This window comes from Lutra lutra, chromosome 10 (genome assembly GCF_902655055.1).
Source record: "Lutra lutra chromosome 10, mLutLut1.2, whole genome shotgun sequence".
Lineage (NCBI taxonomy): Eukaryota > Metazoa > Chordata > Mammalia > Carnivora > Mustelidae > Lutra > Lutra lutra.
Genome location: NC_062287.1, coordinates 44,647,479 through 44,719,567, shown reverse-complemented (window position 1 = coordinate 44,719,567; position 72,089 = coordinate 44,647,479). Strand labels below are relative to the sequence as shown.

General features: G+C 39.4%; 1 protein-coding gene across 1 annotated transcript; it reads left to right on the top strand.

Annotated features, from left to right (window-relative positions):
* Window positions 1-26,255: 26,255 nt before the first annotated feature.
* On the top strand, window positions 26,256-68,839 carry CCDC81 (coiled-coil domain containing 81). Its single transcript, XM_047694022.1, is given in 17 exon segments — window positions 26,256-26,342; window positions 26,519-26,725; window positions 34,620-34,681; window positions 36,529-36,571; window positions 36,574-36,684; window positions 40,344-40,600; window positions 43,218-43,297; window positions 45,681-45,802; window positions 49,038-49,161; window positions 52,137-52,224; window positions 52,658-52,804; window positions 53,644-53,748; window positions 56,127-56,299; window positions 57,504-57,582; window positions 57,821-58,041; window positions 67,285-67,410; window positions 68,349-68,839. Coding segments are annotated over 16 exon segments (1,959 nt in total). The 5' UTR covers window positions 26,256-26,342; window positions 26,519-26,646; the 3' UTR covers window positions 68,491-68,839.
* Window positions 68,840-72,089: the final 3,250 nt, after the last annotated feature.

Here is a 72,089-nt window from a genome sequence, read left to right as displayed (position 1 = left end):
AATAAAAGCACATATGGGGCACCTGGGTGGCTCAGTTGGTCGGGCGGCTGACTCTTGGTTTTGGCTCAGGTCATGAACTCAGGTTCATGGGATTGAGCCCTGCTTTGGACTCCATGCTTCGTGCAGAAGTCTGCTTGGTATTCTAACCCCCCAACCTCACTCCTCTACTCCCCCCGCCCCCCCACCCCACTGCTTGAGTACTGTCTTTCAAATAAATAACTAAATAAACCCAATTTTTAAACAAGAGCACATGTTTTGGCATAATTGTATTGCCTAGTTGCGAAAGATTACTTATTAAATAAATGTTATATTCTTAACTAACCGTGGAAATCACAAATTTTAAGCTACTGGAGGAAGTCCTTTTGGTTGTAGTGTGAGAATTCCATAAACTTAAAATCTCTAAGAAGACTTTTAATTATATAATTTCATTTTGTTAGTCACAACTTAAGTGTTTTGTAATTTAAGTGACTTGTGGAAGCAATGTTAACCCATATAACCATATTTAAATAATACGTATAAATGATAAACCTATATAATAAATGTAATAGGTACTTTAAACTATGGGGGGGGGGACCCTAAGCTTGTACCAACTAGAATACATTTTTTTTTTTTTTAATTTGACAGAGAGATCACAAGCAGGCAGAGAGGCAGGCAGAGAGAGAGGAGGAAGCAGGCTCCCCAAGAGAACAGAGAGCCCGATGCGGGGCTCGATTCCAGGACTCCGAGATCATGACCTGAGCCGAAGGCAGCGGCTTAACCCACTGAGCCACCCAGGCGCCCCTAGAATACATTTTTTAAAGATTTTATTTATTTGAGAGAGAGAGAACGAGCATGAGCCCCTGCTCATGGGGGCAGAGGGAGAAGCAGACTCCCTGCTGAGGAGGGAGCTCAACTCAGGACTCCATCCCAGAACCCTGAGACCATGACCTCAGTCCCTTAACCAACTGAGCCATCCCAGCGTGCCCCCCCAACTAGAATATTTTTTACATTGTGGTAAAGTAAGGGAGAAAAGTGATATTATTAACTCATAAATCAATTAGCACAGGAGCTTCTGTAGATTATTTTAAAAATCCCTTATTATCTGATTCATTCCTCTTCTGATTTAGGATGCTTCCGAAACAACTTTGTTCATGTCAAAATCCTAAGTGGCCATTTATAATTCCAAATTGCCTATGAAATTGTCTTTGAGAAAGGTATGTGCAAAAATGAGAAAATAGAGGTTAGAATTCTGTCAAGAGGTAGCCTACCCAAGTGTTTTGCAGATGAGCGATTAGACAACCAGGCTGACTTAGGTTGAAAGGGAAAGTATTACTTGTGTGAGTCTCTAGGGTCATTATTCAACAGCTTCCTGACAAATGGAATATTAAGAGAATGTCTTTCCTAAAGCCAATTTTTCATACACAGACAAGACTTAATTAGAGCATTCTTATATGGGCTTAAAAGGGTTAAATTTTAAAAAGTTTGCCTAGATGATGCCAGATTATTAAGACCTTGTGAATTCATGAGTCCTTTGGAGGAAGTTTGGAAGACAGATTTAATGGGTCTTAACCTGACCTCTGTAAACTCTTTTGGACATGCAGCAGAACTATAGACATAGACAGGCAAAATGGCTTAATGGTAAATGAAAGATTTGTCAGACCTTTACCAAGAAAAATGATTAAATACCTAATTAGCTAGCCAAGGATTCTCAGGAGAATTTCTTCCCATCACAAAACCCAAAAACCCAACGCTGAAGAACTCATTGAAATAATGGAATGCAGTTTCAGCACAAGATTGACTCTGAGCAAGTGGAAGGTAAAGAGGATTTAGTGGATTCGCTATTAACCCGTTGATAGTCCACATCACGATACCGAGGATCTCAGGGGAACTCTAAACCCATTAAAGTCTATAATACAAAGACCACTAGGCATAAACTCTGATTCAAACAAACTTGGGTTTATTAGGGTGCTGTAGTAAGGAAGAGTGCACACTAAGGGAACAGTAGTGCATCTCAAATGGAAGAATTGGGAAGGGGGTTTGGCAGCTGGAGTTAGTCTTGGATTATCTTGGCAAGAATACATTGTTGAAACAGTCAGTGGTCTTTAGAGTGTTGTATGTAAGTGAAGAATCACAAAATTCTACCCCTGAAACTAATAATACTGTATGTTAACTAACTGGAATTTAAATACAAATTTGGAGGAAGAAAAAGTCAGTGGTCTTTAGAACACATGAACCCAGTTACAGTTAATGTTATACCAGTTTGAGGTCTTATCTTAGAATATATACGTCTGTATAAACTTAGGTGGTTTGTTTTGCATGTTAAGTTTTGATACAGTTTATCTCTTGAGAATCATGTATATATGTTTTGCAAGTTGAAGTTTCTGTTGAATTCTCAGTACTCCCAAGAAAATATCCGTAGTTTAAAAAGATGACGTTTTAGACTATACATTTATTGCATAAGCTAGGGTGGTGTCTTTAGCATATTGTTGGGTATTATTTTAGTCTTAGTTTGGATTTTTAGTAGTATCTTAATGATGCATCAGGTCATGGAATTGTGAACATTTGTTGGTGACATTTGAAGATACCTCCTTTGGTTTCATTATGTGCACTTTCCCTTTATAGATTATATTTTTCTTAACTGAGATTGGTTTTGTTATTGAAGCTAGTTCATATTGATTTCAGGCTTTTCCTGTGATCATTACATAGTCGTCATGTATTAAATCTAGACTAAAAGCATGTGAAATTTTTTGGGCTTATGTACTTTATCTTCTTTACTTGATATCTGGCCTGCATTAATGGACATGGAGAAAAGTACTATTATTCAATGGTGGCTATGCTTAAAGAGAATTATTATGCTGGCAGAATTGTCATGTCTGCGGCTTACCAATTTTTGTATGGCTTAAAAGATCCTTTCATCACTTAAATATTGAAATCAGTCTAAACTCTTTAATTAGTTTTTGGAAAAAACCACAGACTGTTATCTTCCTTCACTATTTACCACGTATTGCATCCTTTTTTGCTCAGCATTAAAGGAAATAAAAAAAAATTAATCTCACTAAAAATGCTGTTCTTGAAAGTATAGAGGGATAATAGTTTGCATTACATTTGTAGCCTGTAGAGTTAGATATTTCAGACTTTTTTTACTTCACTGATCATTTGGCATATTCAGTATCTCAGTACGTCGTCCCATTCCTTTCTCTCACCTTCTATCACCTATCAACGTGAATTCTGAATAAGTCCAATATATGTGCCTTTTTTTTTTTTAAAGTATTGCATAAGAAAACCTGTAACTACAATCTCAAACTTAACATTTTTTGATAAACTCTTATCTCATTCACCACAACCATTATTTTATCCTCTGGCTGCTTTAAGATTTTCTGTTGGTCTTTTGTTTACAACAGTTTGCAGATGGTTTGCGTAAGTTGCTTTTTATTTTGGTTTTTTTTTTTTTCATCCTGCTTAGTGTTTTCTGAGCATCTCGAATCTGTGATTTGATGTCTGTAATTAATTTTGGAAAATTCTTGGTCGTTACTGGTTTCCAATTTTTTCTGTCTTGTCTTTCTTTCTTTTCTTTTTTTAAAAAAGATTTTATTTATTTATTTGTCAGAGAGAGAGAACACAGGCAGGGGGAATGGCGGGCAGAGGGAGAAGCAGGCTCCCTGATGAGTAGGGAGCCAGATATGGGACTCAATTCCAGGACCATGGGATCATGACCAAAGGCAGATGCTTTAGCTGCTGTGCCATCCAGACGTCCCTGTCTCATTCTTTCTATGATTCTAGCTAGGTGTGTGTTAGACACTGATACTGTCTCATAGCCCTTTTCTGTTTATGTTCACGTTTTCTCTCTTTGTGTTTCAATTTGTTATTTTCAACAGACATGTAATCACGTTCGCTAAATTTTTCCTTGGCTTGTCAAGGAACTGGTGAAGCATTCTTCATCTCTATGACTTGAGTTTTAAATTTCTAGTATTTTCTTTTTTAAGATTTATGTACTTGTTTTAGAGAGAGCATGTGTGAAAGCAGGTTGGTCAGGGCAAAGGGAGAGGGAGAAAGAATCTCAAGCGGACTCCCTGCTGAGCATGGAGCCCAACATATGGCTCAATCTCACAACTCTGAGCTCACAACTGGAGCCAAAACCAAGAGTTGGACGCTTAACCAACTATGCCATCCAGGGTCCCTTTCTAGTATTTTCATTCAGTTTTTTCCTTTAGTTTCCATCTCTCTGTTGAAATTACCTATCTGATCTTATGTGTTGTCCATCTCTTCTGTTGGAGACTTAACATATTAATCATACTTCCTTTTTTTTTTTAAGATTTTATTTATTTATTTGACAGAGATCACAAGTAGGCAGAGAGGCAGGCAGAGAGAGAGGAGGGAGCAGGCTCCCCGCTGAGCAGAGAGCCGGACATGGGGCTTCATCCCAGGACCCTGGGATCATGACCTGAGCCGAAGGCAGAGGCTTCAACCCACTGAGCCAGCCAGGAGCCCCTAATCATACTTACTTTTAATTCCCTATCAGTTCCAACATATATGTCATATCTGACTCTAGTTCTTTTTTCAAATTAATATATAATGTATTATTTGTTTCAGGGGTACAGGTCCGTGATTCATCAGCCTTACATAATACCCAGTGCTTATTACAACACATACCCTCCCCAGTGTCCATCACCCATCCTCCAACCCCTTCCTCTCCAGCAACCCTGTTTGTTTCCTAAGATTAAGAATTGCTTATAATTTGTCTCCCTCTCTGGTTTCTTCTTATTTCATTTTTTCCTCTCTTCCCCAATGATCCTCTGCCTTATTTCTTAAATTCCACATATCAGTGAGATCCTAAGATAATTGGCCTTCTCTGATTGACTTATTTCACTTTGAGTAATATCCTCTAGTTTTGTCCACGTCGTTGCAAGTGGCAAGATTTCTTTTTTGATGGCTGTGTAATATTCCATTATAGATGTGTGTGTGTGTGTGTGTGTGTGTGTGTGTGTGTGTGTGTATGTATATATCTCAATTTTTCCCTTTATATATATTCCACCTATCTATCTAATCTGTATATCACATTTCTTTATCCATTCCTCCGTCTTGACACTAGTTCTAATGATTACATTTGTCTCTTAGGAAGGTATTGGTTTTTCTTCACTTTTATATTTTTTGACATTTTTTATTGAAAGCCAGACATCTTCTGTAGGACTAGAGACTGAGATAAATAATTGTGAGCCTGGGAATAGGGACATCTGTCCTTCTACTAAGCATTTAGTGTTGAGTTAGTAGTTGGGCTGGGTTTGAGATTACTGTCAGTGTACCACAAGCTTAAAATTTCTCTAGCCCTACTTTGTGTTATGGGTGAGGTAGTTTACCAGAGGTTTACTTCCTCAATTCTTATATTTAGATTTCAGTTTCTGTTGTACCACCAAGAAAGTCTTATACGTTACTTATTGCTTGAGGCTAGTTAACTGACAGTGGGGATGGGGAGTTGGGGTGGAGAAGTTCTCTGTTCTAATTAAGACTTACTCTTAGGCAGTCACCATCCCTGACTCTTGGGTATGTGGCTTTCTCAGTGCTCCTGCCTCCACTGGCATAGTTCTGAGCCCAACACATTTTTCTGCCTCTGTATCTGGGATAGATTTTTTCCCCCTCCTATTCCTCTCTCTTGGCTGCAGAGGGCTTTACAAGTGTCCTAAGAGTGACAGTTTTTGTCTGTCACAAATTAAGGCATTTGTTCCCTTAAAGAGAGTGGGAATTCCTATCAAACTATTGCAGCAGGTCCCCCAGCAGGGGCTGCTGTTCCCTTTCTCAAGTTTTGCACGGTAAGGAGACTCCCAGTATTCTCCAAATCTTTTGTGTGACTGCCCAGTGTAGTTGATGGAGGCAAAGCTCATAACAGTATTGAGACTCCCCGTGTTTGCAGCTCCAGAGGCTTCACCCTTTCCAACCAATCATCTTAACTGAACTTCTCTTCTTGTTCAGCTTTGTTTAGATAAGCCAGTACCACGTCTTGTCTCTCTATTGGTTACCCTGCACCTCAGCACTTGGATGGATTAAGAAAGTTCTGAATTTGTTGTTTGTTGTTTGCTCATGGTAAATTTGGTAGCATCTCTTTGTCCAGGTTTCTGCATCCCTAAAAGGACACCAGAAGTCCCATGACAATTTTTAAAATTCTCTTGCTCTCTTTGTATATTTCCTACTCATTACATCCCTTTCATCAGCTCAGAACTGTTCACTTTTCTGAGAAAGTAGATGTTATCAGACGGGAATGGTTGCTACTTTCTGTAGCCCAACGTCTGTACCCATCCTTTTCTCCATTCTTCTATCACTGTGGTTGGAGGTACTCTCTACCTGTCCAAGGCTCATCTTCATTCCAAAGCCCATCCTGATTTAACTTCTCAGGGATTCTCCCTGTATCAATGTTCCCTTTAAATAGCATATCTTATCCCTCTTTTGGCCTCTTCCCAATAATAATTAAATAGAAAACATCTTTCCTCTCTCTCTCACCTTTTTTTTTTTAAGATTTATTATTTATTTGACAGACAGAAAATCACAAGTAGCAGAGAAGCAGGCAGAGAGAGAGCGGGGGAAGCAGGACTCCCCGCTGAGCAGAGAGCCCGATGCGGGGCCCGATCCCAGGACCCTGGGATCATGACCCGAGCTGAAGCAGAGGCTTTAACCCACTGAGCCACCCAGGCACCCCCTTTTTTTTTTTTTTCTTTTTAAAAGGATTTATTTATTAGCATGAGCACAAGCAAGGGGAGCAGCAGGCAGAGTGAGAGGGAGAAGCAGACTCTCCACTAAGCAGGGAGCCCGATGTAGGACTCCATTCCAGGACCCTGGGATCATGAACCTGTGCCAAAGGCAGACACTTAACTGACTTAGCTGCCCAGGTGCCCAACGTCTTTCCTCTCTTAAACAAAAACCCCTTCTATAACTTGCCCCTGCCCTCTCTTGGTCCACTCTTCTTCATAGATTTCTCAGTGAAATTGTTGTCTCCACTTCCTTACAATTTACTGATTCCTCAGCCTTTTCAATCTGACTTGAATCTGCACATTTAATTAACTAATCTACGAAGTCATTTTAGGCTTCTTTGGAACTTCAATCTTTCTATTACTTAGCATTGCATGTTTAATCATAGTCCTCTTAAAATGACTAAGCTTTGTCTTGACTTCCATAATGTGCCATACCACCTTCTCTGTCTTTTTTTTTTTTATTCATTTGACAGAGAGCGATCACAAGTAGGTAGAGAGAGAGAGAGAGGGGAAGCAGGCTCCCACTGAGCAGAGAGCCCGATGCGGGACTCGATCCCAGGACCCTGGAATCATGACCTGAGCTGAGGCAGAGGCTTTAACCCACTGAGCCACCCAGTGCCCCTCTGTCTTTCTTTTTAAGGGCATGTCTATCTATGGCATCCCATGGAATGTTATCCTAGCCCCCCACCCATGTTTCTCACTGCATACTTCTAAGCAGTGCTTTCCTGTATAAATATAATGTGAGCCCTATATATAATTAAATTTTTTTCTAGTAGCCCACATTAAAAAATTTAAAAAAGCAGGTAAAGCTAATTTTAATAATACATTTTAACCCAATATATGTAAATATTATCATTTCAACATGTAATTAATAAAAAATAATGAAATATTCTACTTGATTAGGGGAGCCTGGGTGGCTCAGAATCATGTTAAGTGTCCTACCCTTCAGCTCAGGTCATGATCTCAGGATCTTGGGATCAAGCCCAGCGTCAGGCTCCTTACTCAGAGGGGAGTCTGCTTCTCCCTCTTCCTCTGCTGCTCCCTCTGCTTATACTCTCTCTCTCTCTCAAATAAATAAATAAAAATCTTTTTAAAAAATACTCTACTTTTTTTGTACTAAGTCTTCAAAATCTGGTGTTTATACTTACAGCTCATCTCAATTTGGATGTAAATTTATTTTTATTTTTTAAAGTTCTTATTTATTTATTTGAGAGGGAGAGAGAGGGCAAGCCGCAGACAGAGGGAGAAGCAGGGTCCCCACTGAGGAAGGAGCCTGACTTGGGACTTGATCTCATGACCCTGAGATCTTGACCTAAGCTGAAACCAAGAGTCAGATGCTTAACTGATGCTTAACCACCAGGTGCCCCAACTTTTAAATTTAAATTAATTAAAAATAAATAAAATTTTAAGATTCAGTTTCTCAGTCACAGTAATCCCATTTCATGTCCTCACATAAGTCTAGAGGCTACCATATTAGAAAGCGCCACTGTAGAATGATCTAATCTATTTCAACACATTTTGATGACTCCAGATCTCTTTTCTCAACACCAGAGTTTTATTTTCAGCCATTTCCTGAAAAGCTTCATGTCCTATACGAACTTAAAAATCTGTAGATAGTTCACCCTGGAATAATGCAGGGGTTAGGGGCGTCAGAACCCCTCACTTCAGTCAAATATAAGTGAAAAACTTATAAATTTTGACTCCCCAAAAACTTAACTCCTAATAGCCTACTATTGACTGAAGTCTTTACTGTCAACAATTGATTAACACATATTTTGTTTGTTATATGTATTATATACTATATTCTTAGAGTAAGCTAGAGAAAAGGAAATTTATCAAGAAAATCATGAGAAAAATCATAGGGAAATTAGATTTGTGGCACTGTACTCTATTTTTAAAAACCCATATATAAATGGATCTGCACAGTTAAAACCCATGTTGTTCAAGAATCAACTATATACAAAAAAGAACTCATCTCTTCCCTCTGCCTCTCTGTTCACAGTGTCCCTTATCTTAGGAAATTCCATTAATTTCTATCAGGCTTCCTTACCCTTTTTTTTTTTTTTTAAGATTTTATTTATTTGACAGAGAGAGACACAGCAAGAGAGGGCACACAAGCAGGGAGAGTGGGAGAGGGAGAAGCAGACTCCCCACTGAGCGGGGAACCCAATGGGGCTCGATCCCAGGACCCTGGGACCATGACCTGAGCTGAAGGCAGAGGCTTTAACCCACTGAGCCACCCAGGTGCCCCCATTGACAACATTTTGAATAGAAGAGTTTAGTCCTTCCTTGAAAGAGTCTCTCAAAGAGTCCCTTTGCTGCTTTTAATCCTTCCTTGCTCTAATCTTCTTGCCATACTGCAGTTGGAGGGATCTTTTTGATTTGCAAATCTGACCATCTCAATCCCTGGCTTAATATACTTCAATTTCTTGATTTCAGAACGAAGTAGGGAATCCTTACAGAGCCTCCTTATCCCTTCGGCTTTATTTCCTAATACTCGTCTTCCCCACACCAACCTGCTCATATTCCGTGTCTGTGTGGTTTGAAGAGGTCTTTGTGTTTGTTTTCTGTTCTGCATGGTACGCTCTTCTTCCATTCCCTTTGTTCCTATAATCCCTCCTTAGGTCTCAGCTTTGATCTCCCCCCTGAGAAGCCCTCTCAAGAATGGATAGTTTTCCCCTCTCTTTTCTCCTATTGCATTCTGTGGCATCCAATCATGCTAAATTGTTATTGCCTATTTACTAGTCTTTTTAGCCTGATAGTCAACTTCTGAGGTCAGGGGCTATCTTTTTAATTGCTAGCAAATAGTAGATGCTCAATAGAATTTTTTTTTTTTTAAAGGCTGAACAAGATATGAGAGCACTATACTTTGTGGAGATAAGTGCTTCCCTGATTAAGCTCTCCTTGTAGCTTCCAACTTTAGAGTTTCAGAGGATCCCAAAGGAAGAAATTGAGGTATGAGGGTGTTTGGAGCTTTGTTTTACTAGGGAATGATACTTTCCAAGACCTTAGTTTATTCCCAATTTCTTGAATATGATATATGAGTATCATATGAAATATGAATATGAATTTATTGAATATGGCATCATATGTTTTTCCATATGCATACCATAAAACACTAAGTCTGCTAGATGCTGTGAAGAAAAGCTTCTGTGATCAAATAGTTCAAGAAACGCAGCATAATCTTCCCACCTCTAAAAATTCATGGTACTATGTATTTACATACTGAAGTCTGCAAAATCCTCAGTAAAGAAACCTTTTAAAATTTGTTTAACTTGATGTTTTTCTAGCTTATTTGACTATAAAACTCTACTTTAATTTCCCTTTGACAAGTGCAAAGATGAAAGAGAAATTTAATTGCCTCTGTCAGGCAGTAAGTTTAAATGTGAAATAAAATACATATATACAGGTTCTAGCTTAAACACTCATTGAAACAGTTTCAGGACCTACTGTTGCTTTTTTTCCATTTGGAACCCATTGTGGACTAATATGTATTAGACGTCTGAGCCATCACCAGATTCAACTTTTCTGTATTTGGTTGATAAAAACCTAATATTTTCCAACCGGGAACCACAGTTTTCTTAGATTGCAACTAGCAGTTGACTTTCTTTTCCCAAAGACACAAAGTTGTGTTTTTGTTTTTTGTTTTTGCAAGAGTGCATAGAGAAGAGTAAAACTGAATCACATAAAGTGGTCAAGGTAAGGCCTCTAGAGCCACATAACTGGGGTTCCAAACCTGGCTTTACCATTTACTTGCTGATGTGATTTTATCAACTTACTTTGCCTCTCTGTGTCTTAGTTTTCTCATCTCTAAAGTGAAGTGATGACAGTATCTACCTTAGAGGCTTATTGCAAGGTACAAGTGAGTTAATTTACACAAAACTCATATAGTAAATGTTCACTTAGTTTCAGAATCAGATTATTAAAATCTACCAGGTGGAATATCAGCCAGGGTCACACACTGATGAAGTGACCTACCATCATATCACAGCTTCAAAGAGCAATCAGATTGTCATCCTTTTGGCCTTCTTTTGGATGCTGAAATGACTAATAACTATTTGAATACTAGGTATGTATTGTACTTTTAAAGGAAAATTGCATAAATAATGAGGTTGCTTAGGATAACTATAATATGTATTGTTTGGAATTTTATTTCCTCATGTGGTATGTGTACTTGGTGTTTGAGAAAAATGGAAAAGATAGTGGTAGATAAAACCCTTCAAAACTTGGGAGTTAATTTGGAGAAAGAAGGAAGAAAAGACAGTCTGTATAGGTCTGTATCTCTGAAAGAAAGTAAATTCTTAATAATCTTCCAAAACAGAAAGCGCCAGGCCTACTGAGTTCACTGGTGAGTTCTGCAACCGAATAGTTAATGAAGAAATTATACTGATTATCTACAGTTTCTTCAAGAAAATAGAAGCAGGGGGATACTTCCTCATTCTGAGGCCAGCATCATCCTAACACCAGAAAAAGACATCAAAAGAAACTACAGATCAACATCTCTCATGAGCACAAATATAAAAATCCTCAAAAAATATTAGCAAATGAATTCAACAATGTATAAAAAGAATTATATGCCATGACCAGATGGGATTTAAGCCAGGTATTTAAGGCTGGTTAATATTTGAAAATCAGGTGATATAAACCATCACATCAATAGGCTAAAGAAGAAAAAAATCACATAATGATTTCAGTAGGTATAGAAAAAAATTTGACAAAATTTGACACCCATTCATAATAATAATTCTCAATAAACTAAGAATAGAGAGGAACATCCTCAGCTTGATAAAGAACACCTACAAAGACCCCACGGTTAGCATCATACTTAATGGTGGAAAACCAGAAGTATTCCTGCTAAGATTAGGAATAAGACAAGATGTCTCCTCTCACCACTCCTTTTCAATTGTACTGGAAGTCCTAGTTAATGTAATAAGACAAAAAACGGAAATAGGATGGAAACAGGATATTCATGAATGGGATGACACAATGTTGCCAAGATGTCAGCTCTTCCTAACTTGATCTATTGATTTAATGCAATCCCATTAAAATACTAACAGGTAATTCTGTGGATATGAACAAACTGATTCTAAACCATATGAAGAGGCAAAAGACCCAGAAGAGCCAATTCAATATAAAAAAAGAAAAAAGTTGGAGGACCAATTGTGTCTAACTCCAAGACTTAACTATAATATAGCTATAGCAATCAAGACAGTGATACGGGGCAAAGAACAGACAAATAGATCAGTGAGACAGAATAGAGAGCCCAGAAATAGACCAACATAAATACAGTCAACTGATCTTTGGCAAAGGAGCGAAGGCAATACAATGTAGCAAAGATAGTTTCTTCAGCAAATGGTGCCAAAACAACTGCTCTTTCACCCACAAAAAATAATCTAGACACAGACTTTATACACAATACAGAAATTAACCTAAAATGGATAATAGATCTGAATATAAAGTATGAAACTGTGAAATTTCTAGAAGACAACATAGGAGAAAATCTCAATAACCTTAGGTGTGGCAATAACTTTTTAGATACACCACAAGCATGATCCATGAAAGAAAGCCTTGATAAGCTGTCAGCAGTCATGGAGTAGTGTTCTGTTTTCTTATACCAAATACACTCTTCTCTCCGAGTACACGTTTTTACGTTGTTCTTTACTAACAGGTCAATTTACTGTTTCAAAGTCATATGGAGTCCATAGGCAGGGAGCAGGCATTAGGCTTTTGGTCTAGTTAACTCTTTCCCTTGGCCTATATAAAAGCAGAACTAGACCTAACTACATAAGCCATAAAGTGACAGAGTATCTGAGGAGAGATTCTCCCTGTTTTTTTTGTCTTTTGAACAAGCCACTCTTCAATCCACAGAATAAAGAAGTTTTAAGCCCTAGTTTCTTTTGTGTCTCATAAATTCTCTTGCATAATCTGCTCACTGGGTGTATACATGTGGTTCTACTTTTCTCCGCCATTTGTCTCTGCAGGCAGAGAGGTTCTGTAAAGTGGGGAAGAGCAGGGGAATCCATTGAGTGCTTCCCAGCTGCAGCTGGTTTTCTCCTAAAATACCTCAAATTAGTATGCTCTTATGAGGATTGATTTCTATTCTAGGACTACCTAATCTAATCTACATTAGAAACATCTAATCTTCCTACTGACATTTGCCCCTTTCTTTTTCTGGTTTTCATTTGGAGGACCCTCAGGTTAATTGCACATGGCTCTGCCTAAGCCACGTGACTAACTAAAGTTAGGATTTAAGTGTTTCTCCTTAATGCTCAAGTTTATTCTCTGATAATGGGATGGGAGGATGTATAGTTTCATTTTCTGACACCACGCTAGTCTGACTTAATTGTTTTACAAAGTTGTAAGCAGACAAGACCACAGATATTTACTTGAGTGATCTTAAGGAGAATGGAATTATTGGAAGATGGTTAGGAAGCATACAGACTAATGGGAGCTGGGAGACAGAGACTTGGAAATGGGCAGGAGTCAAGGGGGTTGTGGAGTGCTGGGCATTAGGAATCCTGGCACTTACCATAAAGCAGAACAGTGAGGAGGGAATACCATCCCTGCAATATACATCTTCCAGACTTTGCTGTTGTTTCTGCCATGGGTTCAACAATCTTGAGTCCAAGAAAGAGCATCTGATAACTATGCTTGGGTCACATGCCTGGCTCCTGGCCCTGCTGAGTCAAGGAAGGCAAGGATTTTTTTTTCCTTCAGCTTCAGTAATGGAATGTGGTCACCAGGAATTACTGCCTTACAGAGATTACACACAGTCTGAATGTGTGAATTTCAAAAGGAAATCTGGGTGCTCATAGGGCAGTCAAAACAAAACAAATGCCAACTGGAACTGTGTTTTCAATGGACCAACTGAAATGTAGGAGAAGGGGATTGAAAAGCGATGATGGGAGGTAATGGGGAAGAGAGTTTAAAAAAAAGGAGTAGGTAAAAGAACAGGAAACATTCATTCAAGAAATATTATTTTTTGGCAACAGGTACATCTACAAACAAGTCCTAATGGCTTTTGTACATGATCTTTAAAGCTCTGAAAGCTCAGTATGGAAAGCACATCTTAGTGACACAGAAGTATAGTAACCCTCTTTCACCACCAGGGGGTACTTCCTGTAAAAATAGTACACTGTGGATTCCGGGGTTATTCTCAAACACTTGCTGTTTACAAAGTGCTTTCATGTAACAATCACTCGAGAAATATTGAGTTCCTATTGAGGATGAGAAATGTGAGCCCAGATGAGAGACACCAACCAACCTGTACAGATAGGGAGGCCAAAGTTTCCTAAAAACAGCTGAGATTTGGGCACAAGGACCTGTTAGAAATTGAGAGGGGAATTCCAACTGAAGAAAGAACCACCAAAGAGGTAGAGATTTGAGAAAGCGCAGCGCCTTACAGGAATCACAGGAGATGGGTTGGGAATGGAGAGAGAGAGAGAGAGTATTTTAGGAAGAGGAAACAAGATGAACAAAGGTGTCCAATGTATGTGCATCAGTTTAGATTCAACTGTTTAATTGTTTAGCTTGTTATCTGGCTCGTCTCAATTCTGCATCCATGACCTAACTTGGAAAAGTGAACTGTTTAGAATCTGAATCTATCCCCTGGTATTCCCTCTGCTTTCTGTAGCGGGTTCTTTATTCCCTAGCTTCCTCATTTTCCCATCTTTTCTTTTTCTGTGCTAGAGCTGTCTTGGAAGAGACACATTTCAAAACAGGTGTTGTATTCGAATACACAGAACCCCAAATGCTTATAGAATACCTACACTGTATGTATATATATATATATATATATATATATATATATATATATGAGTAAGAAAAAGCCTATCTCCTGTAGTCCTGATGCGTTCATTCTGTTTCTATCTTATTCAGTGATTTAGGCAATTATTTATTGTCTCCACATGATACGTCAAATACTGTGTTAGCACTTTACATCATTATCTCATTCAATCCTTAGTGTAACATGGAGTTATTATGATCCTTACTTTACTGATGATAAAACTAAGACTCAGGGAAATCAAACAGTTTGCCCAATGTTTCCAGAATAGAAAATTAAATGTCTAGGACTTACCCTGCCATTAAATATTCCCATGTCTGGCTTCTTTACATCATTCAGCTCTCTGCTCAAATGTCAACTCAGAGAAGACTTTCTAAGTAGCCTCCTCACTCTGTGTCCAATTGTCCTGCCCTATTTTTCTTTGTAGCACTTACAGTGTTTTTATTTTGTTATTTGTGTCTTCCACTAGACTATGATCTCTGTGATGGTGGGCTCTTGGCTGTGTTACTGTTTATTATAGCACTGTGCATAGTACAGCCTGGCACATAATAAGGAGCTCAACAAACTTTTGTTGAAGAATTGATTCTTAAATCCAAGCTCTTAGCCACTATTCTATATGGTGTTTCTAATGGGTTAGGAAGTTGTTTTTTTTTTTAAAGATTTTGTTTATTTATTCGACACAGAGAGAGATCACAATTAGGCAGAGAGGCAGGCAGAGAGAGGGGGAAGCATGCTCCCCGCTGAGCAGAGAGCCCAATGTGGGACTCGATCCCAGGACCCTGAGATCATGACCTGAGCTGAAAGCAGAGGCTTAACCCACTGAGTCATCCAGGCGCCCCATGGGTTAGGAAGTTTTAATTTTTAAATGCCCGAATGTGGTGCACAGAGCTTGTGAACACAATGTGCCAAGTAATATGTGCACTGCTCTTCCATTCTTTTTTAAAATTAGAATCTAATTTGCATATAGTAAGATAAACCTTAAGCATGTATATATTTTACAGATGTATAGACTTGTGTAAGCACCACCCAGGTCAAGATATAGAATATCTTTAGTCCCCAAGGGAAGTCTCTTATATTACCTCCCAGTTGATATCCCATCTCCCAGAAGTAAGTTTTCTGATTCCTATCACATAAATTAGCTTGCTGACGCTTGAGTTTCATATAAATGTCATCTGTGGTTTGTATTTCGCATTTGTTTTCTTATGCTCATCATAATATTTTGGAAATTTATGTTGCATATTTCAGTAGGTTATTATTCTTTTAATTGTCATGTCATGTTTCATTGTATGAATATATTACAATTTGTTTATCCATTTACCTGTTAATGTATGTTTAGGTCATTGCCACTTTTGGCTATTAGGAATAAAGCTGCTATAAACATTCTTTTTTTTTTTTAAAGATTTTTTTTTTTTTAAGATTTTATTTATTTATTTGACAGAGATCACAAGTAGGCAGAGAAGCAGGCAGAGAGAGAGAGGAGGAAGCAGGCTCCCTGCTAAACAGAGAGCCCGATGCGGGGCTCAATCCCAGGACCCTGGGATCATGACCCGAGCCGAAGGCAGAGGCTTTAACCCACTGAGCCACCCGGGCGCCCCTGCTATAAACATTCTTGAACAAATTTTTATAGACATACATATTCAATACGTTATTTTTGGGAGGATATACTTAGAAGTGGAATTATTGCATCGTAAGGTAGTTGTATGTTCAGCTTCCTTTTTTGGGAAGTTCCTGTTCAAGAATTTTGCCCATTTTAAAACTTTTTCATCTAAAGAGTTCTTCATATATTAAGGATAGAATCCTTTATCAGATATATCAGACATGTGTACTACAGATATATTCTCCCAGTCTCTGATTTGCCTATTCAATTTCCTACTGATGTGTTTTGATAATAGAAGTTCTTAATTTGATGAAGTCAAATTTATTGACTTTGTTAAGGTTAGCACTTTTTCTGTCGTGTTTAAGAAATCTTTGCCTACCCCAGAGTAGTGAAGTTACTTTGTTTTCCTGTAGAGATTTATTTTTTGGTTTTACATTTGGGTCTATGATCCACCTTGAATTAATTTTTGGGTCTGATGTGAGGTAGGGTTTACTGTTCTTTACATATGAATATGCAATTTTTGAAGCACCATTTAATGAAAGAGACAATCATTTTCCTGCTGAACTGTTGTGATACTCTTGTCATAAACCTAGTAAGTTTATATGTAGAGGTATATTTCTGGACTCTGTCTTGTTACATTGGTCTACTAGTCTATCCTTGCACCAATATGACACTGTCTTAATTGTATAGCTTTATAGTAAGTCTTGAACTCTTTTTTTTTTAAGATTTTATTTATTTATTTGACAGACAGAGATCACAAGCAGGCAGAGAAGCAGGCAGAGAGAGGGGAGGAAGCAGGCTCCTTGCCGAGCAGAGAGCCTGATGTGGGGCTCGATCCCAGGACCCTGAGATCATGACCTGAGCCGAAGGCAGCAGCTTAACCCACTGAGCCACCCAGGCGCCCCAAGTCTTGAACTCTTATAATAAAAGTCTCCCAAATTTTTTCTTCTTTAAGATTATATTGGCTATTTTAGGTTCTTTGCATTTTCATATAAATGTAGGATTCAACCTGTGAGTATCCACCAACTATTCCTGCTGGCTTTTGATTGGGTTTTCCTTGAATCTACACATCAAATCGGGAGAAACTGATATCTTATCCATATCCAGTCTTTTGCTTCACAAGCATGATATACCTCCTCCATTTATTTGGGTCATCTTTAATTACTCTTTATAGTATGAACTTACAATATTTTTTAGTTTTCAATATTAGCATCATGTAAATTTTCTTAAACTTGTTCCTAGATATTTGATATTTTTATTCTACTGTGAGGAATATTTAAATACTTAATTTTCTGATTGTTTCTTGCTAATATATAGAATTATGATTTTTATATCTTGACTTTATATCTAGAGAGCTTATTGATTATAACAGCTGATATGTTTTTGGATTTCTGTCTTTACATTCATATAATATATAATTGAAAAACATTTTACTTTTTGTTTTGAGTCTTATATCTTTTATTTTTCTTTCTAGTTTTATAGCATTGTCTAGAACCTCCAGCACAGTAGTGAATAAATGCTAGTGGATATCCTCATCCTCTCTTTGACCTTGGGGAGAAAGCTGTCACTATCTCACCATTGCTAATGATGTAGCTATAGAGTTTATTACTAGCTAATCTTTTTTAAAGATCAAGGATGTTTTCTTCTATTTCTACTTTGTTGAGGACCCTGAGTTCTCTTCTAGAATTTTTATGGTTTCATATCTCACATTTTGGTCTTTTTAAAAAGATATTTATTTATTTATTTATTTATTTATTTATTTATTTATTTATGAGAGAGTACATGGGGTGGGAGAGGAGGGGCAGAGAGAGATGGAGAGAGAGAATTTCAAGCAGACTCTGGGGTAAGCATGAAGCCCGACTTGGGGCTCGATCTCATGACCCTGAGATCATGACCTGAGCTGAAATCAAGACCGAGATTCTCAACTGACTGAGCCACCCAGGTGCCCCTACCACCATAACATTATTGAATTGAGTCTTTTTGTTTATTTGGAATATCTTAATTTCTCCCTCACTATTGAAGGATCATTTTGCTGGATATAATGTGTTTGTTCAGATTTTTTTTCTTTTAGTGCTTTGAATATATTGGTCTATTACCTTTTGGTCTCCTAAGTTTCTGATGAGAAATTTGCTAATAATCTCACTGGGAATCCCTTGGATATGATGTATCACTTCTCTCTTGCTACCTTCAAGATTCTCCTTGTCTTTGTCTTTCAGAAGTTTGACTATATTGTGTCTCAGTGTGAGTCTCTTCAAGTCCATCTCACCTGGAGTTTGTTGAGCTTCATAGATGTTTATATTTGTGTCTTTCATCAAATTTGGGAAGTTCTCAGACATTATTTTTCAAATCTTCTCTCTTCCCTTTTTTCTTTTTCATTTCTTTCTGGTACTCCCACAATGCATATATCAGTCTACTTGAAGGTGTCCTGCAGGTTGCATAGCCTCTCTTTACTTCAATCTTTTTCTTTCTGTCCCTCAGACTCAATAGTTTCTATTAGTCTATCTTCAAGTTCACTGTTTCTTTCTTCTGCTGTTTAAAGCTACTATTGAATCCCTCTAGTGAATTTTTCATTTCAGTTACTACTGTATGTCTCAGATGCAGAATTTCTTTTTGGTTTCTTTTTAGGTTTTCTATCTCTGTTGATATTCCTATTTTGTTGATATATTATTTTCTATTTTGTTGATATATTATTTTCTTGACTTTCTCCATGTCTGACTCTTAATGGACTGAGCCACCTAGGTGCCCCTCTGTTCATTTATTTTTCAGACTTTTTTCTCTTTATGTATTCTCATTATGGATTTTTAAACATTGCTATGTCTTCAAGTTCACCAATCTTTCTTCTGCCACTAATCTCATCAAATGTATTTTTCATCTCAGGCATTATAATTTTCACTTCTAGAAGTTTCTTTGGGTCTTTAAAAAAATACCTTCACTAAAAAAAAAATACCTTTACTCTCACTAATTACCATGTTCAATCTTCTTGAATATGTGAAATACTAAAATAATAACCATTTTTAATGTCTTTGTCTACTAATTTTATTATTTTTCAGGGGACTCTCTGAGAATCTCTGGAACTCTCTCTCTCTCTATCTCTGTGTGGCTCTCTCCCTTTTCAGCATTGTGTCCTGAGAACTTCCTCCAGGCAGTAAGGTAGGGGTAACAGTAGGACTTAACTCATTGTTTTCCTGTTTCTCAGGGATTCCTTTATTATCTGATGCATTATTTTGATTTTCTTGTCATATATTTTATTTCTACATGCTGTACATCTCAGATGATATAGTTATTATTGTTGCTGTCCTTAGTAATCTTATATTTTATCTATTAATATATCATACCTAGAGCTGTTCATTCTTTCCTGCACTTTCATGTTACATCCGGGATCATTTTCCCTTTAATCTGAAGTATCTTCTCATCTTTTCTCTTGGATTTTACTTATCTGAGAAATTTTTAAAAATCTTGTCTTTGACTTTGAATGATATTTCCTGAGTATAATATCCTTAACTCTAAAGAACAAACTGATGGTTCCCAGAGGGGAGGTGGGTGGGGAATGGGTGAAGTAGGTGATGGAGATTAAGGAGTACACTTGTTGTGATGAGCACTAGGTGTTGTATGGAAATGTTGAATCACTGAATTCTATATCTGAAACTAATATTACACTGTTTGTTAACTAACTGGAATTTAAATAAAAACTTGAGGAAAAAAATATATAGTCTGTATACCAGTTGCCAGATGTATGTAACATGAATATCTTTTCCTCTTCTGTGTTTTCCTTTTTCATTTCTTAATGATGCCTTTTGAAGAGCAAAACTTTTAAATTTTGATAAAGTCCCATTTATCACATTTTTAACTCCAATAATTTATGCTTTTTGTATCCTAAGAAATATTTGCTTAAAACATTGAGTATCACAAGATTTCTCTCTTATGTTTTAAAACATGTTTTAAAACCTTCTGGAAGTTTTGTAGTTTTTACTTCTAGATATAGTTCTGCAACCCATTTTCAATTAATCTTTGTGAGGTGAGTTCCCTAACCAACTTATCACGCATTGCCTAAAATCATCTACATTTCTTTTCAGAGTTTGCTTATTGATCAGTAGTCTTCATTTAAAAATAAAATCAAGAAGTATTCCTTTGTCTGTAGAATACATATCTTGTTTTGCCTATGTAGGATGGTATAACATAATAGTGAAATTGGACAAGTAACTGTAAGTTTAGGATTTTTGGAAGCCAAAAAATTCTCTCTTATTTCAGTTTTTCCCATTTTTTAATTTTAAAATATGGGAATTTCCTCTATTAGTATTTATCATGATTATTCCTATTTTTAATCAATGAAAAATTGAAGCTCAGAAATATATATTTTTTCAGTTGTATAAATTTTTTATGCTAATATTCGGTGTTAGCTCAGGTTTTTGGTGCCAGGTTTTTCATTTTAGCACATACGAAATAGAAAAAAGATAAAAAATGTTTTTAAGAGGGGCAGGGCAGATGATTACAGCATAAATATCAACCTTCTGTTTACAAATAAATACTAACGTGTATTATTATCATACTTATTATTCATTGAGGTCACATCTATTAAACACGGGAAGTCCTATTGTATGCCTTTTATCCTGTAGATAGTCCAGGCAGGCTGGTGACAGTGCTATGTATAACTTCAAAATCTCTGTTTTCAAGTAGTCTGATTTGATGAGTTTTGCTCTATTTCCTTTTTGGGTGATCATTTTATAGCTTATTCTCAAAATATTCTCATTTGTCACATTAGCTAATTTACCTTTTTTCAATTGTATAGTATCTTTGCCATTTCATCTTTCAAAAGTCTATAAATAGCTGTTATTGTCAGTGACATTAATCATCCTGTGCCCTGCCTTTCAATGGCTAGCACTTATCCTTTTAATCTGGTAGATTTCCTTCATCTCCCTCAGAAATTTCCCTGATTTTAGTTGCTATCTGAAATATGGATTATTTGTATTATGTGGTGAAATATGAACCTCATCTTAATATAGTACTGGAGAATATAATACTCTGTGAGTGATAAGGTCATCGTCTTATTCCAAGGCCTTCAGGAACCATCTACAACTTCCAAATAAAGCCCAAACCTCTTTGCTTAGCATTCAGACAAATCATCTCAGATATAAGTAATGCTCTTCTCTTTGTAGTCCCATTATATTGTCTTCATACCTTTAACCTGATTGTTAATGTGTCTTTTATGATAGCATTGCAGTGCACAAGCCGTTAATTTATAGGACTTCAAGTCTAAGTAAAGCTGAAAGAGACTAATTTAAATTTAAACACTTTAGTCTTAACCACTAGTCCTGTATCAGCGTTTACTCAGGAAGCAGAAGCCTTATGAATGATGAATATCAGATTGCTATGGGCATTAGCCCTTACATAACTGTAGGGACTTCTGAAGCAGTCTGTGGTGTTGGGCCTGAAGTCACCAGGAACGACAGTCAGGAAGGAAAGATGGTAATGAAATGGGGGAGAATAAAAAAAATGATTAGAATTGGTGAGGATAAGCTGGAACCCATGAGGACAAACAAGAACCGATGAGAACAAATTGGGACTTGCATTTGTCTCTCACTGTATCTAACTTCAGTGATACATGTGACCTGTAGGATAAGGTGGTGCTTTTGGCCCCACTGTTGAACATGCACCAAGTTGAGGATTCAGGGGAGCTGGAGGAGGAGATCTGGTGGGCACTGGAGAGCTACAGGCCAGGCTGCTGGCCCATGCCTATGTGGTGAGGCAGCAGATCAGCGTCTGACCATACAATGATCTTCAGAGCATAAGAACATCTTCTGCTTTACTTCTGCCTTTTAAATCTCACACAAGTTTCTCTTTTTACTAACCTGAACCTAGAACCATACAGGGAATGGAATTTTGGGAAACCCAGTTCCATCTTAGCTGAGTTAATGTGGTAGAAAGCCACCTCAAGTCCACTTCTGCATAAGCCCTTGAGTAAGCAAGGGATTGGAGATACGCATCTGGTATATTTTTAGTCTGTCTCGGTTCCCGAGTACCTACCGTAGTGTAAGCATCTCACAGTGCAGAGTGTAATTCTACTATTTGGTTGAACTTTTCACACAAGACTGCTTTCCTAACCATAAGCCAATTGCTTCAGTACATGCTCACAGGAAAGTGATCTGATCCAAAGCTGGAGAGAAAAACTCTTGGGTCTATGAACCAAGAGATGCTATCTGGGTTCTAACATGGTACCCTCTTAAGAAGGCATTTCTGGAGTAAGTTTGCTCATTTATTGAATTTTCAATTTACACGTTGACTTCAGAACCCAATCCTGATTTTAGAACTTTCTTCAATAAGTATTTGTTAAATGACAAATGAATGGTGTAGGGATTTTCTTCTGCTGTGTTCCTCTTACCAGCTAGCCAAGTGCTTGACACATAGTAGATACTTAATAGATCGGGGTTCGATTATTTATTGAAAATTTTTATTCTGTGCTGTGTAATATTAAAATTAAAACATTACAAATGTTTTCATTTTTTACTAGGTTTCCAAGTTGCCTTTAATACAAACCACTGAATACTATGTATGCTTTGGGGTCTGGGTAAAAATGACTGCCCATTTAATGTGGGTCTTGCAAGGTGAGTTGAAGCTTGTAGAAAAGTACATGTATATTAAAGTACTTTGGAAAACTTTGGCTCTCTTTGTTTCCTTCAGTGTTTTCACACATCCCTGCACTCTGCTTTTACCTCTCTCTGTCTTCTGTTTCTCTTTCTTTGGCAAATTACCTTTAAAATGTTACCACTAGGATAATCCATGCTCTTGGTAAACAGTAAATAAAGAAGAAAAGTTAACCTAAAAGTCCTCTGAACTCTTCCCTCTCCACATACAATTCCACACTATCCAAAAATAACCACTGTTAATATTTTAATATATCTCTCTTCAAATATTCTATGAATTTATGAACATATATGGACATATATCCTTATATGTATATGTATACTTGAAACAATAGTATCATATTATTAATATTATTCTGCAACAAGTTTTCACTTAATGTATCTTGAAACTTTTAAAATGCCTGCACATAAATGTACAGCTTTCTTTTAAGCAATCCCTTCAAAATGTATTCCAAAGTATAATTTACCATTTAACTAATTCCCCAGGATGGTTGTCTTAGGTTAATTCTAATTATTAGCATTACAAACAATGTTGCATATGTATATATGTCTTTGTCTGTATCATGCAGGTGTATCCAAAGAGCAAATTCCAAGCAGGAGAATTGCAACGTTTGCCTGAGCTTTGTTATCAACTGAAGGGTATGTATTTTCGGGAGACATGTTTGTAACTCATTCAAAGTTGCTAGTAAGCACTGGGTCACATGCGTCTCCACAGCCTCTTTTGTCAAGAGACCTTTGGTAAAAGGAAAAGATGTTCCAAGAATGGTCTTTGCCTTCATCATTTGTAGGTCCTCCTTCGGTCATCTGTAATTCACTAATAATCAACAGTCATTCATAACCATTTTTTTGAAACTGAAGACAGTTTTTCTGGAGATTAGAAGTATCATCACCATGTTTAAATCAATCTAAGCTATTATTCTCAGAAGCTAATTTTTTTTTTTCATTTTCGTTAAGATTGAATAATAATGCTGATATGACCACTAAAAGTTAGCCTGCTCAGCAAGTGTCAAGACAACTGGCACAGAAGAGTTTGCCCATCGTTTGCTGCTGATCCATTCAACAATCTTCCCTGCTTATTTCCCAGAGAATCTAAGACAACCTATTCTGCGGAAGACAAGTGCTTGAAGACTGAACACCATCACAGACTAAGGATAGAAGGCAGGTGGTAAAAGAGAGTGGGAGAAAATTATTTTTTCAAGAAACTAGTTTATGAAAGTCCTAAAACCTAGTTCTGAACTTCTTAGTAGAAGATAGAGAGAGAAAACCCGAGTTATGGAGCCTGTCATTTTTATTTATTTTATTTTTTAAAAGATTTATTTATTTATCACAGAGAGAGAGATCACAAGTAGGCAGAACAGCAGGCAGAGCGAGAGGGGGAAGCAGGCTCCCTGCTGAGCAGAGAGCACAATGTGGGGCTCGATCCCAGGACCCTGAGATCATGACCTGAGCCGAAGGCAGAGGCTTAACCCACTGAGCCACCCAGGTGCCTTGAGCTTATCATTTTTTAGCACAGATTTTCTCAGTCCTATTAGACACAATGATTCTTTTCTGCAACAAATATTTTGCCTGAATGCCTTGCTACTATCCTGAAGTGAGGTTTGTAGATAATACAGCTTATTTACCTATACCATTTAAAAGTGAATATAAAGGGAGCACCTGGATGGCTCTGTAGGTTAAACATCTGACTCTTGATCTCAGCTCAGGTCTCAAGGTCAGGATCATGAGTTCAAGCCCCGCCTTGGGCTCCATATTGGGCGTGGAGCCTACTTAAGAAGAAATGACTATAGAGTCCAAATTCTAGTATAATGTAAGTAATGTATAGTAAAATAATATATATTTTAATATACACGTGTCTAGGCATGTCTATGCTGGAAGGCCAGTGAAGTTGCCACATGCTTTTACCAACAGAAAGGATCACCGTGAATGCCACAACAGCAAATGCAGTCTGGCTCTGCTGTGTTGGCTACTCAGATGCCACCAGCCTCATTGATCATAATGATTATAGTTTTCCTAAATAGGAAGAGTTCTTCTAAATTCCTGAAAAAGAAAAGGCATAATCTTAAATCCTGAAAAAAAGGGCATAATTCCCCAGTTTCCTTGGATTTTGGATTTCTAGGAAATTAAGTGATATTGAAATTAAGGAAAAACTTCTTGGTATTTGCACTTAAAGTGGTTTTTTCCCCCTAGGTTCATAAGCAGTCCCCTTTTTTCTTACATGGGGACGTCTGATGAGATATATCAACATAGTGCAGAATGCGGGACAGTCTTCACTGTATAGGACTGTCCTGTACATTGCAGGCCATCAGGCCTCCCTAGTTTCTGTTCACACTAAGTGCCAGAAGTTTCTCCCTCCCACCACCATTGCAACAATCACTTTGGAAATCTTGGCATGTATTAAAATTTGTGCACCTCCCATTACCCAGTAGTCTATTCCTAATTGTCTACACATCAGAAATGAGTATGTATGTGCATCACGGTTTTGTTCAAGAATATTTGTAGCACAGAGAAATGTACCTCTGAAACAAATAATACATTATATGTTAATTAAAAAAAATATTTACAGCAACATTGTTCCTATTAGCCCCAAATGGAAGTAACTCAGATGTTCCCTCAGCAGTGGAATGGATAACTTGTGCCATATTCACACACAGGAATAATATGCAACAGTGAAGATGAACAAATTGCTCCTACAGAAGCCGTGGGGAATCTCACAAACATAATGTTGAATGACAGAGCCGCACACAAAATAATACATACTATGTGATTCCAAAAGTTCAAACACAGGTAAATAAATTTATAGTATTTGTGGAATAATGCCTGGAGGGGAAATGAGGTATTTCTGTGGTGATAGAGCTTCCTTCTTCTCCCTCCCTTCCTTTTCCCACTTATCATTTATTTGTATCATAAGAAGTTAGTATTCTGCGGAACACTCTGGGAAAATAATTTTGTGTGACTTCTGTTTTATTAACTCTCAGTTTTCATAGAGAATCTCAGAGAGGTAGGGTAGCTTGCCTAATTTTGAGTAGTGAGTGATGGATGCAAGAGTTGTTTCTTGACCTGGATGGGGCTTATATGTGTGTTCACTTTGGGATAATTCATTATCGGCAGAGGTAAGAGTATTAAAACAAGTCTGTAGGATGACATTCGTGCAGTGTAAAGGAAATTAAAAAAAAGAAACGTCAGTTTCTCTCCCCAGTCCTCTGGCTGTCCATTTCCTCTGGAGAGAGCCCAGGGCAAACCAAACGCGAGAAAAAAAAAGTCCAGTTCAAACTGCAGTCCTCGCACAGATCTGGAGACTCAAATGTCCACCACTAGGGTTAAAAGGTATTCCCAAACTGGTCCAAGGTGGTTACAAAAGCGAGGAAGTCTCATCGCTGTCCAGGGTAAGAAGGGAAAGAAAAAACATGAAGTTACTCCCCAACCTCGCTGTTGGAGGCTCCGGAATCACCAGGGCAACTGGGAGCGACCCATCATAGGAGGCGGGGCCAAGGCCATTCTTTGACACCCTAGCAACGCAGCAAGCCTTTGTCGCGTCCTAGCAACACACCTGCCCCTCGTGTGTCCTTCCTCCTCCTTGCCGCCTCTAGGCTCCCGCTCACCCTCTCATGGTACCTCTCAGTGGCCCGGAGGGAGGGCTTGGATTTGCATACTGGTGCGGGACAGCTCTTGGGTTCCTGTGGTGGGAGTCACTCAGGGAAAGTCAGCACATGGAGGGAGAGACAGTGAGAAACAGCGTTTCAGAAAGAAAAAAAAAAATCAAGATTTGGTAATTTTTATTTTTAAGGCACATCCAAAGCTCTGAGGAGAGGAGATTGGAGGGTGGGAAAATCAATTTTGTATAAACTCCATATAAAGAAAGAAGAAGAGACCCATTGAGGACTGAGAACCGAGCCAACTGGAGACAGACCTGCAATGTTGGACACCATCGTCCCTTCCGTGCAAGACCTGGGCAGGCAGGTGCTGCCTACGCTGCTGTCGCTGAGCCAAGAGGGTAAGCGATGTGGGGTGAGGGCTCTGGGGGCTGGATCTTAACCCGCTTAGGGAAAGGCAGAGAATCTCCATCCTTATCCTCCGGAGTGACCAGGTTATCTTGGCAACCAGCTGGCAATCACAGCAGGCTTACACTGGATGCCCAGAGACAGTTTCTTTATTGACTGCCTTAATGAGGGAAAGGGGCCAGGTGAGGATTTTGATTAAAAGAGATAATGTCTTAGCTTGGGGACTAGCACAAAGTAAGTGCTCAATAAATGTTAGCTAAAAACAACCACCCCACATGGCTCCTTCCCAGACTACATGAAAGAAAAGGCTACTTTTGTTGCCCTTGATGTTTGGGGTTAAGTGAGAGGACCATAAAATGAACAGGGTGGTTGGAAGAAGACCTGGCAACGTCTTACAGAAAGCTTACTAGGCTTGATCAAAAACATACTTTCTTGGAAGAATCCCCCTAAAGTGACACTGAGATGTCTGGAAGCAATAGGAGCCCTTGGTTTTCCGGAAATGGACACTATTGTTACTATCAAGTCATCATAACTTAGGGATGTTGCCTATGCTTTAACCAAATGACTTAAGAAGACAAAAATAAATAGGAGTAGATGCCTCTTTTCTTTCCCCTGCATCACTCCTATTTTTCCCATTATAATAATTCTAAAAGAAGCATTGAATATAATGGTTTTATGGATTAAAAATATTTGCCATATTTATAAATTTATATAGAATTTATTTATATGAGTAATTTTGAGAACCTACTATGTGTTAGGTACTAGAGAACTGATGGTAAGCAAAAACCTTGGAATTTATAGTCTATTGAGGGAAGAGATACACCTTAACCAAATAATCACAGAAATAAATACTACATTACAATTAGTAAGTGCTATGGGTGCGGGTGCATGGTACACTGGGATCTTTTACTCAGGGCGAGGATGGGGATATTTGTCAAGATTTGCTGAAGAAGAGAAGATTCGAGCTGAGATGTGAAGAAGGAGTTGCTGTGAAATAGATGAAACGAATCAGGGGAGTGAGGAGTGGAGGGAAGCGGCAGTGTGCCTGGCAGGGGGAATAACAAGAGCATGTTGACAAGAGGGAGCCTGGTGTGACTGCAGGACTGGAGGGAGGTCAAGATGGCTTCTCTGTCAGTGTGGGAGGTGAGTGTGTTCTAAAGGAGGCTGGAGAGAAATGGAGGGGTCAGGCGATGCATGTAAATCATATTAAGGATAGTGGTCCCTATTCTAAGCCTGATTAAAGGCCCCTAAGTGTTTTGCGTGAAGCTAAAGGAGGGGTTGAATGACATGATCAAGTTTGTGGGTTGTTTTGTTTTGTTTTGTTTTAAAGATTTTATTTATTTGACAGAGATGACAAGTAGGCAGAGAGGCAGGCAGAGAGAGAGGGTGGGGGAAGCAGGCTCCCTGCTGAGCAGAGAGCCCGATGTGGGGCTCGATCCCAGGACTCTGGGATCAAGACCTGAGCCAAAGGCAGAGGCTTAACCCACTGAGCCACCCAGGCACCACAATCAAGTTTGTGTTTTAAAAAAGATTGCTCTGGTTTCCAAGTGAATGAATTGGGGGGTTAAGAACACCTAGAACAGTAACTTAAGTGAGAATGAATGGTAGCTTGGTCTAAATTGGTAGCAGTAGAAGTGGAGAGAAGTAGACAGACTGTAAGGCTATTTAGAGACAAAATTTACAGATTGTGGTGGTGGACTGGGTAGGAGGGTGAGAGAGAAAGGAAGTCTCAAGGATGAGTTCCGAGTTCTTGGCTTATATAATTGAGTAGATGGTGATGACAGTCATTGCGATTGAAACCTTGGATATAGGGCAAGATTTAAGGGAAGAAAGATGCTGGGTTTTTGTTTGTTTGTTATGTTTTTTTTTTAAATGTTTTTATTTGAGAGAGAGAGAGAGAGAGAATCAAAGAGAGACAGATAGCATGAGAGGGTAGAGGGTCAGAGGGAGAAGCAGACTCCCTGCTGAGCAGGGAGCCCTATGCGGGACCCGATCCTGGGACTCCAGGATCATGACCCAAGCTGAAGGCCGTCACTCAACCAACTGAGCCACCCAGGCACCCAGAAGATGCTGGTTTTGAGCACGTGAAGTGTCTCAGTGAGATATCCAAAGAGGCAGTGGGATACATGGGTCTAGAACCTAAAGATGGGGAGAGTTTCTGGGCTTCTAAAAAAACACTTGGGACTCATCAGCATTTTGGTGGCGATTAAAGCCCTGAGCATGGATGTGACTGCTTAAGAGGAGTCTAGAGTGAAGAATGAAGGTCGAGGGCTGTATCTTTGAAAATTTCAACACTTTAATTATTTATTTATTTATTTATAAGATTTTATTTATCCATTTGAGAGAGAGAGACAGCATGAGCAGGGTGGAAGGGGAGGGGAGGGGCATAGGGGAGAGGGAGAAACCAGACTTCTTGCTTAACAGGGGCCCCGCATGCAGGACTTGATCCCAGGACCCTGGGGTATGACCTGAGCTGAAGGGAGACGCTTAACCAACTGAGCCACCCAGGTGCCCCAAAATTCCAGCATTTAATGGCTGAGTTGAGGAAGATGAGCTTTCGAAGGAGAATGAGAGAAAATGGTTGTACAGATAGGAAGAAAACACAGGAGACAGTAGTTGTCACAAAAGCTAACAGGAGAGGTGTTTAAAGGAGGAGAGTGGTCATCAGCGTTAAATATGACTGAGGGGTCAGAGAGGTGAAAATTAAACATATTAATCTGTTGACAAGGAGACCATTGATGACCTCAGCAAGAACTTTATTGGTTGAAGGATAGAAATAGAAGTCAAATAACTACTTATTAACATTCACAAACGACCCAATGTGAAGGAGATAAGGATAAAATTCTAATTTCAGGAAACAAAAAAATTAATTTTTTCATATTAAGTCCTGTTGTTTCCATATGTTTCACTGAAGTTTAGTATTATGTAGTTATGGTACTTCGAAGGTCCTGTCATCGTTTTATGGATATGAACTGAATCAAACTTGTGAAGACTACATAGCTAGCAATCTTCGGAGGCAGGAAGGCTGTAGGTCTTCTGTGTGACACACTGATCTTTTCACTGCACTTTGCTCTGGGAATATGATTCTTTGTTTAGATCACTCTTGAATATTTTACTTTGTTTGTGTGTCAGTATTTTAATTTTAGAAGATATCTTATGAAGTCAGGGAGCTTATCTTTTATATTTGGTATTAATATCTATTTCTAGCATATATTATTCTATAATTTACATAATGGACACAGTTCTTTTTTATAATGATCATATATAAAACAGAATTCCTGCTACTTGGCACTGTGTTTACAAATATGGTTTTGAATGCATAAAGTGTCTAGAATTCGAAGTCAAATGATGGTTGAACTGAGTACAGAAGGTACGTGCAGGGATTATTTCTTTATAATAGTGATTCATGGGATTTCAGTATTTGATTAAAATAAATAATTACCCCACCTTTCTCTAAAATATAAAAGTAGCATATTCTTTAACTTGCTTCATAGACTGGATTACAATTCTTTTTGTTTTGAGATTAAGTGATGCCCTCTCTGATTTTGGGATGCCAGAAAAATCAAAGATAAAAATCATAGTTTGTAAGATATTCGAATCTACCTATTCCAGCCAAAGGGCAGGACCCTAAAACTTCCTAAAGGGAATTATGTGCAAGCTTTCTCTTTTCTTCAGTAAGAAATAGCAAATTTCAGGGGCGCCTGGTTAGCTCAGTGGCTCAGTGGGTTAAGCCTCTGCCTTTGGCTCAGGTCATGATCCCAGGGTTCTGGGATCGAGCCCCGCATCGGGTTCTCTGCTCAGTGGGGAGCCTGCTTCCTCCTCTCTCTCTGCCTGCCTCTCTGCCTACTTGTCATCTCTGTCAAATAAATAAAATTTTAAAAAATAGCAAATTTCAGTTTCAAATAATAAACTCTGCTCTTGCATAACTTTGCCCATTAGGTTGTATAGAGTAAAATGACGTGACTTGTGAATATATCAGCCAAATGAAGAAAGATGATCCTCAAATTTCCAGTTAAGCTCAGTCAAGTCTTTTCATTAGTTTGGTTGCAAGCTATATAGTTTCTCCAGGCTCTAATTAAATCATTTCCTTTGGTATAGATTGTTTTCCTGAAATCTGAGCTGCATATCATGAGTCTAGGTGAAAGACTTAATAGTTTGACTTAAAAACTTGAAAGGTCTCCCTGTAAATCTGGGTATTATGAAGATTCTTTATTGTTAGTAAATTAATGACGTTTTTGGTCATGATGAAAATTTTAATTCAGCATACAATTGGGATCGGTTGAAAGACCTTCTTAGTTCTTAGCTGCCAGAAGTAGAATTCTTTTGTCTATGGTGGTGGGCAAGAGTGAGGAACACAGTAGGATGGAGCAGAGTAGAGGGACAACTTGGTTATAATCTTGTCACTTGGCTCGCTGTAGCATGCAACCCTAGTTTTCTTGGTGGGTGAGTGAATTTCCATCACCCAGCTTGTTTCCAGATGCCGATGAGAATCACTACTACTTCTCATTGCCTAACCTATTCCTCCTCTGGCATATTAATTAAAATACTTATAACCCTGATATATTGGAATTTAGAGTTTGCAATTTCCCTGCTTTAGCTAGTGGCTTAAACCATTAGAAATAAAAGTTGTATATTATGCTAAGCAAAATATGTCCAATCAGAGAAAACCAATTATCATATGATCTCACTGATATATGGAATTTAAGAAACAAAGCAGAGGATCGTAGGGGAAGAGAGGAAAAATGAAACAAGATGAAACCAGACAGGGAGATAAACCATGAGAGACTCTTAATCATAGGAAATGAACTGAGGGTTGCTGGAGCGGGGTCGGGTGGAGGGAGAGGGTAACTGGGGGATGGACATTGAGGACATGTGATAGAATGAGCACTGGGTATTACACAAGACTGATGAATCACAGACCAGTACCCCTGAGACAAATAATCCATTATATGTTAATTAATTGAATTTAAATTTTTAAAAAGGAAAAAAAAGTAATAAAACATAGAGCAATAAATCAAGCAGTTTCCAAAGTGGAAAGAGAATTGGTCTTTTATCACCAACTGTGTCCATATCCCAAAGAGGCAACCTGGTAATGTTACTGTTCTTGATCTTTTATTTGAGAATTAAACATAACACTTGATTTGCAAAGAGTTCCTCAATGAAAAGTATCTTTTTTTTAAAAAGATTTTATTTACTTGAGAGAGCACGCATGAACAAGCTGGGGGAGGGACAGAAGGAGAGAGCATCTGAGCACAGAACCCAACAAGGGGCTGGATCCCACAACCATGAGATCTTGACTGGAGCTGAAATGGAGTCAGATGCTCTACCAACTGAGTCACTCAGGTGCCCCTGGAAAGTATCTTTAATACACATCATTGGGTTTGGAATGGAGATGTCAACACAGACTTAATTTTCTGTATTTCTTTTTCTTTTCCAGCTTTAAATTTTTTAAATTTGCATATTTAAAAATTGTGCGTTCCCGTGATTAAAATTGTTGAACAAAAAAATGGCACTCTGATTAAACTGCATTTTAGAGCCTCCAGGACACCTTGGACCAGCTGCATTTTTACTCTAGATTTCACTGTCTTCCCACCCAGCTTCTTCCTTCACCAACATGCAAGTTCTTTTCCTTGCCTGCCAGCCAGATAGGCAGATGGGAGAGGCAAGCGCAGCTTTCACTGTCAGTAGTTCTTGATTCCTTGATGTGTAAAGGGGAAGCACAGCCATTTAAACTTGATCCAATGTGTTTGCCTCTGACAAGGTTAAACAGCTGAAAAGAAGTAAGAAAGCGATGCTTGTGGAATGTGCCGTGTATATCGGCTGCACACGCCTCATTAAGATTCCCTGCTAGCTAGCTTCTCCTGTTCAGTCGTTTCTCTTGAAGGCAGTGGATTTTTTTTCTGTGTTTCTGCCTTCAATTTCAACTTACTGAATTTCTCTCTCTAAGTCCTCTCGGGGCCGTCAGACTTTGGTTGCAGAGGAAGCAGAGTGAGGTACACAAGTCAGCGAAGTCCATCCTGTACCGTGGCCGCCGCCAAGTCTCTGTATTTCTAAATATTGGTTATACCTAGAGTATATCCTCATATCCCATCTTTAACACTAGTTATGGGCAACTACTTATTTTTCTGCCACATTTTTTGGGGGAACATATCTCAGAACAAGAAAAAGAAGACCTCTCTCTGATCATTCAAAGCAGATAGGGAGAAGTCTATGCACTGATTCAAGACCTTGGGTCCCTACCCTAAGTTCTGTTGTTAAAAATTATTGTTTTAGAGATATATTAGTATATTTGTTACAGTAAATTAGGTACATTTGAAGCAGATAATTAGGATTAGGCAGGAGGTCTGCAGAGCCCTCGCAGGCAGAGCGGTGACAGCTTGTCCTCTTAAGAGTAACAAATGAGAATGAAAAGCAAGTCAAAATTAAGCAAAAACATGGTGATGATTTTGCAATATAGACAAATATCAAATAATGTTGTACACTTGAAACTAGTATAATATGTGTCAATTGAATCTCAATTAAAAAAGAATGTATATTTTTATAGGTTTAGTAATGATGTTTTAGGAGCATAAGACATTTAAAGATTTTATTTTATTTATTTGACAGAGGGAGAGATCACAAGTAGGCAGAGAGGCAGGCAGAGAGAAAAGGGGAAGCAGGCTCCCTGCTGAGCAGAGAGCCCGGTGTGGGGCTCCATCCCAGGACCCTGAGACCATGACCTGAGCTGAAGGCAGAGGATTAACCTACTGAGGCCACCCAGGCGTCCCTGGGCATAAGACATTTAAAAAATATGGAAGGCTACTGCATGCTACTCACTGTTGATGATACACAAGACTCAGTGCACCAAAGAACTTAGGTCCCTGCTGCCATGGAGATTATCGTCTAGGCAGCGTTGTGCAGAAAGATCTCTCTCTCTCTCTCTCACACACACACACACACACACACTCCATTTGGGAGTACTCCCCCACCGAAAGAATTAAGCAAAACAGAAGTATAGGGACACTTATTATAGACAACAGCCTTTCATGCCTCAGTGGTGCTTGGCTTTATTCCTGTGTTATAGGATGGCATACGAATAAAGGTTTATCAGATGGCACAGAGTAGACACTCCATAAATGCTTTTTGAATGTCATTCAAAATAAGGAAAGGGTGAAATAGGTGATGGGGATAAGAGGGTGAACTTGTGATGAGCACCTGGTGTTGTAGGGAAGTGTTGAATCACTAAATTGTACACCAGAAACTAACATTACGCTATATGTTAACTAACTGGAATTTAAATGAAAACTTTATTATTTTAAAAAGATTATTTATTATTTATTTATTTGACAGAGAGAGAGAGAGAGAGAGAGAGAGAGAGAGATCACCAGTAGGCAGAGAGAGGGGGGAAGCAGGATCCCCACCGAGCAGAGAGCCCGATGCAGGGCTCTATCCCAGGACCCTAGAGATCATGACCTGAGCCAAAGGCAGAGGCTTAACCCACTGGACCACCCAGGAACCCCTAAATAACAACTTAAAAAGTCTAGATTATACTTGGCTAGCTCTATTTAGGATAAAAGGAACTCTGTCACACTTTTATAGAATTTATAGAATTTCCTTTATAGAATTAAAAACAAGTGTGTGACAGAGTTCCTTTTATCCTAGAAAGATTTTACTCAAAAGTCTATTGTATTATTATTATTATTAAGCACATTTTTGGAACTTAAAAGGGGGAGCTTTAGCTATTAGGAAAATTAACTTTGAGGAATGACCTTACTTTCTTCTAATTCTAAATTTATTGGGAATTACTATTATTTGATTCTGCATTTCATATTTACTTTTTTATATTAGCACCAGATACTATCACATGAATGTTTAAATAAATTATTTTTTATTTCCTTTGAATTTCAGAAGTCTCTGCTATCTGGGCAAATGTGTCAGAATTTGTGGAACGGCAGCTATCCCTGCACAAGGTAAGATTTATACTTTAAGTTTAATGCAAGAGTCCAAAGGATCTTTCCTCCTTAGTCTCGTATAATTTTGCTGTGAGCAAGATAGCAGACTTTATGGCCATCCTAATTTAACTTTCAGTCTTGTGATTTTATCATGCTCCCACTTTTGACTTATGGATAGTAGATTTAACAAACACGGATTTTATTCTTAGGTAATGAATTTGTACAAGTTCTACTCTTCTAGTGATACCAAGCACTGACTAGCCTGGCTATGTGTAGAGGAACTAGATGAATTCTATTTATCTGTGACCAGATAGTTCCTGGCATAGCTATAGAAGGATATATTGCTTCCTGTCTTGCCTCCTTGCAGGGAATGGCTTTTTATTGAAATACAAGGAGACAATGAGGGACTGAACTCACCTTGCCCAAAATGAGAAATCTTGGCTTGCCTTGAGTTTGGATGCCCTAGAACTGGTCAGAACTTTGAGAAGTTTGGAGGGGAGCTGGGAAGTTGTGAAACATTTATATGCTACTCAGAGGTCTCAATATGGCAGCCCTTAGGCCGAATTCATCCTTCAAACTTTTGTTTGTTCTGATAATTTGAATTAGTCATCACCACCTAAAATTTGGAGAGTTTATATAAAGTTTTGGATCTGTTTCTCTCTTCTCTTGAAAAATCAGCAGATTTAACAATACCAGTTTTTCCATGCCTGCATGCTGACATTTGACTGGAGCCAACAATGGGCTCTAGCCTTTGGATGCGATTTGTACTTTCTAGCCACTGCAGTTTCTGGTTGGCTACCTTCACTCCCCTGCATTCTTTCATGGTGTATGTAGGCATTTGTAACCCTTGAGGTATGATATTTTCAGGGAGACAGAGACCCAGTTTGAGAGCCAAAAGCATTTGCTTCTACCTAGCAGCCAAGATCATTCCACTGCAGCATATGCCTTGGATGCTGGATTGTCTGATTTTAAATGAGAGACAAAACCTAAAAGATGGAATGAGAAAGCAGGGATTCTTATGGCCTCTTAAATTACCTCTTTCTAATGGCAAACGATTAAAATTTGGAATTTCACACAATTTAGGACAAGAGGAATCTTTAAAAAATTTTATTAATTATTTTTATTAATATATAATGTATTATTTGACCCAGGGGTTACAGGTCTGTGAATCGTCAGGCTTACACATTTCACAGCACTCACCATATCATATATCCTCCCCAATGTCTATAACCCAACCACCGTCTCCCTATCCCGTCCCCCAGCAAACCTCAGTTTGTTTTGTGAGATTAAGAGTCTCTTATGGTTTGTCTCCCTCCCAATCCCATCTTGTTTCATTTTTTCCTTCCCTACCCTCAAGCCCCACGCTCTGCCTCTCAAATTCCTCCTATTAGAGAGAGAGAGAGAGGGTGTGAGTGGGGGTGTGTAAGCGGGGTGGAGAGGCAGATGGAGAGGGAGAAGAAGACTCCTTGATGAGCGGGGAGCCCCACGTGGGGCTCCATTGGAGGACCCTGGGGTCATGACCTGGGCCAAAGGCAGACTCTTAACTGAGCCACCAGGTGCCCTGGACAAGAGGACTCTTAAATTATGATTTAAAATTAGCATGGCAATCCATACAAGTTTCTTAGTCCTCACAGGCCTTGAATGATAATGAGATGGGAGATCTGATGTTGGAAGGATTGGAGATCAATGTATTACATTTATATTTATATGAAAACTTAAAGTCATAACGTGCTATAGCTGTAGGAGATTGTAGAGATCATTGACTATTTAATGGTTAATTCTTTCCATGTTTTTTTGGATAATGGTACTAAGGGTTATTTTTCTGATAGTTGCTCTTCCCCGCCCCCCTTCCTTTTTTCTTGCAGGGGGTTCAGATTCCAGGACTTGGAACTTTCAGTTTCATGAGACAAAACTTGAAGTGGGAAACAACAAGTTTATTCTGATTCAGAGACCCATATTTATCATGGCCGAGAAGTTAGTTCAGATTCATGGACTCAAGCAAAACAAAATACATATTCCCGGTAAACTTCTTCAATATTTAAGACTTTCTCAGAAAGTAACTGGCCTGGGGATGAAAATGAAAGGGCAAAGTGTGTTCACTTGCTACCTTACAGGTTTCTGATTTGAGGAGCTCAGTTTTCATGTGGAACCTTTGGGGGTGGGGGACAACACAGGAAATAATAGACATTCTTCCTGCAGGCCATTTCAAACCTCAGTAGCTTAAGAGGCAGGCCTGGGAAGACTTGAAGTGATGTCAAGGCAAATTTATATAAATGCCACATTACAGAGTTGTGCAGACTTTATTAATTTTTTTAGGCGCTAAGAAGTTAAAAGTGGCTATTGAAAAAGTTAATTAGGGTCCCTGTTAGAATTATAGTCCATGTTAGCTATAAAAAAAGACCTCTAACTGTTTCTATCATACATAATCTAAATTATTAAAATTTAAAAGTGAGGTTAATAATTCCACAGACGAACACCTTGTATACCTCTTACACCCTAAAATCTTCCTTCCTTCCTCCCTCCCTCCTTCCCCCTGCCTTCCTTTCTTCCCTCTTACCACAGATATTTACTGAGAGCCAACTATGTATCAGGCCTTGTTCTAGGACCTTGAAATACAGTGGTAGGCAAAACAGGCATGCCACCTGACACAGGATGCTTGCTTATGCTCCAGCTTTGGTGTGTGGACTTAGTGATGCCTGCTCTGGCTCCTTAGGGGCCTTTGGGGGCTTCCTTCCTGATTTCTGGTCTGTGTTCCTTTTGATCTTCCTTACTATTGATTCCTGCATCAGACTGATAGATGGACAAAGAGAATCTACCCTCGAAGTCAGCAGGTAAAAAGGCTAAAACTTGCCTTTTGTGAACTTCCCTGAAAGTTAATTTTCAGACAGACTTTCCACCGAAAAGGAAATATTGGAAAAACAAATACCAACAAATTATACTTAGAATTCATTATGCATATAATCTATATGGTAGATTTGATGGACTGTTCAGACATTTCTACCTAGAGTTTTATGGACATATAATATCCTAATTCATCAAAAACCTAGCAAAGTGAAAAGATAGCCAACTTTTTTTTTGACAAAAACATTTGCTCCTTAGAATTAGTTTGCCATCATAGTATACTGCAAAAAAGTAACTTAGATCTGTAGTTTTTTTTTTTTTACAAGATTGGAGAATTAATTATTTTTTTATAAGTTTGAAGAAATTTCAGAATTAAATATATATGCTTGAATTAATTCACAAGAACAGTTCTGTCTAGAGTTTACCTTTGGGGTTATGATTCTTCATCATTAATTAACTACGTAACTAAACATTATATAGTGAGTCTTAAAGATTGTCAAGACATAATCCTTCCTTTGAAGAGCTCAGAATTTAGCATGGGAAATAAATATGAAAGCAAATGTTGCAACATGATTAAATGCTGTGAAAGCACCATTGATGAGAACTGGATCAAGTGTCAAGGGAGCTGAGAGGAGAGCATGCCCAACTTTGCTCAGGGAGAGTTAGGAAGATGGCATATACGGGGGGTCTTAAAGGATGATAGGACTTTGCTGGCAGAGAAGCTATGGAAAATATTTCGGGAACAGTGTGAATGATTCAAGAATAAGAGAAGGAGTAAAGCCTATGAAAGGAGTAATGGGTACTTCTGTGTGGCCAAGGCATATGATTGTGGAGGCAAGTGGAGGGAGGTAAGACAAAAATAGTTTGTAGTGGTCAAATTGTGAGGGGCCTTTGGCAGTATGGTAAGGACTTCAGAATTCATCCTATAGACAAAGAGGAGCCATTGAAAGTTTTTGAGCAGAGACTTGAATGTACTAACCCAGTTTTTAGTTTAGGAAAATAGTTCTTTTAATTACTGTAGTTTTGGGGCACCTGGGTGGCTCAGTTGGTTAAGTGTCTGCCTTCTGCTCAGGTGGTGATCCCAGGCTTCTGGGATTGAGCCAGACTCAGCAGGGAGTCTGCTTCTCCCTCTCCCTCTACCCCTTCCCCCTGCTCGTGCTTTCTCTCTGTCTCTATCTCAAATAAATAAATAAATAAAATCTTTAATTACAGTAATTTGGTGAAATATGATAGGAGCCTGAATGAAGGCATTGGCAATCGGGAGGAAGATGAAGGAGTCAATTCATGACATATTTTATATGGAGAACTGATGGGATTTGGCTGCCAGTTGAGAGTGGTAGGTAGCAAGAAGCAGGGAGGTATTTAGCATGACTCAGATTTCTTGGAAAATAGATGTATGTTCTTGTCATTAGTGTCACAGGGAATGAAGGGGCAGGCAGGTTGGGATGGCAGGAAATATAATGAGTTCACTTTTGGATACGTTAAATTTGAAATTCCTGTAGGGATACTTAGGTAGAGAGAATTCCAGAGCTTAGGAGAGGGATGGAGTCTACAGGTCAAGATTTGGATTAATTTACCTAGGAGAGGTTTGAAATAAGGGGAAGAGACAGACAAGGACAAAGTCTTGTTTAACACACACACACACACACACACACACACACACACACACCAACACCAATAAAACACCATCTTACCAGAAGAAGAAGAAGAAGGAAACAGCAATGGAGACCAAGGAAGAGGAAATTGGAGAACCAAGAATGGTGCCATGGATAAAGAGCAAAGAGAGGGCATGGCCAACAGAAGTTACAGAGAGGTCATGAGAGTAAGATTTACAATCTATCCATCAGCTTGTCCATCCTGAGTTGATACTGTCCTTACTGAGATAAGTGGACTGGAAGATAGATTGAAGAGAAGCATTGGACGAATGGGAGGGGACAATCTAGAGGCAGGCATTAGAGCCTTTTCTTTTAAGACATTACAAAAAATAAAAAATAAAATAGAGGGTGGTGGTATAGAAGCACCATTAAGTTGTGCAGAAGACTATGGGCTGATATATGTCTCGTAGTTATATTAATCCTCATCAGTCAGCACTGTCAGACAGAAAAGCTGTAAAGTAATGCTTGCTGAATGAATGTTCAGAATGTTCTTATCTTACTTCTATCCTGTTCCTTTGTTAGTGGATCTTGTTTCTTGCCTCTTTTTGGATTTATCATCTTGATCATCTTTGTTATTTACCCCCTTTCCTGACTATTGTTCTAGTGGAACAGACCCTGTGCTTATTTTTATGCTAGATATAACCATATTCCTCTGCAGTATCATTTATGGACTTATTAGGGAGGAAAAGCAAGTTATCCAGTCTGATGCCCTCTGATAAGATGAACTTTCATTTGAAGGTAACTTCTACTGAAGATGACTATCTTTTCAAAACTCTTGGCATAAAGTGTATATATAATATAAATATTATAAACATTTCAAATGGTGTGATAACTGGAGGAGATAGGCAAATATTGCTACAGTATGTCCTAAGAGAAAAGAAGGCTGACAACTTCAGAAAAACCTCTGATGAAGCGATGCAGTTAGTTATTACTGTGACTCCAAGATAAAATCAAAAGCTTGTCTGCAGTACTGCTTAGAAAGCTAATTGTTCTTATTCTAAGAAAAAAATATACTTTTAGGGAAAATTGTGCCTATTACTGTCTATTGATAGGGTACAACTAAGGGGTTCACATGGACAAGTCTATTTTTGAGTACTGAGAATCAATAATTATTTGTGAGTGTATATGATATATCCTTGTTGTAATTTCTCCTTTTTCCCCCCACCCTGTCTTTACTCCTCTAGGTGATATCCCAGTTGTTCCACTTAATTTTGTCATGATATCCCTGGAGGGTCCATTTAGCAGGGATACAGTGGAAGGATGTGTGAAGAAGACATTGCTTTTTTTATCACGATCCATTTCCATCAAACAAAATGTGGAATTTACTTTCAAAGGAATTGGGGTCCTTGTGATTAAAGGCAACAAAGTGAAGATGAGATTTTATAAGGACTTCCTTTGTTCAGTGGATGGAAGTGGGACTTTGGCAAAAGCCCTAGCAAATGTAAATTAATGTTTTCCTTCTCCAAACCCCTCTCCCAATCATAGCTTTGAATTATTGTGTCATTATTAAGAAGAATTATTAAGAAAAATTCAGGTGGAGTTGTGCCTGGGTAGCTCAGTCAGTTGTTACCAACCCTTGATTTCAGCTTAGGTCATGATCCTCAGGGTCATGATACTGAGTCCCACATTGGGCTCCATGCTCAGTAGGGAGTCTTTGAGATTCTCTCTCTCTCCCTCTCCCTCTGCTCTTCTTCCTGCTTGCATGCACACACACTCTCTCTTAAATAAATAAGTAAATCTTTAAGAAAAAAAAAAAAGAAATATTCAGGTTGGCATATTTTAAATGGCACTTACCCCAAGTAAGAAGAAGTCCTTGTTTATAGATGACTAATTCTTTGACAAAGTTTAGAAGGGCAAAGAAACTTTAAAATAAGTTTTGAGTCAATGCCAATTGAAAAATATAAATAGTAATAGAAACACTCATAATTCTGAATATTTTATAGTACCTTATAGTTTAAAAATTCTTCCACATGTATTATTTCATTTGCGGTTCAAAACTTTATCAAACTGGCATTATTTTCATCCTGATTTTATAAATGAGAAAAATGAAGGTCAGATTATGCGGAGAGACTGAAGTCAGGGTGCTAATAAGTGGTAGAACCAGATTTTATGATCATTCTATTTTTTTTTCTTTTTGCTGGTTATAGCATTTTAATGAAAACCTGTAGTGAATTGAGTCATGGAAATGTATCTTTCTTCAACTTTTTAAAAAAAGATTTTATTTATTTGACACAGAGAGAGATTACAAGTAGTCAGAGAGACAGGTAGAGAGAGAGGGAGAAGCAGGCTCCCCGCTGAGCAGAGAGCCCGACATGGGGCTCCATTCCAGGACCCCGGGATCGTGACCTGAGCCGAAGGCAGAGGCTTAACCCACTGAGTCACCCAGGTGCCCCTTTCTTTAGCTTTTAATTTGCCATATTGTGGAACAAATTTCTAACTGACTCCGTTGTTGTTAACTGTTCAGTAACTGGTATGATCTTCATGCTGAGTTCGACATAGCAGAATTTAAGGAGCTAGTGAAGTAGTCAATCAGTGGGACTAAATGCTTAATGTGCCTTAGGTTCACCTCTGGGAACCAGCAAAGCTGGTATAAGTGAATTAGATTATCATAGAATATTAGATAATCCTGTGTCCCACAGAGTAAAAGCCTGATTTTTAAGTGAAAAGGCTATAAAATGAAATTCTATAAATATGGTCAAATTCTACCCTTTAATTTATTCTCTCATGGAGCTCTTAACAGTTGTACAAAATGAGGCTATTGGTGTTTTCTCCACAATCTGGTTTTATGCAGGATCTTAAAGAGAGGTACCGACCCTGTGTGTGTAAAGTGGAAACACACACAGGTATAACCCTCTTTTTCCATGAAAACCCACCAGAAACAAGGCCAAAGCACTCACCCATCTCTAATCTTCAGGGATACTAGGGAACTCTGTGGCTTTAATAATGCATTTCTAAGAGAGGACAGCATTTTAATTGGCCTGCTGTACTCCTTTAAGACATAACTTTTAAGGAGCGCTTTCCAGAAAGTAGTCCTGAGAGAGATCCTATGAAAAGAGGATCTGGAGACCAAATCCAATGGAGAACGGCTGCATATATCAACCTCACGCACAGAAGCACAAAGCACACAGGCCTGTTCAAGGATCTGAGAAGTCCGGCTACAGAGAAGCCACTTTAACTGCCTGAATCATGAATCATGGAACTTTAGGTTAATCCAATACTTGTTAACATCTATAAAACACATTTTGGGAACTTGCTGTAAAGTGGTGAGAGTGATTGTGTTCCCCCCAAATGTCCCAGAACTTAAACCTGAGTGCTGTCCTGCAGAATGGTTCTCTTAGGAAGCTGTGGGTTTATTTCAATGATGCTGCTTTTGGTGGAAACATATTTAAAACCTCTTTTTGGAAATTCCTTTCAAAGCCTTTTGTAAACTGTGTCATTAATCCCAAAATAATTTTGTATATCATTCTATACTAGTATAATATATAATGTGATTACTATCTAATGTAATAATAATGATAATAGCTGCTATTTGTTGACTGCTGATCCTGCGCCAGCCACTTACATACAGTACCCCCAAATCCGGTGAATTAGAGCCCATTGTTAGCCCCATATGCCCAGGGTCTAAGGCTACATAACTTTAACAATATGGAGATGTGAATATGAACCCACCAACTTCAAGCTCTTCTCTTAACCACCCAACTTTAGAGTTATTTGGGTCAAGCGTGAAATTAGCTTGCTTGTTCATTTTCCTGATAGTTTTTTTTATTAAGTTGGCTCTCCTCTCAACGATGTGTAAAGGAAGCCATAAACTCCGAAGGCAATTTCCAAAGAGGCGATGGTTTGAGAAAAGGCAGCATCAGTGAGTTGGTATGGGACTACCCAGGTGGTAAATGAAATAATTCCTCATTGGTTTTTTAAGCTCTAGACTTTAAGCACTCAAAAAAGTAACAATAGAGAGTACCAGGGTAGCCTTGCTTCTGAGATAGCCAATAGCTTAGATGCATCTGTGTCCGGGACCACTGCCCCAGGTGTAAGCCTTTTCTGTCTCTGTCCTTCAGAGGCCTAACACTGTGGACTCCGTGTTGTCTGGCAGAGAGATCTCAGGGAAGCGACCCAACAGTGTGCTTGCATTTCCAAGGTCAGTGCTTTGCTCCACAGGTTCCTCCAGGACAGCAATCCTTGTTGATTTATTAATGTGATTGGGTTGTGTTTCTCACCTTTTCTAGCTCATGCTGCTTTCAGTGTTCTCTCTTTCTCTCTCAGTGCTCCAGCAAAGAAGAATTTTATGCATACTTTCCATAGCTAAGATAGAAAACAATGCACAGACTATTCCTTTTTTATATTATTTTTTTTCTGAGGTTTCAATAATTCTAAACACCACTTGGTGCTCACCACGACAACTATACTCTTAATCTTCTTTATCTCAGCACTCCCCCATCCACCTCCCCTCTGGAAACCACCAGTTTATTCTCTGTATTTAAGAATCTGCTTTTTTTTTTTTTTTTTTTTTTTTTTTTTTGGTCTCTTATTTTCTTTGTTTGTTTGTGGAACTCCTAAGTTCCACATATGAGTGGAATGATATGGTATTTGTCTTTCTCTGTCTGACTTATTTTACTTTGTATTATACCTTCTAGGTCCATATGGACTATTCATTTTTTTTTAAAGATTTTATTTATTTATTGAACAGAGAGAGATCACAAGTAGGCAGAGAGGCAGGCAGAGAGAGAGAGGAGGAAGCAGGCTCCCCACCAAGGAAAGAGCCCGATGTGGGGCTCGATCCCAGGACCCTGGGATCATGACCTGAGCCGAAGGCAGAGGCTTTAACACTCTGAGCCACCCAGGCGCCCCTGGACTATTCATTTTTTAAACTACTCGTAGTTCCCTGGAAATTCTGATACTACCTCCCATCACCTTTAGTCCCTGCAATATAAGTGCAATTCTTCTCATCTGCGGTGCTTTCTTCTACCTTCTATCACTTCCTCTGTAAAGGAACAACTTTATCTTAAGAGTGCCGTGGGCATTACTGATGACTGCTGCTGACATGATTATAATAATGATAATGATAGTAATAATAATAGTTGTCATCAATGGAACACTTTCTACTGTAGATGTCAGATACTGTTAAGCATTTTTTCAGTATTATTGTACCGAACCTTCACTACAGCTATGTAGGGTACATATTATAATTTTATCCATTTTATAGAGGTACAAAATTAATTGTAATTTTAATTCTTTTCCCCCCTATCCTTTTAACAAGTGAAACAACATGGTACAATATTGAGAACACTGGAACAGGGGTCAGGAGACGGCTTTTATTTCCAGTGAGTGGCTCTCACTCACTCATTGCATGCCCTTAATCATGTTCTTCATCTTTATTGCTGCCCAACTGACTACTATGCATTTCAGGTGGAGAAAGTTTGGGGAATAACAACCAGCTTTCCAGAGTGTTATTTTCTCATTTTGAGTGTGTGACATTCTCTTATATTCGTTGGATTGCTGATGAAAGGACTATATGACATATACCTCAGCAAAACCAGTGTGAGGGCCAGAATAATCATTAGAGAAGAGTTAGTCCAACCCCTTCATCTTGTAGATGAAATGGCCAAACAACTGACTGGCCAAGTCAGAAATAAAACTATGGCTCCTCACTGCTGCATCGTCCTTTCCATTGCATCATGTTGCCTTATTCATTAAAAAGAAATCAATGAATTCAAATAATTTTATTTTGATTGTATTGGGAAGGCAAATCTGGCTGCCCTGCTAGGACATATTTTGGCTTAAGCACTCCAAGAAGGAAATAACTGAATTGATTCAAGACCAGAGACTGACAGGCTCTCCTCTTAATTACAGAGCCTAGATATGGACATGAGGACTCAAATAATCAAAACAGTTATAGACGTTGTATTTATGTGAAGTTTGGCCCCTCAGTCTACTGGAAGTACCACCTCTCCACCATTCTCATCTCTCTTGCTTGCCACTCTAACCCAGAACTCCATACTTGAGACCACAGAGAATCTACAATTACACACACCAACTAACAAAACCATTCCCCCACTGTCTTTTTGTAAGTCCCTCACTTTTGCCTGGGGAAGGGGTGGAGATGTGGGGAGGAGAAAGAAAGAGGAAAGAAATGGTTATTTCCAGACATACTCTGCCTACAGGCTATGAATCTGCCCTCAAGCCATCCAACAGCCACTTTTCACTCTATCACTCCTAATGGCATCTCGGTATAGAACTAGAAAAGACAGACAAATTTAAACTGAAACTAAACCCAAAAGCTTAAATCCCACAATTTATCTGTATAAGAGCTGCTTTTGAGCCCCCCGTGTTGAGGGGGAAGGTCTTGGTCAGCTCTCAGACTTAGACTCAAAGAGAGCCTCAGCAATTCAAAGCACTTGCCCCCTTGAGGGAATTGGGCTTACTTCAGAATCAGAGAGCTAGCTGGCTTGCTTCTCAGGATTGAAAGTTCACATGGTCACCTATTCGGGTCCAGTGCAGTAAACATTGTGGCTTATTTCTAGGATTGAGCTCAAGGAGATGGAGAACAAACCACCTATGGAGACCATTGTAGAAGAAGGTAGAAAGAATAGACAAAGGAAGTGCAAATTAAAAGACCAGCCAGACAAAGAAGAAGGCATCAGAGGTAGGCCAATGATTCTGGGCATCATCTGTCATGCTTTATTGCTTATGGGTCCAGCCATATTTCTTAGTGACTTCTGTGCCCCAATAAAATTAGATTCATGAATAATCACTGTATTCTTCTTTCTAACAAATACATTCTTTATTTAGATCATGGTTTTTAAAGTTATTTATTTATTTATTTTTAAAGATTTTATTTATTTATTTGACAGACAGAGACCACAAGTAGGCAGAGAGGCAGAGAGAGAGGGGGAAGCAGGCTTCTTGCTGAGCAGAGAGCCCGATGCGGGGCTCAATCCCAGGACCCTGAGATCATGACCTGAGCCGAAGGCAGAGGCTTAACCCACTGAGCCACCCAGGCACCCCGAAGTTATTTATTTTTATTAGATAAATCCTATAATCTCTTTCATAAACATCTGAGGAAAAACTACCTATGTTTATATGATTTCTAAAAACTTATATTTCTTTATTCTAGAGATATAAGAAAGTTCTAGAACAACATTACAAAAATTATATAAATGTAATTGTATAATGTAGCATTTATGGTAAACATCTAAATATTTCTTAATCCAAAAGAAAGTAAATTGGCTATGGCTAATAATTACAGAATATCTGCTAAATACTATGACCATGCTGATATTTTATATATGTTAATTAAATCTCATAAAGCCTCAGGATTTTTTCAAGTAGAATTTTTTTTTTCATGGTAGCCAGACAAGGTTTATTTTAGCAATGTAGAGATTGTCTGGCATTAGGAAATGTATTTAAATTATACAGTTCATCAATAAGAAAAGTAAATCACCCAAATCTAGATTCTGAAAAGCATTTGATAGAATTCCACATCTGGGGCGCCTGGGTGGCTCAGTGGGTTAAGCCTCTGCCTTCGGCTCAGGTCATGATCTCAGGGTCCTGGGATCGAGCCCCGCATGGGGCTCTCTGCTCAGCGGGGAGTCTGCTTCCTCCTCTCTCTCTTTGCCTGCCTCTCTGCCTACTTGTGATCTCTGTCAAATAAATAAATAAATAAAACTTCAGAAAAAAAAAAAGAATTCCACATCTGTTTCTGTTTTTTTTTTTAACTTTTAAAATTATAGAAAGAGTAGGATAATTTCTTTTTTAAAAATACTATTATTTAAAATTTTTTTTATTATTAATATATAATGTATTATTTGTTTCATGGGTACAGGTCTGTGATTCCTCAGTCTTACATAATTCACAGTGCTCACCACAACACATACCCTCCCCAGTGGACATCACCCTGCCACCCCATCCTTCCCACCTCCCTCCACTCCATTTAACAAATATCTTCTATTCCTGGAATCTTATATCTCATCTTGACCATTTTTGACTCTCAGGCTTTTAGACTATGATCTCTTTGTTGGTTCTCATTACTTAAAGAGGCCAAAACTCAGATGTCTATGGGGTCCAGGCAGATAATAAATGCATGAAGTGTGTTCTATGTAACATGATAGGGTGATATGTTAGCATAAATAATAATTTTATAAAAAGTAGATAATTTTATAAAAAATAGAGAATGATAATTTTGCATCTTTGATATTTGACTTAATAGAAGATAGGTGGATTTTTATATCTATGTCTTTACCTAATGTGTTATGATGTGTTGTTTGGTTGAAGCATATGAAGAAAGTCCTAGGACTTCAAAGACTTTTTGAAAGGGTCCTAGAGATCCTTAGGGGTTTCCGTACTACTCTCAGAAGACTTCCTCTGGAGAACTGTTGCTCTGTGGGCAACACACTAATTGACACTGAAGCAAAAAATGCTGATTGGGCCAAACAAATCATATTAGTGGGTGAACACTGGTTTCTGGTTCTTAGTTTTGCAACGTGAGGTCTACGTGATTACATGTAAACTTTTAGCCTAATATTCGCATGCTTTTGTGTTTTTAGCCTCACCTGTCACTGTTCCCCATAAACAACTTCTCTGAGCAAAACTGTCCATATTCTTCTAACATGTCTTGCCCTTCCCTGCCTTCATGCTTTTGCTTATGGTTTTTCTCCTGACTACAATGTCCTTTCTTTTCTTACAGTCTCTCCCAATCCTCCTCACCTCTCAGCATCCTTTTTACATCTCACTTCTCTCATCACTAGACTCTGAAATGTCTTCTATCTTCTCTGAACATGGCAGACCCTTGAAGATGGCACCATCATTTGGGATTTAGATATTTTTTTTCATCATTGTCCTGAGTTGTTGTTTATGCAATGTATGTAAAGAACTTAGCATTGTTGACACGTAATAAGATCTCAACAAATGAGAGCTCTTATGTTTTTTCTTTTTCTCTTATTTTTCTACCCAGCTATTGATCTCCCCCTGTTTAATGAGCGTGTTATATCCAGATGAACCCATCATATGTTGAAACTATCATATTAATACACATAACCTACTGAATAGTATAGCTAGCCTATCTTAAATGTGCCATCTAGCCTACATTAGCCTACAGTTGGGCAAAATCATCCAACACAAAGCCTATTTTATAAAGTATTGAATATCTTGTGTGATTTATGGACCACTGAAAGTGAAAAACAGACTGGTTATCTGGGTACAGAATAGTTGTACATGCCCTGCTTGCTTGCTTCTGTTATTGTGTGGCTTATTGGCAGATGCATCTTGCTGCTCTGCCCAGCATCCCAAGGGAGTACTCTGCCACGTATCCCTAGATATGTGAAGATCACACTTCAAAATTCGAAGTACAATTTCTGTTGGATGCATATCGCTTTTGTACCAACATAAAGTCAAAAATTCACAAGTCGAGCCATTTTTTAAAAAATATTTTATTTATTTATTTGACAGAGAGAGACAGCAGGAGATGGAACCCACGCAGCGGGAGTGGGAGAGGGAGAAGCAGGCTCTCCGCTGAGCAGGGAGCCTGATGCAGGGCTCGATGCAGGGCTTGACTGGGATCATGATCCTAGCCGAAGGCAGACGCTTAACGACTGAGCCACCCAGGCCCCCCAAGTAGAACCATCATTAAGGGAACTAAAGATCTTTAAGGGCAAAGACTTGCCTCTTTGCATTTTCTTAAGTGACCAGCCAGCTTCGCACATAAGAAGTACACAGCAAAAATATTTGTTTTAACTACACTAGGGCAAGGGATAATAATTTAAGATAAGAAATGTTTCTTATATAAAAATTTTTCCTAGTAAAATAATGAGTTTTAAAAATCAGTTAGGTATAAAACCACCCATTTAAGTTTGGAAGGAAACTTGGTTTTATTCATTCTACAGAGATCTTATCACCCAAGAGACTTCGGGATAAACAAGCCATATCCCCTCCCAAAATGACAAGTGCCACCTTGCTGAATAAGTTAGAGCGTAATGGGAGTGGCGGGAAGATTATGAACCCTGAAAGGTAATGCGTTGGTATTTTACCTGTTTTATGTTACTAGATGTATTTTTGAGTTCTATCTTGATGCAGGGCATTAAAGTAAATGTCCATTCATTCCTTCATCCAGGATTCTTGAGTACATTCTACCTGTTAGGTGATTGAGATAATAGATACAGTCAGGGCTTACCACCCAGTGGGGAACCCAGACATACATAGAATAATTAGTTGATTCAGTAGGATACTTGGAAACAGCACAGAGGAGGGAACATCTAAATCTCTTTGTGGATTTATGAATAATTCCCTTTTCTTTTTCTTTCTTTCTTCTTTTTTTAAACATTTTATTTATTTATTTGTTAGAGAGAGAGTAAGAGAGCAAGAGAGAGAGTGAGAGAGCTCATGAGCAGGGGGAGCAGAGGGAGAGGGAGAAGCAGACTCCCCACTGAGCAGGGAGCTCGATGTCGGGCTCTATTCTAGGACCCTGGGATCGTAACCTGAGTTGAAGGGAGATGCTTAACGGACAGAGCCACCCAGGCTTCCCCTCGTTGTTTCCTGTGCTTGGATATTACAATATGACACAGTTTCATATTTAGATAAAATTGGAAAGCAGCTTTGTTAAACATGGTTGGCACTTAATAAATGTTCTTTGAATCAATGGATGTATTACAAATCATCATGGCCATGTCTTCTAACAATTTTACATCAAAAGATTTCTATATTTTTTTCCTCTTTGAGGAGGACACTTTTTAAGACCTCCAATCAGTCAACTGTATGCAAGTATTTATTGAGCATCTACTATGTACCTTGCACTTTGCTGTCAACTTTGAATTTATTAATGTGTCACAATGTATCAGCTATCATATGTATGATTTATGCACTTTCTTGGATACTAAGGTCATGTTCAAAACATTAGGCACACTTTTTTTTTTAAGATTTTGTTTATTTGACAGAGATCACAAGTAGGCAGAGAGGTAGGCAAAGAGAGAGAGGGGGAAGCAGGCTCCCTGCTGAGCAGAGAGCCCAATGCAGGGCTCCATCCCAGGACCATGAGATCATGATCTGAGCTAAAGGCTGAGGCTTAACCCACTGAGCCACCCAGGCACCCCAGCACACTTGTTTTAAATAATCTCACTGTTATGAAAGAGAATTGAGAATTAAATGTCTTGTTCTTTGGACTTTAGTTCAATCCAACAGACATTGAGCACCACTGCATGCCCAACATTATTCTAGATACTGAAGATACAGAGCCATACAACATATAAAAGACCATATAAACTTGCTTTCATAAAAGAGTCTTTTAGGGAGACTGATGCTGAAGAAGTAATACTCATGACAAAGACAACAGAAGAAAGTACAGAAGCTGCAAAGAGGAGGGAGTAATTAATTGTTAGGGATTATTAATGAAGGCTTCCTATTGGTGTGGACCAAAAAATGGTTTTTGTGCTGATCATTAAAGTAATATCTGTTTATCACAGAAATTTTTAAAAAATGAGAAAAGCAAAAGATACAAAAAATCAGTCATAAACCCATAAGTAGATGAAACTTTCTGCTAATATCGTGGTATATATTCTTCATTTTAATGCATATACAATATATACATATATTTATACTTGAAACCTGTACACATTTTAAGTACAACTGAGATCGTATCATGAAGCTTTGTTTACCACAATAAGTGGTAAACATTTCCCCATGGCTTTAAATATCTCAGGATATAAACAAATAATTGCATATCATTTCAGTGATTTAACCTTTTGTTTGACCAGTCTGCTTTTGTATATTCAGATGATATTTAGTTTTTTAAATATTATAAATAATATTGGGATAATATAACTACACAGAAGTCTCTGCTCACATTTGAATATCCTATAGGATTAAAAACTTTAACATAAAATTTTTGAGATAAGAGATGAGCCCATTTTTCATGTCTTTGATACATGTTAGCAATTATTTTTAGGAAGGTTGTATCAAATTATCTTCCCAGGAGCAGGAAAATGAGGGAGGGCTATCTTGTCCATAGTTTTGTTAATCCTGGACATTGTTCCCTCCAATGGATTCCTACTTTTACCCAGGTTCAAGATCCTGCCTGATCTCTGATCTCCCTCCTACTTTTTTTTTTTAAGATTTTATTTATTTATTTGACAGACAGAGATCACAAGTAGGCAGAGAGGCAGGCAGAGAGAGAGAGAGAGAGAGGAGGGAGCAGGGTCCCTGCAGAGCAGAGAGCCGGATGTGGGGCTCGATCCCAGGACCCTGGGATCATGACCTGAGCCTAAGGCAGAGGCTTTAACCCACTGAGCCACCCAGGCGCCCCCCTCCTACTTTTTGTCTACGGTCTCATCTCCCTCTGGCCACATTGAGCACAGGCACACTCTCACACCAAGGGCTTTGCACTCATTCACTCTGCCTGGAATACTTTTTCCATTGGATATCTGATTATTTTTACTCCCTCACCTTATTCAAATGTCATCTTGGTGGAGCATCCCTGGGGATTCTGCTTATGGTTTAATACATTCTGTCCCTCCAGCACTGCAAGGCATTTATCACCATCATACATACTATTGAATTCATTGATTCATCTTGTTTATCAACTGGCTGTCAGTTCCTATCAGAATGTCAATTCCACTAGGCCCAGGATTTCTCTTTCTTTTTTCCTATGTTTTGTTGTTCACTGCACCTCCCATGCCTAAAACAGTGCATATAATAAGCACAATTCATTTTATAGAATGAATAAATTTTATCCCAGTTTCACAGAATTGGTAACTGAGGCTTTGCAAGATGAGTCAGCCTGCCTATTGGCATCAGCTTATAAGCAAAAAAGCGGGATTCAAACCCAAGTTTATTTGCTATGGAGCATGGGTTCTTAACCTCTATGCATAGAGGTTCTCTGCAAAAAAAAAAAAGGTATTTTTATTTCTTTTATATTTATACTTGCCTCTAAAATTATCATTGCTCATGTCAGACTGTTTTAAACATTAATTAGTGTTGCACTGTTTTTATAGTTTGTCATCTCCAGGTTGTTTGAAAAGTGAAATGAAGCCTAAACTTTCTCCAGTCCCCACCTGCCAGGATCATAATAAGGCAGGACAGGTACAGTGTTTTCAAACCAACAAAAAAAATCCAATCAGAATCTTCCTCTGACTTCTGTTTCTCAATGAGAGTTATGGGAATTACTCTTTTTTTTCAATGTATGGATTTGGCTCATGTACTCAGCACCCCAAATTGGACTTTAATAAATCTTCCTACTAGTCAAAATCTGCTAGGGTTAACAGAAGTAGGGTTGGGATATCTCTTTCTAATTTTGCGTTGCTATAAATGCTTCCGATCAAATGAGAGTTCAGTATATCCTCTTGGGTATTTTGGGAGCCCACTCTACAAATCTCATTTTACTAATTGTCATTAATACATCTTTTTATGAAGTATGTTGCTTGACATACTCAGTCTTTGGAGAGCTTATGAAGGGATTGTGAAGGCAAAAAAGTAAAAGGCAAGAATTAATATGTCTTCAAACCTGGTATTGTAGGAGATGTGTTATGTGTGTTTGCAACGAGCACAGCGCAATTCCCCATTGTGCTACAGTGAGGAAAGGAAGAGGAGAGAGATAGAAGATGAGCGACTCATTCAGCAGTATCAAATCCTGAAGGATCAAGAGGCTCTCTTAAAACAGCAGGTAGTTCAACACCTTGATTAAAGAGTGCTTAACATGGGACAGTAGAACATGATTATAAAGTGCCATTTAAAATGCTCCATTAGGTGCTTGGGTGGCTCAGTTGGTTGGGTGTCTGACTCTTGATTTCTGCTCAGGGCTTGATCTCAGGGTTGTGAGTTCAAGCCCCATATTGGGCTCCAAGCTGGGCATAGAGCCTACTTAAAAACAAACAAACAAACAAACAAACAAACAAACAAAAATCCCCCAAAACCAACTTAAATATATCTGTTCTGTAACATATTTGATCATTTACTTACTGCGGGACTAAAACGTAGGTTGTATCCAAGTTTTCACTAATAATGAGCAACACTGGGATGAACACCCAAGCAACTGAATGTTTGCACCTGTTGCTGATTTCTCCCTCTCCCCCACCCCCAAGGATTGAATTTTAAAAGTAGAATTCCTGGATTGATATGGTTTAAATTGTGATTTCTAATAAGACATAATCAAGGCTTTTCCCTTCAAAATCATGGCCTACCTAAGCAAGGAAAGAGAGAATGGCATGTTCACATTTGCACCATCCAGATTTCTGAGGTCTCCAATTGACCCTATTGCTTCTTCTTGCATTTGTGATATCAGGTAACATTCCATTCCCTCTTATGATTCCCATAGAGGTGATGCCTAAATCTCCAAAACAGGAAATAAAAAAACCTTCCCCAACCTACTTTTATAGATCTAAGAAGACATCAGAAAGTGCCATTGCCTCCAAAAGGCAAGTTTCTACCTTGGTTAGATAATTATAATGTAATAGAATTAAAATTTTAAAGGCTCTATGTCAATATGTGATTTTTTTCTCAAAGATGAGAAGTCTGGCTAATAGAGAACAAAATCAGAAAAATGCTGCCTACAACCTTGGAGTTGCTGAAGCTATAAGAATCCACAAGAATGAGAAACCTGAATTTTATGTGAGTGTTTCCAAAATTTCTGTTGCCAATGCCTGCTCCATCTGGGAGTGTTTGGATCCATTCTCTGTGCTGTAGGCTGTACCATTGTGTAGGTGGTCGAGGTGAAAGGTGGGTTGTGCAAGTCTGTAGCCTTGTTCTGGGTCAGGAGTTGTCCAGCGTCTGTGTCCAGACTCTTCACATCTGCAGTATAGTCTCTGTTCGATACTATGGTACTTTTTAATGATAGTAATTCTCAGCTAGGCCCTGGGATGGGTGGTGGGGGGCTGTGTACTACAGTAATGCCCCAGGAGCCGTAGATCTGGATAGCCAGTATGACCTGGGAGCTTGCTGGAAATGCAGAGTTGAGGGACCCCATCCCTCCAGAGTGGGACTCTACATTTGAATAAGATCCTCCTGAGATTTGTAGGTGCAAGTTAAGCTTGAACAACCCAGCTCTTCTGTGGAGGTGAGCCACCTGCCTCACCACTGATTTAATGTTATCAATAACTGTGCACATACCTTTATTTTGCTGAATCTTTCTCCCTTCACACCACTGTCTAGGTGGTCTGACACACGGGACATAACTCTAATAAAATACCTTTTCTTTATTCATCACCCAACATTTATTGGACTCCAGTGTGCTGGCCACCATGCTCATGGCTAGGAATACAAAGAGGAATAAGACAAGGTCCCTCCTGGAAGAGGTCTCAGGTTACTGGAGGAGACAGGTTTGAAGTGCTAAGAGTGTGGTATCATAAATGCTGTGATAAATCTTTGAACAGGGCAGCATGTGAGCAGAGTCACTTGACCCAGACCAGAGATGTGCGGGGACTTCCTTGTATAAAGGAGTTGGGTAAAGGAGGGGATGTTGGGAGAACCTTCCAGGGAGGGACAGCAGGGAGGGAGGAAGAAGACATGATACTTTTGAGATTCAAGCCTGATTCTTTTCTCTTCTTACATATAAGTTCCAGATTACGGTTATTGCTGCCTACTTTGTGTATCCTCTTTGATGTATTTGCAGACATCTTAAAAAGACCAAAACAGAATTTATTTACTTATTTATTTTTAAAACATTTTAAAATTTAGATTCAATTAATTAACATATAATGTATTATTTGTTTCAGAGGTACAGGCTTGTAATTCATCAGACTTATATAAAGCCCAGTGCTCATTACATCACATGCCCTCCTTAATGTCCATCACCCAGTTACCCCATCCCTCCACACTCCTCCCCAAATCAGAACTTTTGATCCCTCTCCTCACCTGTCCTTCTCTTTGCCTCCCCATTTCAGTAAGTGGCATCACCTGGCAGACAGTTGCACAAAGCCCAAACCAAGGAGTGATCCCAGATTGCTGCTCCCCTGTCTCCTCCATCTAGCCATCCTCAAGCACAGTTGCCTTTACTGCCCAAATGTATCTCATCTCTTCACATCCCTTCATCTCCAGGGTTACCAGTGCATCCTAGTACAAGCCACATTATAAGGCTCAGTTTCTGAAACACTTCCCTTCTTCCACTTTACAATCTATTCTCCACACTGCAGTCAAGTGATCTTTTAAAACTTAACCCAAACATAACATTCTCCTGTTTAAAACCTCTAATGGTCTCCCGGTGAGTTAAAACAAAATCTAAACTCTTTACCTTGACCTATCAGGTCCATATGGCCTTGCCTTCCTCTTTGAGCTCTCCTACTTCTTTTCTCTTGCTCACTGTGCTTCAGCCATGTAGACCTTCCTTCTGCTCATTAAACATGCCTAACTCATTTTCATCTTGTGCCTTTGCACTTGCTGTTCTTTCTGTATGGGACACAGGTCGCCTGATATTTGCAGTGGAGGTGTTCAGCCAACTTTACCGAAAGGACTTCTCTAATAACCAACTGTTTTAGCCCTGTTCCCACCCACTTGCTATGATAAGGGCTTCCTAGCACTTAATCCCTACCTTAAACGATGATATATTGTTCACTTGTTTCCTATCTCCTATACCGGAAGGCAGGCTCCATGCGCCAGGCTCTCTGTGGATCTCCGTCAGTGTCTAGAATGGCCAGGCCCAGAGCGGGTATTCAGTTCTCCCTCCTCCCACATCTGCTCAGTCCTTGCTCATGCTTTTGCTCTCACTCAGAACTCCTTCTTTCCACCTGTGTGTTGTGCGAGCTCAGGACCTCCTCCATGATACCCTGTTTCATTTCTCTCTCAGGTATGGGGTTTTGTCAGTTCTGCTCAGGTTCGTCCTTGAGCACACTCCCATTGTTCTGTGGGTTGCCTCAACACTAGCTGGTCAGTGTGTCGAGGACTGGGCCAATACTGTAAATTAATAATTGACTTTAGTCTTCTGAATTACTACCTTTATTCTTTGTTGATTTTGGGTATTTTAGAGTAAATGCATTGCTTCTCCTTCTTTCCAGAAATCTTTCCTCTTTGATAAACGGCCACTCAGTCCTGAGATTAATGCTCTAAAACAAGAAGAATATTCCCAAAGTCTCCTGAAACAAATGGATAACAGACGGGAAAAAGAAATAAAGCAAAGACAAAACAGAGAGTTGATGGACCGCCTAGAACAAGTACAACTCACAGAAGAGTGAGTCTAGCTGACAGGCCCTGAAAAATGGGTTCAGAATTTTCCTGTGAAGCTTATTTCCATGTGGGATTGAATCAGCGTTGGTAGTTTCATTAGCATAGCTCAACCGGCTGGGAAAACCAACCCAGCTAGCAGCCAGCTTGACATTTCTTTAGAAAAACGAAAAGGCTGTCATTAGTATAATGACCATTAGAGGAAGGATTAGCATTCTGTAATTCGTGATAGAGGATCCTTTTGTACTGTGTTTTGATCGCTAATACTGGCAGGTGGAGGGAGGGACTTGTCTTGAACTAGCAGCACTCCCAGCTACTCGCCGCTGATCTCAATGCAAGCTGGCGTTTTGTTGTAAGTAGGGGTGTCTCTACTTTTGGTGTACGTAGGGGTAGGGATGAAGTAGTAAGGGTAGGAGTGTGTGGGGGACGTAAGTGGGGTAGAACCAGGCATGTGTAAGAAATGCTTTCCCTCTGCTTGTACCCACAGCTCCTTGGTTGACATCATCTCTTTTTCAGCCCGAACTTGGGGGAATATTAGTCCCAATTACAAATTTTCAGAAATGAGAATCTGATTGGTCTTGCTTAGGTCACCTGAGGCCTGGGATAGGGTCAGAGTTGCCTAAGGGGGTCCTGTTTCTACAGCTGAGGTCAGGAGAGCAATTAAAGAGGTTACTGTAGTAGGAAAGAGACTCTTAAAGAGTAAACTGGTTTTTATGACGAAAGATTTACTTTTCTATAAAATGTATATGTTCCATTATACTCACTTTATGGATCATATGGGTTCCCTGTGGGTTGCCTGTAACAGAATCATAATTTATAACAGGAAAGATCACTTTTCTTAAAAAGGAATCATATGGTGAATCATTTTATAGAGTGAATAGACACTTCCTGCTTTCCTATCTAGGTTTTTGTTTTAAAGCATGGTGGGTGGAGGGCTACCTGTCCAGAGGTACTGAGTTTGGACAAAATGGTCAATCCCCTGCTTACATCTGTCCTGTCTGTCCTATATTCAACACACTGTCCACTAGCCTTTGGATCTGTTACTCCTTTCTTCATTAAAATGAAAGCTCTGGGAGGAAATACCACTTTTTATATACCAGTCTCTCATTCCTATTGATACTTAGGAAACAGGTTTTAGTGCTGTTAGTCTCTGTTACCAGAGACAGTAGTAACACACTGTGCACCCCGCTTCTCTTATTCCTAACTGCCAGACTCGCTGCACAAAGAGCCCAGTATATAAAAGATAAGATGGAAGAAACACAGTGTTACAAGAGAGCTTTGGATGCGCAGGTAAGGGGACAACTGTTATCTTAAAAATTATGCTGTGCTTCAGTAGCATTCTAAAAATCTGTATAAGAGCTCTCATGTGATGAGTAGCCTTATATGTTACCCATTTTGTGGTTTTGGGAGCCCTCGTTCCTTCCTCTGGCGGGGGGGGGGGATTGGTATTTTACTGTGCTACGGTGTTGTGTGTACGGTTTATTGCCTGGTAGAATTCTGGTCTGCACGATGTGTGTCCCTATTTCAGATAAAGAACAAACCCCTGCAACTTCCCATGTTTGAGCCAGATTCTAGTGAGCCCATCTTTGGTAAGGATGAGGGTGAGCTGATGGTGGAAAAGCGAAAGCGAGAACAGAATTACATGAAGCACCAGCTGGAGGCCGCTGCCAGCCACAGGAGGAGAACCATCCTGCAGCAGCTGGTGGAACAGAAGCGGGATTTGCAGATGCTTCGGAGGACACAGAGAGAGTGAGAGAGCCCAGATCTTCCTCCCTCCCCCCACCTCCTCCTCTCCCGCTCCCCTTTCCATCTTGCTGTTCTCTCTCTCTCTCTCTCCCCCCTGCAACAGCAAGAAGCAAAAATAATAGTGAACACACTGAGGAGTGACTGTGTGCAAAATATTGTTCTAAGTTTATTAAATCCTTCATCTTGGTTTGTCCTTACAATTCACCCTATGAAGAAAAGTTATTGATTAGAAAACCCAACCAACCAGACCCGATCCTCCTCCTCCCTCCAGTTACCGCTCCATGTTTTTCCCTTCCCTTTGCAGTACAGCTTCTTAAAAGAGTTGTCCAGGGACGCCTGGGTGGCTCAGTTGGTTAAGCGGCTGCCTTCGGCTCAGGTCATGATCCCAGCGTCCTGGGATCGAGTCCCACATCGGGCTCCTTGCTTGGCAGGGAACCTGCTTCTCCCTCTGTCTCTGCCTGCCTCTCTGCCTACTTGTGATCTCTCTATCTCTAACAAATAAATAAATAAAATCTTAAAAAAAAAAAAAAAGAGTTGTCCAGATCAGCACGATCCATTGGAAATATAATGTGAGTGACAAACGTGCTGCTGTGCTCAACTAGACACCGACCTGAAACTTGGGCTCTTTCTCAGCCTCCAATAAAGCCCCTTCCTTCAAAGAACTGTTGATGTAGTGAGCTGTACTTATGGCGGGCGAGGTGTGGTGAAGGTGGCAGGGTGGGCAAGGCAGGACTTGATGCCCTATCAGTGAAAATATATGAAAATTCAACCAACAGACACCCAGTTTCTTTTTTTCTTTCCTTTTGATTTGATAAGTCTATACTTTCTACTATGCTCATCACAAGCGTAGTGACCATCTGTCCTGGTACATTGCTCTTAACGATGTCATTGACCCTATTCCTTATGCTGTGTCTTTTATTGCCTTATTCATTCCATAACTAGAAGCCTATATGTCCCACTCCCCTTCACCCATTTTGCCTGACCCTCCATGCCCCTCCCTTTCGGCAAGCTTCCAGTTTGTTCTCTGTTGAGTCTGCTTTTTGTTTATTCATATTTTTTACAGTCATATGGTATTTATCTTTCTCAGAAACCCTTTAGGTCCATCCATGTTGTCTCAAATGGCATGAATTTGTCCTTTTTAATAGCAGTCTAATATTCCATGGTGTGCATATGTGTGTGTGTGTGTGTGTGTGTGTGTATGGATGGATAGATAGACAGATAGATAGATAGATACCACATTTTTCCTACCCATTTGTCTATTGATGGATACTTAGGTTGCTTCCATATCTTGGCTACTGTAAACAATGCTGCAATAAATGTAGGGGTACAGATATCTTTTTGCATTAGTGTTTTCATTTTCTTTGGGTAAATACCCAAAGGTAGAATTACTAGATCATATGGTAGTTCTATTTTTAATTTTTTGTGGAACCTTCATACTGTTTTCACAGTGCCTGCACAAATTTATATTCCTACCAATACTCCATGAGGGTTCCTTTTTATCCACATCCTTGCCAACACTGTTTCTTGTCATTTGATTTTAGTTATTCTAATTGGTATAAAGTGATAGCTCATTGTAGTTTTGATTTGCATTTCTCTGATGATGAGTGGTGTTAAACTCTGCCATTTCCAAGCTGTATGACCTGGGCCAAAACACACGTGGGGTCTTTGAGCCCTCTTTTCCTCACATGAAAATAAGGGATAATATACCTGTTGAACCTGCCCTACCTATCCCTACTGTGAGAAGAACGTGAGAGTATGTATTCGAGGACATTTTTGGAAACTGCAGAGGTCTGAACAAATATGAACTGTGGTGTTGGTTATCTCTCTTGTTGAAGCTCTGGTCACAGACCACCTCCCCCTTTTCTGTATGGGTTAGATCCTTGTCTTCCATTTCTATATCCTTCACATGGTATCCCAGATTCTCTCACTTATCTCTCTCTTTTTCTCTCTTTTTAGATTTTATTTATTTATTTGACAGAGAGATAGAGCCAGAGAGCGTAAGTGAGGGGCTGGGGGTGGGGGGATGGCAGAGAGAGGAGGAGAAGCAGGCAGAGCCCAATGCGGGGCTCGATCCAGGACTCTGGGATCATGACCTGAGCTGAAGGCAGACACTGAACCAGCTAAGCCACCCAGGGGCCCCTCTCACTCAACTCTTTTCCAACTTCCCTGTCTCTCATTCATCTCAAGATGTCATCTTAAAGCCTCCTGTGGCAAGTAAAGGGTCACTTTCAGAGGGGATAATTTAGTCAGAGTGATCTAAACAGTCCTGTTAAAGTATTCTTTTTGTTTTTTCTTAAAGATTTTATTTATTTATTTGACAGACAGAGATCACAAGTAGGCAGAGAGGCAGGCAGAGAGAGAGGGAAGCAGGCTCCCCACCAAGCAGAGAGCCCTATCTGGGGCTTGATCCTAGGACCCTGAGATCATGACCTGAGCCAAAGGCACAGGCTTAACCCACTGAGCTACCCAGGTGCCCCTAAAGTATTCTTTTTCTTTAAACTTTTCTGCTTTTGTTTATAAAAAATAGAACAATTCATGTTCATGAAAATAAGTCAACTGGTAGAATAAAACAAGGTTAATAGTCTTCCCCAGCCTTCTATATTTTTTCCTACTCTTTACAAATATCTTCACACAATACACACATATATATTTTCCTTCTACTTTTGTAAATGAAAATTTCCTTCTACTTTTGTAAATGAAAAGACCTATGAGATTGTATACATTACTCTGCAGCCCAACTTTTCTTTAACCTAATAATGCATCATTAATTTATAGTTAGGTCAGTACATAGAAGCAAAATTAATTCCTTTTTTATTGGCAGCATAACATCTATAACATGGATTACTATAATTTAATCATAATAAAATTTGATTAATTTAATTATTATAATTTAACTTTTACACTATTGATGAAAATTCACTCGGCTTCCAGCTGGTTTGCTATCACAACAACTTTTGTATTAAACATTTTAAATATATATCTTTATATTGGTTCTTTTATTTCTTTCTTTTGTTCTATTGGTTTCTTTTGTTCTTTTGTTTCTGTTGGATAAAATCCTAAAAGCGGAGCTGCTGGATCAAGAGTATGGCACATTTTAAATATTACCAGATACCAGCAGTTTGCTTTCTAAAAAGGTAAGGCGAGTTCCCTCCACCAGCAGTCTTGTGAGAATCCTCGTGGTCTCCCCTGTGGCCCAGTTCATTTTCTCACTTGCTTGGCATCTAAATTAAGCTGACTTTTAAAATTCTGCTTTTACAAAGAATACAATAGTAGCTGAAAAGCATATGCAAAAATGCTCAACATCCCTAATCACTAAGGGAAAGAACATCACAACCACGGTGAGGTAGCTGCTCGTTAACAAATGATCTCCGCACTCTGAAACGTGCACAGGTGAGCCTTCTTCGGCTGCCAGGTGCCCTCCTTTGTCCTGTTTGGAATAGACACCATTTAGCGTTTAATTAGATTTTTGCCTCTATAAGGCAAGAAGTAGTTCATGTTTCCTTGACTATTTGCTTATCTGAACCGGAAAGACAGGGATTCTCCACTCCAGTGAATAAAGGCACCCAAGTAGGATGGCAAGATTGCAAATGTAGCTGTGGTTTGTATCACGCAATTTAATAACTTGATTCCGATCACATGTCTATCCTGGAGTGCCAATTCTGTGGCAGTTGAATGAAGTAAGCAGTTAGCAAACTGTTCACTCTTCCCTTTGCAACTCATTCATGCAGATGTAGGAAAACATCTTTTACTGTTTAAGATGTATATATCCCTGCAACGTAGACGGATGAGATGGCTATCTTTTCTGCCCCCTAGGGCTTTATGAAAAGGAAACATACATTTGCGAACAGTGTCATAAGGTTTCACAAGTGCAAAGACGAAATGTGCTCTCATTTATCTTGTATTAATACTGTGCTTTGATTCTTTGTGAAATGTCCAAATCAAGAATAATTATAGATTTTTCTTTTTCTTTTTCTTTCTTTTTTTTTTTAAAGATTTTATTAGAGAGAGAGAGAGTACAAGCAGGGGAAGCAACAGGCAGAGAGAGAAGCAGGCTCCCCACTGAGCAAGGAGCTCAATGCGGGACTCAATACCAGGACCCCTGGGATCGTGACCTGAGCTAAAGGCAGATGCTTAACTGACTGAGCCACCAAGGTGTTCCTAATTATAGATTTTTCTTATACCACATGCACTGTGAAACATTTAACAAGTACTTCTTTTAGACTATTCAAAAGATTAGAAAGGAAGAAAACTGTCTATTTACTGGTAGACAAAACCATTAAGATGCTATTATGTTGTAAAAGGGAAAGAGAAAGAAAACCAAAACCAAAACTAAACAAACAAAAGAAAGAAAACACAGAAAGATACTACCTCCTACCTGTTAGGATGGCTACTATCAAAAACCCAGAAAATAATAGGTGTTGGCGAGGATGTAGAGAAATAGAAACCCTGTGCTCTGTTGGTGGGAATGTAAAATGGTGCAGCCACTGTGAAAAACAACATGGCAGTTCGTCAAAAAATTAAAAATAGAATTACCATATGATTCACTAATTCCACTTCTATGTATATATCCAAAAGATTTGAGGCAGGATTTTTTTAAAGTTTTTATTTTATTTTTAAAATTTTCATTCCAGTGTTATTAACATGCAGTGTTATATTAGTTTCAGGTGTACCATGTAGTAATTCAATGCCTCTGTGCATTACTCAGTGCTTATCAAGATAATCCCCTTTACCTACTTCACCCATCTCCCACCTCCCCCCACTCTGGTAACCATCTGTTTGTTCTTTATAGCTAAGAGTCTGTTCTTTGTTTTTTTGTTTGTTTGTTTTGTTTTGGCTTGTCTCTCTTTTTTTGCTCCTTTGTTCATTTGTTTTCTTTTTTTTTTTTTAAGATTTATTTATTTATTTGACAGAGATAGAAATCACAAGTAGGGAGAGAGGCAGATAGAGAGAGATGGGGAAGCAGGCTCCCTGCCGAGCAGAGAGCCCGACTCGATCCCAGGACCCTGAGACCATGACCTGAGCCAAAGGCAGAGGCCCAACCCACTGAGCCACCCACACACCCATTTGTTTTGTTTCTTAAATTCCACATATGAGTGAAATCATCTGGTATTTGTCTTTCTCTGACTGGCTTATTTTCCTTAGCATAATACTCTCTAGACCCATCCATGTTGTTGCAAATGGCATGATTTCATTCTTTTTTATGGCTGAATAATATCCATTGTGGGTGTGTGTATATATACACCTATATACACCACATTTTCTTTATCCATTCATCAATAGACACTTGGTGTGTTTTCATAATTGGCTATAGTAATAACATTGCAGTAAATACAGGGATGCATATATCCCTTCAAAGTAGTGTTGTTTTTTTCCCCCTTTTGGGTAAATACCCAGTAATGTGATTACTTGGATTGTAAGGTAGTTCTATTTTTAATTTTTTGAGGAAACTTCATATTGTTTTCCACAGTGGCTGTAACAGTTTGTTTGCATTCCCACCAATGGTGCCCAAGGGTTCCTTTTTATCCACATCCTCGCCAGCATTTGTTGTTTCCTGTGTTTTTGATTTTAGCCATTCTGACAGGTGTGAGGTGAAACCTCATTGTGGTTTTTGATTTGCATTTCCCTGATGATGAGTGATACTGAGCATCTTTTCATGTCTGTTAGCCATCTGTAGGTCTTCTTTGGAGAAATGTCTGTTCATATCTTCTGCCCATTTTTTTACTTGGATATATATATATATATATATATTTTTAGTGTTGAGTTATTTAAGTTCTTTATATATATTTTATTTTGATATAGTCCCAATAGTTTAGTTTTGCTTTTGTTTCCCTTGCCTCAGGAGATATATCTAGAAATATGTCATAGCCAATGTCAGAGAATTACTGCCTATGCTCTCTTCTAGGATTTTATGGTTTCAGGTCTCACATTTAGGTCTTTAATCCATTTGCAGTTTATTTTTGTGTGTGGTGTATGAAGGTGGTCCAGTTTCATTCTTCTGCATGTTGTTGTCCAGTTTTCCCAACACAATTTGAAGAGATTTTTTTCCCATTGGATATTCTTCCCTGCTATGTTAAAGATTAATTGACCATATAGTTATGGATTTATTGCTGGGCTCTCTATTCTGTTTCACTGATCTGTGTGTCTATTCTTGTGTTAGTTCCATACTGTTTTGATCACTACAGCTTTGTAATATAACTTAAAGTCTAAAATAGTGACGTCTCCAGCTTTGTTTTTCTTTTTCAAGATTGCTTTAGCTATTCAGAATCTTTTGTGGTTTCCATACAAATTTTAGACTTATTTGTTCTGGTTCTGTGAAAAATGTTGTTGGTATTTTGATAGGGATTGCGGTAAATCTGTAGATAGATTTGGGTAGCATGGACATTTAAACAATATTTGTTCTTCCAATCCATAAGCATGGAATATCTTTCCATTTGTTTATGTTCAATTTCTTTCATTCTTTTCTTTCTTTTTAAGACATTATTTATTTATTTATTTATTTGAGAGAGAGAGAGAGAGCATGAGCAGGAAAGGGGCAAGGACAAAGGCTCCCCACTAAGCAGGGTCCATCCCAGGACCCTGAAATCATGACCTGAGCTGAAGGCAGACATTTAACCAACTGAGCAACCGAGGAGCCCCTGTGTTCAATTTCTTTAATCAATGTTTTATAGTTTTTGGAGTACAGATCTTCCACCTCCTTCATTGATTATTCTCAGGTATTTTATTCTTTTTGGTGCAATTGAAAATGGGATTGTTTTCTCTTTCCTTTTTTTAAGTAGGCTCCATGCCCAGTGTGGAGCCCAACACGGGGCTTGAACTCATGACACTGAGATTAAGACCTGAGCTGAGATCAAGAGTGGGACACTTAACTGACTGAGCCACCCAGGTGCCCCAATGGGTTTGTTTTCTTAATTTCTCTTTCTGCTGCTTTATTATTAGTGTATAGAAATGGAACAGATTTCTGTACATTGATTTTGTATCCTGTGACCTTACTGAATTAATTGATCAGTTCAGGTAGTTTGTTTAGGTTTTTTTTTTTTTTTTTTTTTTGGTGGAGTTGAAAGCAGGATCTTGAGATATTTGCACTCCCATGTTCGCAACAGCGTTCAGCAGCCAAGAAATGGAAGCAATACAAATACCTAGTCACAGAGGGATGAATAAACAAGACGTGTTATATATATGCAATGGATTGTTACTCAGCTTTCAGAAGGAAGGAAATTACGACACATGCTGAACATGGATGAACAGTGATGACATCACGCTAAGTAAAATAAGCCAGTCATAATAAGACAAATGTATGATTCCATTTCTGTACGGTATTCAGAGTGGTCAGATTCATGGAAACAAAGTAGAATGGTGGTTGCCAGGGGCTAGGGGGAGGGAGGAATGGGGAGTGGTTTAATAAGTACAGAGTTTCAGTTTTGCAATATGGAAAGAGTTCTAGATATTGGTTGCACAACCGTGTAAATATACCATGTATCTATACACTTAGAAATGTTTAAGATGGTCAATTTTATGTTATGTGGTTTTACTATTTTTTTTTTTAGATTTTATTTATTTATTTTCTTGAGAAAGAGAAAGTATGAGGCGGCGAGAGGGGAGGTGCAGAGGGACGAGAAGACTCCCTGCTGAGCAGGGAGCCTGACTCGGGGCGCCATTCCAGGACCCTGAGACCATGACCTGAGCCCAAGTCAGGCTTTTAATGGACTGAGCCATCTAAGCACCCCTGTGTGGTTTTTACTTAAAAAAAAAAAAAAAAAAATACAATGGGGGCGCCTGGGTGGCTCAGTGGGTTAAAACCTCTGCCTTTGGCTCAGGTCATGATCCCAGGGTCCTGGGATCGAGCCCCGCGTCGGGCTCTCTGCTTGACAGGGAGCCTGCTTCCCCGCGTCTCTCTGCCTACTTGTGAGCCCCCCCTCTCTGTCAAATAAATAAAAAACATCTTTTAAAAAAAATACAATGAAAAGGGAAAAAAGTTTATATGGCAGGTACCATTTGGTCATTGAGCTCCCATTGTGTGATAGGCATTGACACTTTGTGTATATTATCTCATTTAATCTTTGTAATGACCATACGGTAGCTGAACTGTTGAATCGTGCTCATCAGAGGAAAATGTGGCTGCGCTCTCCGGGGACGCAAACCAGTGGCAGAGTACTTCACCGATTTTTTTTTTTTTTAAGATTTTATTTATTTTATTTGACAGACAGAGATTACAAGTAGGCAGAGAGGCGGGCAGAGAGAGAGAGGAGGAAGCAGGCTCCCTGCTGAACAGAGAGTCTGATGCGGGGCTCGAACCTAGGACCCTGGGATCATGACCTGAGCCGAAGGCAGAGGCTTTAACCCACTGAGCCACCCAGGTGCCCCTACTTTACCGATTTTTATCAGAGAGTCCTGACACCTAGTGGCGGTTGCTGCCTATAACACAGAGCCCTGAGAGCAGGCTAACTCAACGGTCATATTTAGTGAAGTCCTTTCTAGACTTTAACGAGAACTGAAGGTAGGAGTTTCAGTTGGGCAAGAAATAGACACATATAAATAATTTGAGCCAGGTTTAAGATGATTCATAACAGCAGGGGCTGAGCGTCTGGAGACCAGTAATAGAGACACTTAGCACTGGGAATTCTGGGGCATGGTACTTGGAGAGAGAGACTCTGCAATTACTTCTCTGATATTGTGATCTTCACCAGACTCTCTCTCTCACTCTCTCTCTTTTTACCTTCTTCACAATGTTAAGTATTTTTTTGATTTTGTTTTCCTTTGCCTGGTCACTTCTGTTTCTTTTCCCTTCTCTAGCCATTCATTCATTTGAATTCCTCTCTATTCTGCCTTGTAACATGCCTGTGGCAACTCGTGGGCTGATTACTGACAGCTGAGAGACTGGAATAAAAGGAAAGAAACCTAAAGTATAGGAAATCCATTTGAGATGATTCTTCAGTTTAGTTAAATTAGCCTCAAAGGAAATTAATGGCTTTAAAAGTCTGCATTTGTTAACTTGAAAAAGGTTTCAATTCTGCTAACTTAAACCAGGATTGAAGATGAAAGGTCCTAGACCCATAAACTATTTGAGAGCTATAATGTTTTTAGTATTTTTCCTCGTTCTGTGTTCATGCCTTTTAGTATATTTCAAAGAGTAGTGAACAAAACCAGAATGTTTCTGTTTAATCTACCATAAAGGGAATGGGGCTCCCAAGGTTGGTGCCTGCCCTTCCCTACATTGTGAATAGAAGCAGACCATGCTGTTCTCTCCAGGAGCCTGGCAGACAGAAATGCTGAGCTGGAGCGGGTGAACAGAATCAACCAGAGCTTGCAGGAGGATTGGGAAAGCAGTGCTGCAATGAAGAGGCAGCGGGACCTGGAGGAGAAGGCTTTCGAGAGGTGATTCCCGATTGGAACCTCAAGGGCTCTGTTTGTGGAGAAACCCCCTCTGCTCTTCGTGGACTTTCCTGAGACGCTGGAATGGCAGACAGGTTTCCAGGGCCAACTTCAGTTCATTAGTTGTGGCTGCCTAGCACACCTGGTGGAGAAGAGAATCCTGGTTTCAGTGGGAGCTGCTGCTCTGGTGTATTAGAAATGCCTGTTATGGAGATGGGCTCGGAGAATGCCATGATGTATGTTACACACTTCCCATCTCGCCCCGATCTTAGCCTCCATGTAGGGTGATTTTAGTGTCATTTTGCGGAGGGTAAGGAGGCATGGGGGAGGAGAGCAGGAATTCTCCTTGGAAATAACTAGTTGGAAATAGGGAGACAGACTCCCTCTGAACACATTCAAGGCTGACAGAACAGTCATTTAAGAGCAGAGTCAAGGGGTTGTTCGTAAGACTGGCAACTGGGAAACCGAGATGCCCATGATGGAACCAACCAAGAACAACATCTTGCCACGTTTCAGACTCGTGCCACCTCTCCCTAGCTATCCAGGAACCATCTAGAGTTAGGGAGTTTAGTCATGGCTTTGTGAATTCACACTAACTTTGAAGAGGCAGCTGATCTTTTTGTCTTACTTTTTTTCATTTGTAAAATGAGGAAAGCAAACACTGGCCTGTTAAGCTAACAGAGGAGTTTTGTGATCAAATAAAGGGAGGTTTGGAAGCAGGAGATGCCCAGCAGGCTTGAGCTGCAGGGAGCAGCATTGGGGGTGGGAGGGAGTGCAGGGGGGCCGTCACAGGTGAGTGGTAAGCCCCTGGAGGGTGGGGAGTGGGTGTGACTTCTCTTCTGCCTTTCTTCTACCCCAGTGCCCCCCATCACCACCTTCCCCACCCTGGCACAGACTCAGGGGGCGCCTAATGATGGCTGCTCGTCCTCCTCTCTCCTCAGGGCGTCAGACAAGCTCTTCCTCTTGGACCAGTGTGAGAAGTACCGGCGCTGCAAACAGTGCCAGAGGCGCACCTCCAACGTGGGTGAGAGCAACCTGTGGCCCCTCAACAAGCACCTGCATGGCTCCTGGTTGTTCATATAATACCTGAAGTTTGGATCCATGCTTTCCTGGGGACAATTTTTCTTTTTTCAGTATTTAGGTATGATGGTGAAACTACCTATTTTTACTTTAGAGGGAAAAGTTATCATGCTGTCTTGGAGCTTTCAGGAGAAGATTGCTTTTTCACCCCTTAATGAAGTCACACAGGCAGGGTCTCCCCCTGTCTTCCTCCTGCCCCTACAGAACCCTGCTGCCACTGGGGGCTGGAAATGGGGGACCCAGCCTCCTTCTGGCTCCCGAGGTGCTGCTGACCCAGCCCAGCTACTCATTGACGTTGTGTAAGAAACTTGGTTTTTTCTTCATCTGTAATGAATAGTGTCCTAATAAACATTTTCTACGTACCAGCCTGTGCCTCATGGTGAATTTTGCCATCCCTTCCCAGAGAACTGTATATGATAACATTCCAGAGGTAGATCATTCCAGGGGTAAATCAGGTTATTGCCACAAGTGGTCAGAGCAATGCTTTCTGAGTTTTCTAGTTGAAGACACACCCAGGACTTTGTTGGCACCTCGGGGGATCTCATTGGTGCCCCCTTTTTTTTTTTTTTTTAAGATTTTATGTATTTATTTGAGAGAGAGAGAGCGAGAGAGCATGAGTGGGGGTGAGGGGGTGGGGTAGGGCTAGGGGACAGAGGGAGAAGCAGGCTCCCTGCTGAGCAGGGAGCCTGATGACCACGTGGGGCTGGATCCTGACCTGAGCCAAAGCAGATACTTAACCTACTGAGCCCCCCAGGTGCCCCCAGGTTCCCCCAGCTTGGTGCCCTTCTGGCCAACCATTCTGGTATAGATTTACTGTTGGGCTGAGTGTGTGCTGTGGGGGGAGTCTGGCTGGACCACCAGGCGCCGCTGCCTTCTCTCGTTGCTTCACCGGCATTCATGCTTAAACTGTCCGCGCTGTGAAAGAGGAATGTGTTTCTGCTAAAGGACTGATTTTCAGTCAAGGTAGGGGGGTGTTCTAAACCCAAAACCTCACTCCTTTATCTTCATCCTTTCCCTTTGCTCCACCTGCCCTGTCTTTCCACCTCGGGTAAACCAATGAACAAGGCAGAGAAGTCTAGGTTTCTGAAATACAAAAGCTAGGAATGCAGTCCCTTAGACTACTTGCTTTCTGTCTGCCACATCTTTCTTAGGAAATGGGGAAAAGTGTATATGGGTGAGACATCCAAAACATTAGTTTCTCTCACAGATACAAAATAAGAATATTTGGAGCCCTGAATAGTTAAGGGGAAGGCATTTAGTCAAAGTGATATGAAGCAAATTTTGTTCCTAATGTCTTTTTCTATGGAAACCAATATGCTTCCTGGGGACAGAGGTTGCCTGGAAACTCTCCTCACAAGCTTCCTACAGTGCCACTTCCATTTTCTCAGACGATCACTGTGTGGAGGACCAGTCATCACCAACCAGTATTTACAACCACAGCCTTTCCCCAGTACTGCTTGACTCACCTAGAGTTCATACTTGCTATACCCTGGGAGTACTTCTCAGTCTCAAATATCTAACAAATTACAATAATAGTTTTGTATTAAGATATTAAAAAAATACATACTGCTTTGTTAAATAAAAAAAGACTGTAGGCAATTTTTGATAAGTTTAGGTAAAAAGATTTAACATCATAGGCGATTTACACTGTAGGAACTAAACTTATAATTTGTAGTGGGTACTGACTTAGTGTGTGCCAAGCACCCAGCTAATTTTTGGTGACCTGGAGATTAAGACTCTTCCGTCCCCGCCTGCTTTCAGAGCACTGACTGTGCAATGCAGAGGCCGGACATGTAACAAGCTAAGTACTAAGTGTGCTGTGAGTTGGTTGTTACGGAAGAGCAAGGTGGCGCTCTTGGAGTCAGTTGAGCCGTGGCATGGAGACTGAAAGCTCTTGGGGGGAGATGAGGCCTAAAATGAATCTGTAAGGATAAATAGGATATAGCTGGGTGAGGAACGACAAGCGGTCATGGCAAGAGATGACAAGACCTGTCTATCAAGGCTACGATGGAGACGCAGTTATATGAGTTCAGTTACAAAACCAAATTTTTTTTTTATCAGCCACTTTAAGAATCAACTTGTATTATGTCCTGTCATTAACACAACTGATTTCATATAATAAAGAAAAGACAGTCTTTTTTTAAGAAAAAGTCTTCATAATTTGGTATCTTCTTTACGGATACCAACTGCTGGTCTTGTATTAGTCCAACCATGTTATTAGGCAGGACTCAATCAGAATGTCTTTTTCTAAATCAATTTGAATTACTATCATCAATATATGCCATTCCCAGAATTATGGCACCACCAGACAAGATTATATATCAAAATTTGTGGACTCTTTTGGGTATCTCATGAAAAATACGGACCCATTCCTAAAAATATGTCCATTTTCACCTACAACATTTTGCATGCAATCAGAGTTTTCCTAGACCACCTGGACACAAGACCTCTTGCTCTGGATAGCTTTCCTTCAATAGCATTACAAGCTCAAGTTATTAAAAATGAGTTAAGTGAAGATTTTGCTTATTGAAAATGCCCTTTCAGCTTTAGAGAATTATGTCCATTTTTGTCTTTCTCTTTGACTTTTCATAAGAACAGTGAGATGAGAGTTGGAATAGCCATTTGAAAACATATACTCCAGTATTTTTCAAATACTCTAAGACTCAGTAAAAGAAATATATTTCATATTGCAACACAGAACCTGTGCTCACACATATGTTTGAGGCCAAAGTTTTATAGAGCTATGCTTACCCATCCATCTGCAATGCATTCTTGTAATTTCTATTTTATTTTATTAAAAATTCTGATTAGACCAAACAAAACTGATTTTAAAATCCACTAATGTAAATAGATCGCATTCAGTCTGGTAAACACACTTTTAATATAATTCGTCCTTCCACTATGCTCTCACAGTGATGTGTAGGTTGTTGGAATTCATTAGTGGTTAAGATGGTATTATAAAGACATTCAGCCAGAAGACTGAGGAATGTTTGGGCCTTATCTTGGCATAATCTGACCTCCTCCTTCTGAGGTACCCCAAGAAAAGCAGGTAACTATTTGCCAGCCCTCCCTAAAAAAGTTTAGTCCTAGAACTTCCAGTGCATTTGAGGACCAGAGAGAAAGGAGCCTGAGATAGAACGATTCAAAACCCATGCCCCAATGCCTAGATTGCAGGCTGGGGGAGGTCTTAGAAATTTAAGAAAGAAGAAGTGCTAACTAGTTGCAGACTCTGTCTTAATTCACTAGTCTGTGGGTAGAAGAGGAGGAAGTGGACTGCGCACAGGCCGTCTTGAACAGCCGTGTGTTTTGGGCTGTCTACTAAGGTGCCCAGTTCCCGGTTTTCTGTTGTTGCTGTAACAGATTACCGCAAACTTAGTGGCTTAAAACAATATAAATTTATTCTCCTACAGCTGTAGAGGTCCGAAATCTGCAATCACTTTCATGGGGCTAGAGTCAAAGCGTTGGCAGTGTTCCTCTAAAGGTTTGGAGATGAGAACCCTTTTCCTTGCCTTTTCTAGCTTCTAGAGCCCTTCTTTGCCTTCCTTGACTTCTGGCTCTTGCTCCATCTGCAAAGCTAGCAGTGGAGCATCTCCCAATCTCTC